At 46.7% G+C, this 72,089-nt stretch overlaps 1 protein-coding gene across 2 annotated transcripts; it reads left to right on the top strand.

The window, feature by feature from the left end:
• Positions 1–23,961: 23,961 nt before the first annotated feature.
• On the top strand, positions 23,962–71,757 carry LOC125740813 (cadherin-20-like). Of its 2 annotated transcripts, XM_049012474.1 has the most exons (13): positions 23,962–24,353; positions 49,315–49,417; positions 54,350–54,673; positions 56,904–57,198; positions 58,313–58,432; positions 59,422–59,589; positions 60,958–61,145; positions 62,448–62,701; positions 65,498–65,634; positions 66,401–66,522; positions 67,134–67,251; positions 68,302–68,553; positions 69,837–71,757. In XM_049012474.1, the coding sequence occupies exons 3-13, from the start codon at positions 54,449–54,451 to the stop codon at positions 70,331–70,333; spliced, it is 2,376 nt and encodes a 791-aa protein (XP_048868431.1). In that variant the 5' UTR covers positions 23,962–24,353; positions 49,315–49,417; positions 54,350–54,448; the 3' UTR covers positions 70,334–71,757. The 2 variants fall into 2 exon arrangements, with proteins under 2 accessions (XP_048868431.1, XP_048868430.1); XM_049012473.1 differs by lacking the exon at positions 49,315–49,417.
• The last annotated feature ends 332 nt before the right edge of the window (positions 71,758–72,089 follow it).

Raw genomic sequence — 72,089 nt, 5'->3', positions numbered from 1 at the left:
TGTGAAATAACAGTTGTGATTATCGTCTCCTCTCTCTTAGCGTAACAGATGAAAGCCCATCCATCTCATAATAGCCTACTTAAGTCTGTCAAGAAGGCGAAAATCTTTATCCGTGCTTCATATTCCTGGCTTCTTCGCCATCATCTTTTTGTAGCTAAATATCCTTTGTTCGAAACAGCGGTGGTGAACACATGGCATGCTCTTTCTTTCAGACCACGTTCGACTGCCGAGCGTAATCTGAGGCATACGACGGTCAACGTGATAAGATGGGGGCTCATTGAGCATCCGTGTCACGTTGCAGTCCCCTCGTGACATCATCTGGAGTCAGAGAGTGTCACGTTGCAGTCCTCTTGTGACATCATCTGGAGTCAGCGAGTGTCACGTTGCAGTCCTCTCGTGACATCATCTGGAGTCAGCGAGTGTCACGTTGCAGTCCTCTTGTGACATCATCTGGAGTCAGCGAGTGTCGCGTTGCAGTCCCCTCGTGACATCATCTGGAGTCAGAGAGTGTCACGTTGCAGTCCTCTCGTGACATCATCTGGAGTCAGCGAGTGTCACGTTGCAGTCCCCTTGTGACATCATCTGGAGTCAGCGAGTGTCACGTTGCAGTCCCCTCGTGACATCATTTGGAGTCAGAGAGTGTCACGTTGCAGTCCCCTCGTGACATCATTTGGAGTCAGCGAGTGTCACGTTGCAGTCCCCTCGTGACATCATTTGGAGTCAGCGAGTGTCACGTTGCAGTCCCCTCGTGACATCATTTGGAGTCAGAGAGTGTCACGTTGCAGTCCCCTCGTGACATCATTTGGAGTCAGTGAGTGTCACGTTGCAGTCCCCTCGTGACATCATTTGGAGTCAGCGAGTGTCACGTTGCAGTCCCCTCGTGACATCATTTGGAGTCAGCGAGTGTCACGTTGTAGTCCCCTCGTGACATCATTTGGAGTCAGCGAGTGTCACGTTGCAGTCCCCTCGTGACATCATTTGGAGTCAGCGAGTGTCACGTTGCAGTCCCCTCGTGACATCATTTGGAGTCAGCGAGTGTCACGTTGCAGTCCCCTTGTGACATCATCTGGAGTCAGCAAGTGTATGCCTGTGTTTGGGCCTGCTCTATAAATGCCTAGCCTCATTGGTATTTAGCCTGCTAAAACAATTATAGAGCTACTGCCTCTTTAATACATCCATATCATTTTCCTGTGCTTATGAAGAGCAGCTAAAGTTGCTGTACCCAGCCGCGGCCACAAGAGGCGCTGTTTTTGGCATCAGGTAGTCGAACATCCCATGAATCAGCAGTGAGCCAGAGGTGCGAGTTCCGTTTATCCATACAGGAGACTATCCACTTTGATAATAACCCCCACCCCATCCTGTGCCCCTGGGACGGGTGATGATGATAATCTGATAATTAGATCCTGGAAACATCCAAAAAAAAATAATAAAAACAAAATGAGAGTATTTATCTTACTGCCAGTCGCTCTCGACGGCTGCTCTCTGTCCTTTTTTTGGATGATCCTTTACCCCACAGATGATGAAAATTAAATTGCCCCTGCAGTTGACTTGCTGAAACTCACATTTACCTTGTAATTACTGATTTATGATTATTCTGATGGCACCAAACAGAAAGTCTTACTGAACTGTTTTCACTTTTTCGACTGCTGAAGTGTGACAGGGAGGATTTGGTGACGTTACTCTGTTATAAGTGTGTGTGACCGACTGCAGCCAGTCGGAACAGCCATGATCCTTATGAACAAGTTCAAGTTTCAAGCTTTATTTGTCGACCAATATACAAAAGAAAAATGAGTAAGATTGAACTAATAATAAAAATAGCAATAGATATAACAAACATATTTCTGTGTTTGACTTGGTGGGGCATCGAGGTCCAGGTGTTGGTGCCTTAATCGTTGTCTAACTGTGACTTTGAGTTGCTCCTGCATCCAGATCCAGTTGTTGTCCTTTCCATGGGCCACCTGTGCAGTCGTTACCACACGCATCACTGCAGCAAGTGATCCTCACCACACGGCAATGGCCGTGCCTTCAGGGGCAAGGCATTCTGGGAGATGGATCGGGCCCTCATTCGCTTTACTGCCGCAGAGCTAGAAAAAAGAACATCTAATTAAATTTCAATTAACTGCAGAAAATGTCACTTTGGAAAAGCACTAATATCTCGTAATTGTTTTGCAATTGTGATGGTGTGGGGGGAGGGGGGGAGTGGCGAATCGAGAAAGCGACTGAGGGCAGCGAATGTCACAGTGCATGATGGGAAAATAGCAGCAAATGGATGGGGTCTAGGGGCAGGGATCAGCATGGCGGGTATTCCCATTATGCCTGGCATGTGAGAGACCAGGAAGACAGGGCTTTTATAGCGGTGGACTTCTTTTGGCTGGTATACCACCGTACACCCCCCACACCCCTCCCCCACTCCCCCGGCTAGGTACTCCTAGCTGGAAAATTACAGGGCTTTCATCTTAAAAAATGATACAAAAAAACAAAAAGGATAATGGAGGGTGGCCCATGTTTTCAGGCTGCTTCCAAAGCTTACCTCCACACTCACAAAATGCTATGAAGTTAAAGATGGCCGCATCTCGAGATTACATAATGCAGGGGGGTGGGGGGCTGGAGGGACATCAAAGTGTCAAGAACAGAAACAGTTTTCCTTTTTTTAAAACCTCGCATTATGTTCTCGAACCTGATGGAATGCCATAATTCCTATGCAGAATGCTACAACCGTACATCTTGCCGTCTTTCGAGGGGAGACATAAAGATCAAGCCAATGTGCGTGGGAAGCCGGTGATGTCCCGGCGGTAGGAAAACGAGGAAAACCGCAGCCGGACACGGTGAGTCTCTCTGTCTGCCTCGAACCTAGATTCCTGGTTTACTTTTTTAAAAACTATTTAAAGCACACATTTCACAATTTACTGAATTAGAAACCGTTTCCTAGTGTGGTTCTTCACTCCAGGGTACAACAGAAAGACCCCTTCTAAGAGCCAAGGCCTTGGACTTGGCCACGAATGCAGCGAATGACCCAGTAACTACGCGCCGTTCCAACCCACAGACCAAAAATATATCTTCTTTCGGCAAAGCTTACCAAGCCACCTCCCGTTCCCTCTTTCCATTCTTTAAAAACAGGCCACCTTTCGAGTGACTTCCCAAGGCTGGGCAAGGAAGACTTGGCTGCCCTCTCCTCCTCCCTCTGTCATAAATCACAGCATGACTCCATTTAGACCTCTTTCAATCCTCCAGATGAATTAAGTGGAAGAGCAGACCTTGCCAGCCGGAGATACACTCGGCAGCCAGCTTATAAAAGCATCTTTGTCTCGTTGTTTTGTGTTTTTTAAATATCAGGTTCGTTCCCAAAGCACGCCATTAACACACGGGGTTCATTTTAGGCCTTTCGTTTGTTTGTGGCAATGATCGGCTCCCGAGATGAGCGCAAGCTTTATTTGTCAACCAATATACATTAGAAAAATGAGTATGATTAAATTATGCTCAGTCCTGTCTTAGGGTTTCCTTTAAAGATCAAGGTAGCAACCAGGATGGCATGTGTTACAAACCCTGTCGGCAACCTGCCACAATGTGAAATAATTGGGAAATCAGCCGGTAACCAGTACAGTACAGCTACCCTCAGTGCTGGTTAACCCACTATATCACATTCAGTTTAGTGCTAAAGTCAAAGAAAAAGCTATTTATTTGGGTAGTAAGTGCACAGTTACTCAGAAAAACAAAGAACTTATGTGAATTATCAGTAACACAATTTTTCTGAATTTCTTCTGCTCTCCAAAAACTTACCGACATCTCACTGGATGTCGAGATGAACATCGTTTCAGTTCCCAAACTTCTCCTCAGGGGCACCTCGGCTATCTCATGTATTGGTTAAATCTGACCATCAGCTCAGCTTCTTAATTAATTAGTTAACTCAATGAGGCATTGATTATCCAAGCGTCGTGTGTTAGTGGTCTGGTCAAAAAAACTTCTTGGATCTGTTGGATGGTTACCGCAAATACTGGGCTGACGTTAAGAAAGCTTTTGAAATGGTTAAGGTGACAACACTTTGACAGCCATAACATAGTAGTTTTATACCAACATAACAATCAGTGAAGCATCAGTTTCTTCTCCTAAGACTTTCACGATACCATAGGTGGCCTACGAGGGCACCATCTGCTATGGGGACACTGACTTAGAAAACTGCTGGCTCCAGTGTGTGAGGGATGGGCGGAGGGGTACCAATGATGTAGCTTGCACCACATGGGCTTCGATCGGTCCTGGCTACCCTTCCAAGCAGAAAAACAAAAATCATCTTAATTTCATTGTTCTGACACCAGGGGGACACGGACGATACAGCTCAGAACGTTTCGGGAAACGTGATGACTCTTTTGAATAACAATCGCACAGGTTAACGAGACTCACACACATTTTGTTCTTCAAGTGAATCCCTAATATCCGTGGGGCGTGCCCGCCGTCTGTAAATTTAATTGTCAAGGGCGGCGTCTGGCAGCTTGCGAATGATGTCGTTTCTGCCCCAGATCACTCGCATAATTACTTAATTGGCTCGCCATTTCCGTACATTTCACGTTTTTTTTGATAAACGCGACGCCTGCCACCTTTCCTACACGCCTCTTGGGTTGCGTGTGCCATATCATAACGCACCTTTGGGTATATTTATGGACGTGCAGGTAAACAAGGAGTTAATTGAGCAATTTAACAGTGAAGACAAAATGACAAAATGAGAAGAAAAAAAAAAGAGTAGCTCAGACCTTAGCGACCAAGAGTTGAAGTCTGACACGATTTTAAGATCCCTGGGCAGTTAGCTAGTCGGGAATGGCAGAGAGAGAGGATGATGGGTGAGATGTGAAGCTTGCTTTGAGATGTGAGCCCTGCAGATTGCATCTTTAATTAACCATCTCGAGACACTGCCAACTTTATGCCAAAAAAAAAGTTAGTTATTCATGTTCTGTGTCAGACGTGCCGTATTTCTTAAACCACTCTCAGGTCTTTAGAAATGTGGGGGGAAATGAAAGAACAAAAAAGAGACAACTTCAAGTAACCCATCATTTTAACCATGAAGACATTAAAAGTCTCATCATTTGCCACCATATGCTGCCAGGGATGTGAAAAAAGGCGGGACACTGGCCATATCTGAAAGCCGATAGGGCGCCAGAGTGCCCCATCCTGGTCACTCACCGATTCACAACATATCATTGGCTAATGATAAAGCTGAGCTAATCATTATGGCCCCTCTTATGCCCCCCACCTTAAAAAAAAAAACCTTGTTTCACCCCTGGCTGCCAGCCACCTTTGGGGATGGTGGGGGCTGTCTTTTGGCTCTGCAGGTAGGGTTTGGCATTAATCCTCACATCGACTGTCATCTTTGTTAATTATCCCCCTGGTGGGTTTGGAAAGGAAAGGGGGGAGGGTCTTCACAGGCAGCCATCTGACACCCCCCAGTGAGGGGCCTCAGGTCACCCCCCCCCCCCTAAATAAAAAGCAAAACAAAACATGGGGATGTTTGGATGGGAGACACGTTTCCCGTCCCCTAGCGAATTAGTCTTGGGAAACCCACCACTGGAATGTGGCTTTCACAAATGCACTTTACAGTGTCCTCCCCCCAGCCCCATCACGTTCCGCATGCTCTGGTTTCTGACTCCCGTGATGTGTTGGGGGGGTGGGGGGGGGGTGTTTAATAGCCATGACGATAGCAAAAGCCAGCTTCATACAGCAGCCGTGTGTTGGTCATAAACAGCACAAACTACAAAAAAAAAAAAGGTCAAAGCAATGCCGAGATAATTGGGGGCTGGTTGCACTCCCCTCTCCCCGTCACTCGGTCACAGAGACGCATCCAAAGCCTCCCCCCTGCAGAGTGAGAAGTAAAGAGACCCACACCAGGCACCAGACCCTGGGATCCAACCATGGAATACCAATGAGAGGGGGGAGTCAGACATTATCCACCCCTAAAGGAATGTGCCCTAACACAACCTGCCAAAACACACATACACACACACACACACGCACACACACACTAACAATCACGCACACTTGCAGCCTTCACATTGACTCTCGCAGTACAGTAATGGACTACTCCTATCCCCGTTCTACAAAGACCTGAAAAACAGGTAGCATCAAATGGATGACCTCAAATTAAGTGCTCTGTCACCTCTCGTTTCTTACAGAGGAAGCTGTGAAAAGTGTTTCAGGACAGAGTGATGAAAGGTGGATCCCTGCAGAGGCAGCTTAAATCCTCACTGCTTTTAACACGCAAAACGTCATCCGAGATCTGAATGAACGAGTTGGAACCTTTCATTCTCTATTGAAGCCTCTTAAAACTGATGGATGTGTGTGTGTGTGTGTGTGTGTATGGTCCTGGTATACCTTACCTTGTGGGGACCAAATGTCCCCACAATGTCAATAATGTCCATTTTTTTGACCTGATAAAAATCTGTGACTGCAATAAAAAAAAATAAGAATGCAAAAATTCTTGTACTTTGTTGGGGTTGCTCATGGTTATGGTTTGGGTGGGGGTAGGGATTAAAGTCATCATTGTTGGGATTAGAGTTTTGCCCATAGAAATGAATGGAAGGTCCCCAAAAGAATATCAGTACAGGTCTGTGTGTGTGTTTGCGTGTGTGTGTGTGCGTGTGTGTGTGTGCGTGTGTGTGAAAAAAAGAGAGCGAGAGTGTTTAAATAATGGCAGAAGGCTTTATGGGTATATGACATTCTTTTTTATAACCTCACCTTCCTGAAATGATTGTGTGATTCTAGTTTTATCTACAGGGGCGGCATGGTGGTGCAGTGGTTAGCACTGTTGCCTCACACCTCTGGGACCCGGGTTCGAGTCTCCGCCTGGGTCACATGTATGTGGAATTTGCATGTTCTCCCCATGTCATTGTGGGGTTTCCTCCGGGTACTCCGGTTTACCTCCACAGTCCAAAAACATACTGAGGCTGATCGGAGTTGCTAAATTGTCTGTAGGTGTGCATGTGTGAGTGACTGGTGTGTGAGTGTGCCCTGTGATGGGCTGGCCCCCCATCCTGGGTTGTTCCCTGCCTCGTGCCCATTGCTTCCAGGATAGGCTCCAGACCCCCCGCGACCCAGTAGTATAAGCGGCTTGAAAAGCGGCTTGTCTTGCCTGTCAGTGTATCTGACTGTCACTCAGCCTGTAGGCCTGTCCACCTGCCCGTTAAGAGACTCCCGTAACTGAAACACTGGTCAACTTGCAAGAAGATCCCTTATATTGTACAGATCAAGCTTAATCACAATGCTTTACTAGATTTCTTTCAAAGGTAAGCAGCCCAACAGCAGTGACGAGATGACACGAGATGACATCTCTGTATCTCTGCCTTACATACTTCAGAATACCAAACTGTCAAATGTCGTCAACAGGACACGCCAGTCAAAAAGCAGATATCAGGCCACCTTCACTCAGGGGTCAAGGTTACTGACCTTGTGGCCTGGAGCCATCGTCAGCTCTTGGAGGGCGATACGGTTGTGTAGATTCAGGAGTGATGGAGGATGAGTTCCAGAAGACCTCCTGCTTATGAAAAGTATCTCATAATAATTTTTATCTCAAATGACACCAGAAATAATCATAAAGCTAATAGCACACATTTGTCTCCTGTTTTAGACAATGAGGTGGGGGACTCATTACAGTAAACTGTGTACCCCCACACCACACCACCAAAGCAAAATCAACTTTACCCTCAATTAATGAGAAGATGCTCCTGTCATCTGTACCCTGCTGCTGCTGTTTGCTGATTACAGTTGACCTAAATGTAATGATGTGGCAGCCTGTCAGAGTGGGGGACTAATTTGGTGTTTGGGAGAAATGATGCAGTGGAAAGACTGTAAAGATGGATAAACAAGCTCGGCAGATAAATGAGCTCAGCATGGGTCAACAAGCTCTAAAGATAGGTCAACAAGCTCCAAATTAGTCAATGGACTCAAAACAGGTAAACAGGCTTGAAAGGTGGGTAAATGAGAGGGAAAACAGGCAAAAACATGTACATCAGTTGGATAGGAGGGTAAACTATCCATAAATGGGTAAACAAGCTTAAAAATAGGTAGCGGGCTTAAAAGATGGGTCAACAAACCAAATATTAGTCAGGATATGGCTAAGTGTGAGCAATGGAAGAGATGTGGTTTCAAAGAGGATCTCGCCTGAGGAACATTACACTGGAAGGCATGCTTGGAGGGTGCAGTTGATTCGTCCTTGTCTGGAGTGATACAGCTGTCTCTAGGCAGTCCTCCTGCTCCTGTTTCCATTGCTGCTGGATAATCTCTCATTTTTCTTGCAGTCAAGGAGAAGTAGGGATAGAAGGGACGCCTCACAATGCTTCCCTAACACTGGAATCACAGACTCCCTCCGCACTGGGTAGCAGTGGCTAGCTTGCCCACGGTTAGCGGCCTCTTCAGCTCTGCACAGAGTGGCCTGGCTTGAAGTGTGCCAACTCGGCCTGAAATCCCCCATAACAACCTGCCAGGAGTGGGCAGGGGTACATCTGCCAGCCTTTCAACCCCATCCAGCCCTCCTCCTCCTCCATGGAGTTAAGCCATGGACCCACTGCCCAGTTTTCTGGGGCTTCGGTCCTTAAACTGGGAGCTCAAGGGGATTTGCTCATGCAAAGGGCGCGTCTGGACCACGTTTGGCAGCGCTTCAAAATCGTCCCGGTGCAAGCCTGCCGAGACCTTCGCCATTGGCATCGGTACCATTGCATACCTCCGTCAGTCCACATGGAGGTCGGAATTAGCTACTCATACTGTTAGAGGTAGCAGAGTAAATTATTCACAGATCCTTAGGCAACATGTGCCGTTTTGTCTTAGCGCATCGTTGTCTCACTTTCCATCGTACGCAGTTTTCAGTGGTTGACAGGTTTCTTGGGGGAAGGAGAGTGATATTCTGAAGGACACTCATGGCGGACGATAGGCGTCCTTAACACTACCTGGCTGGGGTTTTTTCAGCTCAGTTTTCCACACTGAATGACTATCCCCTGCCCTACTACTCTTAATTTTAATTTAACCGGAGTGTCAGTGTGCCATATTTCTCAGCTGAAGACAAGGCACCCCATATGCTGCCAGAGAGGACGATTTCAGTGTGCAGTGCATAAAAAATCCAGCCTCTCCTGGATATCACCCCTGATGGCTTGCTCGAAGTGACTAATTAGACCCATCATTTCTCCAGGATTCGCATGCATCGATCAGGGACCACACTAACTCGTATGGCTGAAGCCATCTTGCCGTCTGTATGTTGGCACTCAATGGGGGTGGCCTGAACCCGTCGCGGGGATTTACAGACCTGATTGGTTCAAATGTTATAGATTTCAATTAATAAACGAAGCACAGGAGCCGTTAGGGGACATGCTAATATCGAGAAAAATCCGGAACGTGGCTTAAAAAGAAGCATGTAATCACACCTCCCGTCTAGGCACCGGTCTCCCCGACCCCCTGCCCGGATCGCACATTTCCCATGTGGATACCGCCACCACAGGCTCCACTGCGCTGCCCCCTCTCCATCAGAAGGAGTGCCGCTTGACGAGGCGTGATAGATGAGCAGAGACACCGGGGGGCAAGGCGGGTCAGTCTGGCAGCACAGAGAAGCCGTGAACAGAGCAGAACGGATCGGCAGTCCGGCGGGACTCGGCCGGGAAGTTGAGTCTGCCTGTGAAATATGAGGCATGATAATAATTTTTTAAAAAGGCAGGAATAAAATGTAATTTGGCCCTCCTTAAGCTCGAGGCTTCCCTCGACAGGAGAGTGTGAGCCTCCGAATAATAAAAACAATAAAAGATCCCTTTCAGTCACCCGGAAAGATGGGCGTGCATACTAATCCGACCCTCCATTCCGAACCAGTCCAGCCAGTCACTGGGTTAAGAACGCAAATCGCTGCTTTGAAATATTTAATTCATCAGACTTGTTTTCCCAGCGCTTGCAGAACCCGGAGGGAATCACCCAGCTACACACGTGTGTGCAGGAAAATGCTCACTTTCCTCAGGTTTATCGCCCCCTGCTGCATATAATGACACACAACAGGTACGTGTCGCTACTAATTTGGACCGAAAAGGAAGCAAGTAAATTCTCAATTATATTTATCCCGGAAAATTAGCACTTTGTTTAACATTGACTTTGTTTCTCCTTTCTCCATTACCTTAATATGTACTTTTTTCATTCCACACTCAGCTGGAGGTTCGAGTCGCACGTGGCAGCCCGAGGTGATAGACACAAATCGCTTCTCCATCCTGACTGATGATCTCAAGCGCCTCTAGCACTCGGCTTTAAGAGGGCACCATTTACATGAATGCATCGCATGAATAACGGCCTAGGGTTCTGGTCCCAAGCCATCGAACCAGAGCAGAGATTGACGAGATGACTCCGCCCACTTTCTAGAGCTCTCATATCCTGCCATCTGGGAGGAGCGGCTGATCAGATCTCCAGTGCCACGCCTGTAGGGTCGGAGAAGTGAATGCCAGTTGTTTCTGTAATTATCTGCCAAACGCAAGAATGCCTATGAGTAAACAGACAGACGGATGCGGGAAGATCTGCTTCTCTTCGGATGATGGTACAATTCCAGCAATATGGGAACGGCAGGGCATGAGAGGGACTGCCTTTACTCTCCTGTTACACACAAAGAACCCAGGATTACGTTTTAATCTAATGAGGACAGGGCTACTATTAATGGGCACAGTTACAGTAGGATTCGAATGCACAACATTGACAGCACACCGGGCTACATGCACCTTCCTCCATATCCATAGCTTAAGCTTACTATCCAGGTGTAAAATGGTGTAAAATAGAGGTGTAAACTCCCCACCCCTGGGAAAACCAAAGGTTTCCTTTCGCTTCCAGCGGCTCTTGAATCCACCAGTCGAACCCCAAATACCGCCCCTTGGGTCTATTCTGGTTTGTCATGGGGGTTTGGGACGCCTTACCATGCCAGAGAGTTTGCATCATTTCCCCCGCCCCAACAAAAATAAGTTCAAGAAAGACCCCCCCCCGAACACGTTTCTCCTGTGAGGCTCTGATCACCTTCATCGCGGCATGAGGTTCATTGAAACCTTAAAAATGAAACAAACAGGAGCCGTACTTCGTTAACCCCCCACCAGGCCCCACCTCGTCCACTTTCCTTTGCTCGTTTAATCTTCTTTTCTTTCTTTTTTTATCGTTGAGAACAGGCGCAAGTCGACTACATATGAGGCCACATATGAGGCTGACCACTGTACGGTTTAAATTACCGGCCGATGACTGTGAGATTGTTGTGAAAGCGTTTGGGTTATTACAGTCCTAACACACCACAAAATCAACTGGTTCTGACAGAGGCGATAGGCTAGACTTGCTGATAGTCCATCAGGGCCTGACAGTGTCAGTTCTTGGGTCTATGTGGCGGGGGGGGGGGGGGAGAGGGGGGCATAAGTGAGACCATAACTCATTCAGAGTGACAAACCTTATCATTAGCCAATGATATGTTCTGAATCGGTGAGTGTCAGGAGTGGGCCGCTGAAGGGCCAATCAATTTTCACTTGGGACCAGTACCTTGGTGGCCCCACCCCTTCTTGACATGGACCCCAACAGCCCTGGGTCTTGCGGTGACCTGTCAGTCCAGAAATCACAGTAGCCCGGACCCCCAGAGGAACATCATCTCGAAAGCAGCCATTTTTCCATCTCCACCTTCCCTGGGGCTCCGGTTTCCCTATCCCCCCCCCCCCCCCCCCCCCCTCTCAGGATGCCAATCATGCTTGAGACTCACATCCTCTCAGCCAATGAATTACAGCCATAACTGTAGAAACTGCAGACTCCAGCTTCCTGTTGGCATTTATTATGCTCCAACTACAGGGCTCAAAACTACAGGACCAAGCATCACAGTAGCACCCAGACCATAAGTACGGGAGCAACCTGCACACCGTTCTTCAGTTTTATTGACTAACTCCATGACAGATGATTCTCGCAAAACCAGCATGTATTTCAGTCATAGCGATTTTTAATTACAGTAATTTCCATGAACGCTGTTCCGTGACAATATTTGATAACATTCTGCAATGAAACTGGCAATAAAATGCAGGAAAGTTCCACGCAGATGTTCACCCTCTTGCATTTTTCTCAAGCATACATCTCTGCATAGACCGGAACACCTTCCCGAATGCCTTTATTCTGACTGGTGACAGAAGTTTAAAATGAAATGTGTCACAAACGGCACCGTGCACATGAAGACGATGCAGCAAGGCAGTATGTACGCTAGCCAGAGGAACATCACATCTGACCCTGGGTGATGCTACATGACTGCATCGCCCAGAGGTGCCGGCAAGCAATTTTCAACTGTGATCAGGGCTAACAGCGGAGCGCCGCTGAGCGGATCAAATCTGCCGTTCCTGGGATGCCTCAGGAACATCCAAACAGCTTTTTAAAATTTTATTTCTGGCTTGCGATGGAATACTATAGAATGTTCGGTTAAGTAATGTTCTGCGATGTTAATGATGGTCATTCGAGGAATGTTTTTTTAATGGAATTTTACAGAATGGTCTGTTAAGGTTCTTTTTATAAAATCTTACTGAATGTTCTTTTTACTCAGTATTAACGAATAGTCTGTAGAGTAATGTTCTTTACATACAGGGTTATACAGAGACCTATTTTTGTATTTCCTAATGAAAAGTACAGAGAAATAATGTTGATTATACTAGACAAAAGCACTTCGGGCCAAACAGGTAGGCACTGCCGCATACACACTGCTGCCCCCGTATATCTATAGTTCTCCACCTCACTATTGACTCCTTCATGACTCCTTGCCGGTGGTTAAATGACAGCACTGAAAAACGAGGCCATTAGCCCGCGTGAGGAGCGATAAGCTTATCGCACAGGCTTAGCTAACACACCGCCCACCTCAGCTAATCGGCGCCGACGTCTTTGTAAGACAAAGTCTAACGCAGCAGAATCCCCCCCCTCCCCGCTGTTCTGCGAGGAGATCTCCCTGCTGGACGCTGTTTTTTCCATGTCCCCTCACCCCCCCACAAATCGGTAAATATACGCTTCCAGATCAGGCATATCCTTTATGCTGCCATTTTGACAGGCATCCATTTAAGGCATTTTACTTTGCCCTTTATACACAGGTAGCGCTTCGTGTCTGCTGGCCTTCCCCGGCTTAGTGAGAATTCTGCCGTTCCGGGCACTGCAGCCTGTCCTCATGCACAAAGCTCGTCCCCCCTTACAGAAGCTTATTTTCAGAGCTGCAGGGTCGCTCCGTGGCTCTGGTCCAAACGTAATCTTCTTAGGCTCATGCCCCCCCCAAAACAAAAGGGGGAGAGAGGCGGGGCCTGAAGCTTCAGATCAGCCGCATGGCTTTCCCCCCCCACCCACCCACCCGTCTGTCTTTGTTAGAGGGACAATAGCACGCATTTCTTTGTGATCGGCCCCTTCAAAGTCTGGTTCTGGAACCGCACTGGGGACATTTTCAAAAAGAACCCCAATTAAATTCAGAGATAATTAATTTCGTATAGGAACGGCGGAGGAACAACGTAAAGAAAAGGAAAGTGAAGTGGGCGGGACTCTAGGGTGCTTAGGCAAACGGTGATTGGCTGGAGATGCAGGGGAGTTGACCTATTGGGGCCACCGGGGCGGATGGAGAATGTGCAGTGTCTTTGCTGGGCGAATGCCAGCATGTTTGGCGTTAAGACATTAGTTTGTGAAAACCACCAAGGGGCAATTGTAGGTGGGGGGCATAAAAGGGGCCATAATTCATACAGAGGGGCTGACCTTATCATTATCCAATGATATGTTTTGAATTGGTGAATAACAAGGGAAGGGGCACTCTGGGGGCCAATCAGCTTTCAGCTGGCGCCTGTGCCCCGTGGCCCCGCCCCTGCAGATTCACCTGAAATCAGCCTATTCCTATCAGACCTACTTACCATGGAGGGAGGCTTTCCCACAGCTGCAAAAGTTGGGGATTTCAGGCTTATTGGAGGGATGTTCAACCCTATCCTGCCAGCAGCTTCTGTTGTTTTTGCAGAACCCCTATCAGCACATCCATTACAACACTGATATTTAATCATCCCAAATCCTGACATCCTCTACTTCACATATTTGTGCTTTTCCCACACTAAAAACGTTCACTAAAAGCACAGCATTATCAGATACAAAAACAGATAAGACTATTCAGCAGAAGCAAAACATGCCTTTCAAACCCGTATGTAGTCCTTAGAATACAGGATACCATCCGCAGTTTATTCTGTACTAAAACATGCAACGATGTGATGATGCTAGCCATTTGTACAACTGTAAGTTTTCACATATCAGATCATTCTCTCCTTTGAGACATACACACACATACGAAGGTGAGAGTGACAAATCCCAACAGACGTGTGACAAGATGAAGACGGGATTTAACCAGGCGACCTGAGCAGAGCATCCTGCCTTCCTGAGGACCAATGCCTGGAGGGACACGTGTGAGTCTCATTGCATTCTGAGATGGATTGTGAGTCACAGGGTTTAATTTATTGGATGATGACTGCAGTCCAGGACTCGTCGATGATTATCAGATGCAAATGCACTCCGTGAAACATCATCATTGGCATTCCCTGCTGCACAGATACACACAGAAAAGACACAGCCGTGCCCCATTGCTTCACCCAAAACAGACCACACATCCATATTGTAATGAGGCAGCTTTCAATATGACGGGCTAGAATTACCCTACACTCTAAGCATGTTTTAGATGGTCCAGTGGCCAAATGGCTCTGGGTAAGGTGAACTCTGAAAAAGCTTTTGGTTGGACAGCCTAATTTGCATCAAATCTCACATTATTGTTACAATTAATCACCTCATCCTTGAAGTAAAGACAGCTGTAAATATGGCCTTAATTGTCAAATTAAGAGTCAAATACTTTGAAATGTATATATTACTGTGGTTTTCTTTAATTCAGGGTCTAGAGGGGGGGTGCTGTTTTCACTATTTCGCATCCTGCCTGCGTATCTCTCTCCCAGGCTACGCGAGTCGGCCATGCTTCACTGTCCCATCTCATCAGCGGAACAATGTTCTCATTGTTTACAGAGATACACCACAGATTGAAAAGGGATGATGGGGGAATTCTCAGAGACACGACAGAAAATGAGATCTGTCTATACAACAAGTTTCCATGGATTCCAAATGTATTGTTTATGGGAAACAGCGAATATCTTTGAGTGGTGTCTTTTCGCCCTGTCTGAGGACAGGAGGTATTTGGAATCGCCACGGATGTGTATTTGCATAATTAATGCGTGCAGACAGTCGACCCCACTGATTAAGTGTTCAGTTCTTCGGACAAAGGAAGCCTGAATCAAGCTGGGCCCTTTCACAGGCAAGACGTCGTTGCTGATTCCTTGAAATGTCAGTCTGGCCCCTGAAGAATGCTTTATTAAGGCAGAAGGTCATCTGTAAATAAACGCAATGTGACTCTCTAACACGGGGCACTGCTAATCGCTTGACACACCAGATCGTCGATGCGTCCAAAGCAGCCCCCACCGCATTTTATCCCACATCCTCCGGGCGCCGCTGCATGCTCCGGGACATGCTCGAGGCCCCGTTCATTTTGATCTGCGTGCATGTTTGTCTGCGGACACAGCGCGCTGTCTTAGCCGCCCCTGGAAGATATCAAAGCCAGAAAAGGAACATACACATGTCAAGTGTTTGATATCCGTTTTTCTCAATTGCTTTGGTGGTTTTCAAATAGCGTTCGGGAATCTACCTTCTCAGGTGATTGGTACCACTGCTTCACCAACACAATCAAAATAGCCATGGGTGGATCTATAGTATTAAAAGAAGTTTTCTGAGTTCTTACCTGATCTGTTATTTTGTTGGGAACGGGAGGTCGACAGGCGGATTGGTGCGGCGTCAGCAGTCATGCGGGCGCTACATCGGTCTGTCATGGTGAAGAGAGAGCTGAGCCAAAAGGCAAAGCTCTCGATTTACCATTCGATCTACGTTCCTACCCTCACCTATGGTCATGAGCTATGGGTAGTGACCGAAAGAACTAGATCGCGGGTGCAAGCGGCCAAAATGAGTTTCCTCCGCAGGGTGCCTGGGCTCTCCCTTAGAGATAGGGTGAGGAGCTCGGTCATTTGGGAGGGACTCAGAGTAGAGCCGCTGCTTCTCCGCATCGAGAGGAGCCAGATGAGGTGGCTCAGGCATCTGATTAGGATGCCTCCCTGGGGAGGTGTTCCGGGCATGTCCCACTGGGAGGAGACCCCAGGGAAGACCCAGGAGACTATGTCTCTCGGCTGGCCTGGGAACGCCTCAGGATCTCCACAGAAGAGCTGGATGAAGTGGCCGGGGAGAGGGAAGTCTGGGCTTCCCTGCTGAGACTGCTGCCCCCGCGACCCGACCCCGGACCAAAATTTAACCAAATTTAAAACCCAAACTCGCTAGTCACTAAGATGCGTCTATCTGACAGATCTGACAAACCCAATGTGTCCGATAACCCAGAGCATGGGGGAGGATGGGGGGGGGGGCTGTACTGTCACATACAGAGGCGGTGTTTACTACTGCCCCCTGTTAGTGGGCATCGGTACTGAAACCCGGTATGAAATGGACCCTGGGGCTAAATTATTAAAGTCCGCAGTATCAATAAGCTCCGACGTTATCAGTTTTGTTTTCGGTACTGAAGATATTAAGAGGATGGATTTCCTATTTATTATTGCTACATAAAAGTCCTCTGATCCTGTGTGGTGGGGGGACACACACACACACGCTTACTCGGTCTCGCTCTCCCTCTCATGCGCAGCAATGTGCAGCACACACACACAGACCCTGCTCTTAGTGACGATGGAGGAGAGAACTGAACGTTCAAAAGTGCGGTAACATTTCATTAGAGCCAATGATTTCAATGCTCATTAACACAAGTGCGACAAGTGTTTCACGTGTGATCGCGGGAACACAAACAATCTGACAGCATCTAGCGAAAGTCCGTCACGTACAAGCGGAGTAATGCCGAGTTTTTGACCGGCGAGCTCATAGTTCGTCTGTCGTTGTCTCAGGTATATCATGTCTGCTAGCGACCTGGAGACCACACACAAAGTTAACTAAATTATATGCATGTGGATTAATGTTTAAAAGTAAGCATTAGGCAGCTGATCTTTATGGGAGGGTTCAAAAATTATAATCACATTATAATCTATAATAGTGACTTGTTCAAAACAATGCTGTTGCAGTTTGCAACTCAAGAATGTTACTTTGTAAAGAGTACATATGTATGATAAAATAAAGTAATGATAATTATTTTGTTAATGACTTTCTTTCACTCTCTTAACTAAAAAGTACCGCTAAGACTATCATTAAAATCTGGGATGGATAAACAGTATCAGTAGTAACTGTTAAAATAACGATACCCATCCCTAGTGGTTAAAATCTTAACGATACCCATCCCTAGCTGTTGGCCATAAACAGTAATTACACTGGGGGGGGGGGAGTTTTGGCTTTTTGAAACAGCCCCAGAAACAACAAAATGACCCCAGATGACGATGTGTACCTAAGGCGTCCATCAGGCGTCCTTTACCAGACCCTCAGGCTCACGGTTCGAGGACGCTGGCTTGAACACAGGCCATGTTATTGGAGCAGATTGGTGACTGACTCATTACCACCACCCCCCCATCCCAAACTCACCTTTTACTGCCTCCCATTTTGTCTCTGTATGCCACCAGACCCTCAAAAGTCTCCCTCATCATGCATTCTGTCTTTCCTGGGGTACTCATCCCCTCTTCACCTGAAAGTAAATCACTGTCCACTCCTTTCATGTGTTCAATTAATTTCTGTCTCGCTGTGTCGAGGCCCAAACCCGGTTGCTGTGGCGTTCATGGTGCCAGTCATTACCCGCTATTTTAAAAAGGCACCAGACTACTAAGCCAAAAACCCCCCGGAATGAAAGTCAAAATCCACTTCTTATGATTCAGAAACAATAATCATTACTTGAGGAGGCAGAAGCTAACATCCGTCACGCACAGAAAAAATTCCCTGAAAAGTTTTCATTGAATGTCAGGTTGTCAAAGTTAATATGTTAACACATTAGGATTAATCTTAAAGTCATAATATTTTATGTCAATTGCGTTAAGTGTAGTCATGCTAATTTTGATACGCCAATGGGAAAATAGCATGAACAAAAACCGTATAGTGGTTTTTTATTGCAATATTGTAAGCTGAATATTCGATATATATATATATATAAATTAAAACTTTGCTTATCTTATTCTTCCATTGGGATATCAGAATGAACAAACGATCAAAGAAGTAACAACACACTATAACTTTAAGAATAATGCTAATGCATTGACTTTTCAGCCCTAGTTATAGTTGTTTAAAAGGTCTTTTCCCTCTCAGAAAATGCCGGTGAAAACAGCAAGCAAGCTTTCACCTGGTATCTCCAGATGTGCCACTTACCCAAAGCCAACACAGGCAGCTCGTGGCCCAGGTTCCATTCCAGGCTGATTGAGCGTGACTCTGCCTTTGGGGTCCAGCCCAGCACCCACAATCTCTAAGCCCAGAACCCCTACAAAAGCGGGGTGAGTTGTCACAGGCACTGAGAATCTAGGTCTCAGACCATTAAGCATGGTTTCTGCTGAGCCAGACTGACCTTGAAGGCCGGGGGGGGAAACCAGGCCCACCCCCCCCCCCCACAGTGCTCCTTCTCCTGGGCCAAGGAAAGATGGGTAATTGGGTCCAGTTCTCTGCATGAGGCTGGCGTTTGGAAATGCGGGGGGTCTGCGATACTTGGCCCCTTAGATCTGGCTCTCGTGCTAAAAGCCATGGAATGTATGGTGCCTCGATGGGCAATGGTAGTGGGGGCCGAGTTCAGACAGAGCTCCTCTGTGGATGGGGCTGCAGCAGGGGATCTCACATGGGGTGGGGGCAAAGGTCCTGTGGAAGCCTTCGTTCTCGCCATCATTAATCACAGCTTGAGGGGGGGGTCCACCGAGAATTTATGATTATGAGTAGGAGATTATGGCCCTGACCCCAAAGAAACAAACACTCACCCATGTCCTCTTAAAGCTTCTGAAAGGTATTATCACCCTGGGTTCAGAAGAACCATCCCTAGAAGAACATCCAGCCGGAGATCAGAGGTGCTCCCATGAAGGTCTTCTAAGGACAGCACAGTTTGTCCCTGTTCCGACACGCTCAAGCCATTGGGCAGGGCTTATTGGGGGGGGGGGGTGCAGGGGGACAGGTCACATAACTAATGTACCAGGAGGTCAAAGGTCACGTTAAGGTGTTATAGAAGTACTAGTGGCTAGCATTCACACTAAGCAATTACAAGAAATCTCCCAGGAGGACAAAAAAAAAATTGCGGCTTCAGGAAAAGCAAGATAATTACTCACCATTCCCCCCCCCCAAAAAAATAAATTCATAAAAAGATACAGTGATTAAGAAAGCTGTAATGATTGCCGGAGGCCAAGTTAAAAAACACAAGAATATAAATATTTTAATAAGAAAGAGATTATAATACCAAACATTCAGCTGGCATATTTGGAATTAATTTTTCATCGTGGCCTAATTGGAAAGCAAAGGCTCGAATCCGCACAGCGTAGGTCATCGTGTTAGAAGCTTTCACAGCTAATTTTCCCGTGCGTCTAAGCAGCGGAAGTATCTTTAAAGTAGGTCCAGGATCTGGAATTTACCAGCAATAAAATATAAAAGAGATTTTAAGTGTCATAGTCAATAGTGTAAGAGAGTTTCATGTTTGGGGGCACGATTTAATAATAAGTGCAAAGGTCTGTTTTTTGGGGGGATGAATGAAGCCAAATTAAACATTGGGTGGCACACATTCCCTTACCCCTCCCCAGCGACACATTGTTGAGGATCATGTGACCTTGGCTTAGTCTGTTTCCTAGAGATGGCTCAAGATCCAAATAAGGTCCAAGCAAGAAGGAAACTGTCACAGTGAAAGTGGGATCAAAAGCATCCATCCTGGGGTCAGATTCTGGTTTGACAGCAAGCGTCTTCCGAGAGCGGACTGGCGCAGATGGGACCGGCTGAGTCCGGCCTCTTGCTGAGCCGCGAGAGCGATTACGGTGGTGCCACGCTCTGCCTTTGATGGAAAGCCACGGTGCGTAATGCATCTAAGCTGCCTCAGGTCCATCGACACTGACTCAGGTATGGTATCAAAGCTCAAGTGCAGATAGCAGGCAGCTGGTAATACGCCCCCTGCCCCCAGTGGAGAAGCAGGCACGAGGGCTTATACACAAACAGGAGTGATGCAACAAAATCACCGTGTTCGTAGGGTCAGGAGCAGTGGTCGACTCTATGGCGAACTCTGACGGAGTGCAATTTTTACTACCGACACGGTATTTAAAACCTACATGGTCTTTTTTTCTTCAATCAAAACATTTCGCCATGGAGACAGAAGAGTCTTGCCAATGACACGTTTGCCCGTGTACAGACAGATTGACTATCCCCGGTCAAGAGCGATAAATCCTGCGTGATGTGAAATGCGAGGTCACGTTTGCTGTTAAATCAACAGTTTTTTGTCTTGCACACCCTCGGCTCCTAGAGGAGAAAACCCGTTACTGCATAGGGTTCGATGATTCAGTGGTCCCCCAAATTATTTAAAACTGGACAGAACGCCGAAAAAATGTGAAGCAGCCTCACTCTCACCCTTCTGAGGTGGAAAAACCCTTAAATCATTTGTATTTGGCTCGCGTTCCCTCCCCTGCAGCGGCAGCCTGTGATTTCGCCGTTTTGCCACTTATTTGTGCATTTCCAGTTATTAATTCGCCATTTAAATAATTCCCGTTGATGCGTTGTGACTGCATAAATAACGTATTAGCTTAGCCGTGCTCCGCTGCCAGGCCTACTTAGCCCTCTCATTTCTCAGGGCTGTATCGGGGATAAATCGCACAGACAGTCTCGTGCCGGTCTAGCGGCTTCGAAAAACCCAAAACCCTCAAAGTTTCTGCTCGTTAGATAATGGTTCATACAGGAGTACTGGCCGGATACTCATATCAGGGTGCAGCCTGCAGCACAAACAAATCATCAGCCACAGACGAATCATCAGCTACAGACGAATCATCAGCTACAGACGAATCATCAGTTACAGACGAATCATCAGCTACAGACGAATCATCAGCTACAGACGAATCATCAGCTACAGACGAATCATCAGCTACAGACGAATCTGTGTATGACCATGTAAACTCAGCCTACTTGTGTCACAAGGAGTCCTTGCAATATGGATACAGGAGGAAGGGATGGGGACAACAGAATGGCTTCTTTCTCCAGACCCCATGTATCATAAGCAATCATTTACTCTAAGGGTTCCATACTCTTACTGACTACATAAGCTTATTTGCTTACACTGAAGTAAGCCAGGATAAATATCAGGAATGCTGAAACGGATTGGTAACCTGACAACAGTTACCAGGCTGCAGAGCCAGCAGATCACAAACCCTTTCTGCTGAGGGTACTGAGGAGTAGCAAGCACTGAGTACCTCAGTGCCAATCACCTTCGTATCCAACACATCTCCCTTTAACGCAGCATCCGTTGCCGGTAGACACACGTCCGCCATCTTGCAGGTGATCATCTGGATAATGTGCCCATCTCCGCCGGAGGAGCAGAATAAAAATGGGAAAGCAATGCCTTGGCTGTGCGGTAATTGAATAATGGGCGGCCTGAGCCAGTACGGCCGCGGGAAGATGAGTGCGAGCGAGCGGGCAAGCGAGTCAGAGCCCAGAAAGTGGAGAGGGTAATAGTCTTTGCTCCAATCATGTCTGATAATGCTCTACTTTCAGGCTCGTGGGCCTTTTTTAAACAAAGGTGGAATTACTCCGCGGCTTATCGAGAGCTGAGTCCATTCAGTCCGCGTCGACGGTCACCCTCGAAGCCAGGAGCACCAGAAAGCACTTCTTAGCACGGCATTAGCCGAAGGCTGCACCCGATCCAGATTTCAGGCTCGGTGCTAAGTACTAAGTACTAAGTAAAGTAGCCACTCTCGCTGGTTATGCAAAAGAGACTCATTATGTGTATCGAATATAGCGCCTCGCAGGTCCGGTAAACACCTGGTGTGTTGTCTTCTCTGCAGAGAGTTCGATAATTCCCGGTACATTCGAACACATTACCTGCCAGCTATTTATGAAAAAAAGGGTCTGCTAACATTGTGCAGCTGTCATATGAAAAGAAAATCAATATTCTATGAAGAAAAACATCTACCTAGCATATCTACCTAATAATACAGTGTAATATATATATATATATATATATATATATATATATATATATATATATATATATATATATATTTTTTTTTTTTTTTTTACCAAGGAAATGACTGCTACATTTGTACATTTGTATTTTTACATGTAAACAGAGTGTGATTTTACTTGAATTAGGAGTCTGTCAATCAGACTGTGGTACCAGTAATAATGCAATTAGGCTTAGAGCACCATCTTGAGTTGGGGGCAGTATTGACTGGGGGATGTGGGTAAAAAGGGGGGAGGGGGGGTTCCTTAATTGTTTTCTCAGGCTTGTTTCAGGGGCAGTTAAAACAGACGTTATCTTTACAGAGTCGGACTCACACTGTTTTACGATCCCGGGAAACAGACAGGCCAAATCTTTCTCACCGGCAGCTGAAATCGAAAGGGGGCGTATGATTGCCTCACATGCCCCCCTGGTCATGCATGCCAGAGGGGAGAGGCCTCCCCCGTTGATTTGATAATTGCATTTGTCAAGGGGCGAGCCAGAAACGGACATCGATCCTTTTTGACCTCCGGCTCGTCTCCTGGATACCATCAAGGTGGTGACAGCCGTAGCATCATAATGCGTGGGACCATGTCGCCACGGTTTCAGTTAATCTGTCCGCAGTTTTTCCTGACTCCTACAACCTCTTTAATAGCACAAAAGACTTTTGATCACTTTAATATTATGCATCCCGAATGACTTTCTAGCTACTTATGAGTTACTTACATTGTATTTTACATTTTGCAGATGCTTTTATCCAAAGCAGCATAGATGTTTGAGAAAAGCAGGGTCAGATAGTCCCTGGAGCAAATGGGGCTTAAGGTCCTTGCTAAGTGGCCCAGCAGTGATGTCACTCTGCCGACCCTGGGATTTGAACCAATGCCCTTCTGGTGACATGCACAGGCCTGACTAGCTGAGTCACATACCACACCCATCTCAGCATTTTCCAAGTCTCATTAAAGCCACAGCTTTACTGACTGATTTAATTTTTTGATTTAATTGAATCCCCAAAAGTTGATTAATTTTTTTTTCTGAATTAAATGTGGGCAGTGGTGGCTTAATGGTTAGGGAAGCACACTTGTACTCAAAAGATTACAGGTTCGAATCCCTAACCAGCAAGGCACCACTGAGATACCCTGAGCATGGTCCTGCTCCCCGGGTGCTGAATTAGCTGTCCCCTATTATGTCACATACGGGTTAAATACAGAGGACACATTTTGTTGTTGTGGTGTGTCAACAATGACAATTTATCTCTAAATGTTCATGATACTTGCTGCTGGGAGGGTCAGCATTGCCTGCATGCCAAAGGTAACTTTGAGGGGTCTTCCCCCCCCCCCCCATTGAGAAATATCAGAATGTTGTGGGACTCTTAATTATGCAACACTCCACCTAAAGTTCTCAGGGAAGATAAACAAGCCACGTCCTTTGTAGGGTTTGTGGAAGCACCTGGAAGAAGCAGACCCCTGTGGGGGAGACTGGATACCTCTGCTCCGTGACACACGGGCTCCCAGCCCTTCCCATCCCTGCCAGAGGGGCAACCCCCCACCCAGCCACCCACACTCTCAAAAAGGCCCCCACCCTCAAGCAACAGTGACATGGTTCTTGGATCCCGTGGGCCAATTCAGCCAACTTCAGCTGCGGGGGGAGTGCGCCAGAATATTCATGAGCATGAGAAGAGCCATGGTGAGCGGGCAAAGGCGTAAGCGAGAGAGCAAGAGAGAGAGAGAGAGAGAGAGGGAGGGAGGGAGAGAGAGAGGGAAGACGGGGAGAGAGAAGAGCAGAGGCACACACGAGACTAACTCCTGAAGAACACAGGACATGAGAGGAGGAGAGAGGTAAAAGGAGGGGGGTGAGAGAGAGAGAGAGAGAGAGAGAGGGAGGGAAAGAGAGGACGTTTAAAGCTGCTTCATCCACCTGAAGATCAGTTTGTTTCTCTGAGGGGCATCGAGGGGGGGAGAAGCCAGCGGATGCAGTGAGGAGGTCCGAGCTCCGCCTCATCCAGATCCGCCCAGTCCTCCAGCGCAAAGTGCCCAAGAAGATCTGCCCACCGACACAAACCAGGGGGCGACCCCCAGGGCAGGGAGCCAGAGCAGGGGGGACAAAGGAGGAGGTGCGTGGAGAGACAGAGACAGAGGAGAGGAACTCGCCAACCATCCTGAACTCCAATTGCAGAGCAGGCAGGAGATCTTCCGGAAAGGTAATAACAGCTCTTTAAAAATTATTTTAATGTGTCACTTTACAGGGACATATAGAAGAAGGTCATTTATCCCTCATAGTTTTGAGGGTTCTTTTTAAGCCGTAAGACCTTTTTTTCCAGACATCAATGCGGTGACAAGCAACAGTGTCTGTAAAAGGCGTAAGTGCAGAAGTGCGTGTGTGGGAGTGCATCTGAGGAATATGTTCAGCTGGGGAAAGTGGTGAATTAGCCATAGTCCGGAAAGAAGAAAAACACATCATTCTTCAACCCTGTCATTTTTTTCATTATTGGCACCATTTAGCACCTATTTCGGTAAACTCAGAAAACAGGCGAGAATTGAGGAAAAGTTTGTTTGCTTAGTTGGCCCGTTCGTTCTTTATTTGGGTGTTAATTCCATCTCGCTTGTTTGTTGCAGTCTCTTTCTTTTTGTTGGTTTTTGGCTCGGGTCTGCGAGCGATTGCGGAGCGTTAAATGGAGGTGAGGGGAAGCGGGGAGCCCGTGTGCGTGTGTGTGTCTGCATGTGTGTGCGTGCATATGTGTGCAGCCGTGTGTGTTAATGAGATGCCATTTACTTGGAGGAGCTGTAGATTCTCAAGCCAGCAGTGCTGGCAAACTGAACTGTAACCAAGGCAGCTGACATAAAGGAGGGCCAGTCAGGGATACTGGGATTGCTATTTTTCACCCACTGAAACACACACACGCACACACACACACACACACACGCTCCGCTGAGCCTCCTTCCCTAGTAGCATATAAAGATTTCATTGTGGCACCACGGGGCCCTGACTGCTTAACTATCCATAGGAGCTTGGAGCACCCTCTACTATGGGATGGAGCGAGCACGGGGGGGGGGCAGCATCAACACTGACGTGTCGGGTCGATGACGCCTCACTGATGAGTTTACAACGGGCAAAAGGCAAAGCCGTAACAGCGGGAAAGTGTCAGGCTGCAAGAGCCAGCAGAGAATAACTGCTTGTAAATGGACGCCCGGAACGGCAAGGGTGCGACTGTGATGGAGCTGTACGGTTAAGGAAAGTACCGTGGGATTATCGATCTGGAGAGGTGCCTTCGTAGCCTTGAGCGAGGCGCTTAGGCCTGAATTGCTTTATTTAGAGAGAAATTTTCATCGGAAGTGATATTAGGTTTGTAATTTTTTTTAATTGCACACTTAAAGGTGGAGAATGAACTGCCGTGTCACTCTCTGACATCATACGGGGATACGCCTCTTTGTCAGCGTGCTCCTTTATCTTGCAATCTGTGGGTCACACGTTCCTGACCTCAGGACGGACACCCACACAGAGCATCGCAGATAATCAGCTGGCATTGCATGCGTTCTGCTTTTTAAAAGTGTTCCTATACTATGATATTTACAGTAAAAGTGTGGGTGACCCTGCACCCTTTTCAGATTCTCATCAGTAATTTCCCATAACCCCCCAGGGCTATGAATAAGTAAATTGTTCCAGGCCACAGAAACATTTTTCTGAGAATTTCATAAAGCAGCCACTATTGGCCATGATCCATAACCCTGGAATATAAACATAAAATGCTCATTTTATCATATAGGGGTATAGAGAATTAACTATAAGAGTAAATGTGTAAGAAAATAACAACGTGGGTTTTATAGCTGAAAATGTATGTCATATGCATGAAAGTCACAGTTCACAAAGTGTATTTAAAAAAAAAAAAAAAACACTTTGGGGGGGGGGGGGGGGGGGGGGACAGTGGAACTTATAAAAATTTGTTTTGAAGCTTTTTTTAAAGGACACTAAAAAGATTTCATGGCACCAGTTGTTTAGCAAATAACAGCCCTTGATAATCTTGGGACATTTTCATATTCCATTAGGCAGTTATTAGACATCATTTCCAGGAAAAGGCATTTTTTTAAGTCTGTATAAAGTAATGCGTTTTATTTGTCCTGAATTATTACTGCAGTGGGACAAATTGCCATTTTCTTCCCTGGCTGTCAACGTAGCTGAATGATTTTCCGTTTCCTTCTGTGTGTCGTGTAAATACGTTACTTATTCCAGCAGTCTTCTTGCCGGTGCATAAAGGATTTACCTTAAAATGGGCCTGGTGTCATTGAGGACATGCTTGAATGAGCGCAGTTATGTAAATGATAATGATATAAATGAAAGTGCTGGGTATGACAGACTTCCAAAGTACCCATGTAGATAAACCGGTACTTTGGAAAGCTTTTGAAAGGCTCTCTGTGCCAAGAGCACATTTTAAACTGTGCTCCTGTCTCTACACCACAATTCAAAAGTTTCACATTAATATTTCCGTTAAAGATTGAGAGTTTGACTTCAGTTCGAGGCTTGATTTATGCTGAAAGTTATAAATGGGCAGGGGAGAATCTGAATGGGGGAACATATTGTAAATGAGAGGCTAGATGTTCTCAGTGCAAGTTGAATGTTCTAAACGGGAGGTGAAGGTTTTAAATGAGACGCTAATGGTTCTACATAAGGGGCTAAAGATATTAAATGAGAGACTGAAGGTCCTAAATGGGTGATATATTTTACACAAGAGGCTGGATGTTCTAAGTCGAGGGTGGAGGTTCTAAATGGGGGTGAAGGTTCTAAATGAGAAATTGAAGGTTCTAGCGTTAGGCTGAAAATTCTGAACTAGAGGTGAAAATTCTAAACGAGAAGCTGATGGTTCTAAATGGTGGGTGTAGATTCTGAAAGAGGGGCGCTAAGTGGAAGCTAAAGTTATAAATGGGAGGGGGGTAAACATGAATAGCTTTAATTCCCATTTTCTTACTGGCAGAAGCGAAGGTTTTTCTAAAGCCTTAGGTTGTTAAGGGCTGAAAGTCCCAGCTGTAATTCCATTGAACAATGTTCCACGACTTTGTTATGTAAAAAATTAAACGGTAAAAATGGCACAGTCATATTCCTGCTGCTTCTAGTATCAAAAGTCAGTCTCTCCACTCGATCCGTGAAAGCCATCAGTTATTTTCCTTCATCACAGACACACAGAACAGACTGTCCAGGTGATGAATCTATTAGAAACGACAGCTGCTTAAAGAAGCAGATCGAACACCTCGCTATGAAAGTAATTTACGGTGATTAGCTCGGACGTGCCTTTGCAGTTGGATACTCTGGGATGCCAGACAGCATGCAGAAATCAATGCTCAAAACGAGTCTGATTAAAAAGACCTGCTGCATCCTGAAACTCAGTTTTACGTAACCCTTCAGAATGGATATAAGTAGGGGGATGATTGTGAGAGGGGGGTGGCATGCTTGAGCACCCCCGAAATGTTGTTTGCCTCTCCCTACACTTCATTAGCCATCTCTGGGATCTCGGGAGTTGTCATGTAGCAACAACGCTAATGATGTCTAAGTGGGCAGGAGTTGTGAGCCGAATCCACAGCCAAATCACTTCGCCTCCTCTCAGATCCGTGCTCGGATTCCTCCAGCTGCCGACAGACTGTCTCTCAGTGCGGAGACAGCCGTCTTTATTCAGTCAAATCAAAGGCGCGGCAACTCAGGTAGCAAAGATTCAACAGATCACCCCAGTACCTTCGGATGGTGGTGCCGTCTTGGTCTATTGACTTTCTTGACTCAAAATCAATAGACCCAACCTGATGCATTGACTTTGAAAGCAGGAAACAAAAGACTGGAAAGCAGTCGGAGTTCTTGTCGTCCACCAACAGCATCCACAGCACCTGTTGTGAATGTTTCGCACGCAAATATAAAGTAAACCCCTAGCCCATCTAAGCCCTTGTGACCTTGGAAGGCATGACCGAGTCCTCAGAATCAGTGGTGCTGACAATGCTTCATGCCTCCTTGGAAAGCATGAAATTCTATTGCCAATTGAAATCCCACAATGCAACAGTGTAGACACAACAAATGAAAGCCTGACTTTTGGGAATGGATCTTATTTCTGGTGGGGTTTGTTGGGGGGGGGGGCACAGTCCCTCAGGCAGGTGTCTATTAAAGGAACTGAAGGAGAGATGATAGATATTTGTGCTTTGAATCTGGAAAGTTTCAGCGTCTCCCTAGATCAGTGTCTCCTGTCTCTGAAGGGGAGGAGCATAATATACTCAATGTTAATGAAGACACGGCTTCCCATGGCTTCTGAAAATCAGCAGCACATAAAGGAAGGATGATCCGTGGGCTTCGTTCTCTGCTCTGACCCATGACAGGTGCACTCCGCGAAGCGGTACCGCGCGATGGCAGCATGCCATGCCGTCCAGGCCACTGCCAAGATGCTCTCTGGATCAGAAAGGCACGCAGATCGATGCCCAGCACGTCGGGGTTCCCTCAAGCGTGCGGGTATTTGAATCGGGCTTCGGAATTTACCTTTCTGGAATGTTCCGGTGGAGGGGTTGAGTGGAGCGGGCACATTCATCCTGGGACGGTGGGTCAGGTGAGCCCAGTTCAGCTTTATCTTGCCTGCCACTACTTCACCAGTTTATATGCCAGTGCTTCTGTTCCTCTTTTGCGGACGCCCTCATCACTCCTGCTGTGGGCTGCTTTTGTTTTGGGGAAATTCACCCCCTCCTTTGCACACTTTCTACCTTGAAAAGATAAAGATAAAATCCCCCCCCCCCACCGCACCCCACCCCCGCTCCCGCTGGTTTCTCTCTAACTCCCCGTGCAGCTGGTACCATCAGTGAAGTCAGATCTCCTGTTATCATCTACCGGCAAACCAAAGCCGCTCTAGCATGTCAGCTGGGAGGTGAAAAATAACGATTAAGTGTATTTTTGGCAGGGGTGTAGCTAAGGCTGCTTAGAGGGGCTTTAACCCCCACCCCCCCCCCCAAAAAAAAAAAAAAACCATGTACTCTAAATAGCTGAAATTCATTCATTCATTGTCATTAAAATCAGAGCCCCTTAGTAAAGGCTGGTGTCCCCCTTTGTCATAAATCTCTAGTGATGCTCCTGTTTTTTGGCAAAAACAAACAATAAATGGGTTTCACTTCATGCTTCTGCTTTGCTTGAAAACCTTTTTTTTTTGGTCAAATTATGTTTTGGGGATCGATATAAGGTTAAACCACAGGCTTTGCTGGAGATTGTGGATTCGCTAGCGACTGACGCGGAGATGCAGACTAAAACAAGCAAAGGAGCCTTAAAGGCTGATCCTTGCCGCGTCAACTCCGGGCGAAACCTGCCCTCGGATGCATGAGAGGGGGGTCTTTCTCCACTTGGGGGTTTCCCCTCCTTAATACTCCCCCCCCCCATTGCAGTAAAATGAAACAGGGGATCACATGGTATCAGAGCAGGGTAGGGGGAAGATGCCAGAATTTTAACCCTTGTTTTGGGGGCTCAAAAGCGGTGGGAGGTGAGAGGGGAACTGCTTGAATAGCAGGGGGGGGGTCTGGTCTCACTCCCCCATATGCTACCAAATCTGCCCGGGTGTGTGAAATTTGCCAGAAGCGAGTGTAGATTTGAGACCAGTCCAGCGGGTGTCCGGTTGGGGCTGGGGGGTTATTGGACAGGGAAAATGATCCTTGGCTCCATGCACATGGAAAAAGACACACCCACATCTACCAAAGTCGAGTATTAAAACACAAGTACCTCTTTTTCAGTATTTGAAGAACTATCCATTATTCATGTAATCGTGGGGACACATCAAATATTTAAACGTCAAAACAGAGCCGTTTCTGTGTTACGAGAGCAGAGAGTGTGAACAAGAGCAGGTGTTTTTTTTCTTTTCGCCTCTCCCGTGAGCTCAGTGTTTGCAGCCACGCCCTCAACGCCGACCCGCTGTTACTGGGGTGCTGTCGTCCGTTTGCCATGCAGCAAAGTGCTGTTTATCTATGGGGGCCGCGGCAAGTCGCATCAATCTGACATCACCCACCGCACATCTAAACGTCGCTCAGCTGAGTGTCTGTGAACCTGTCATCTTGGTGATTCAGTTTGGGTGTGTGGCATGGGAGTGGTCACATGACACCGATTTGAAGACAGGAGCCAATGACGTGTCTCCGTTTGTCCAGCCTATCAAATAAATACACCTGTCCTCCAGCTTCCCAGCATGCTGCTCAGCTGACCCCCTTTAAACAGTCCTCAGTAAAGATGACCATCGTTTCCCCTGCTGTGATCTGTTGACACGATTCTCTTCATAAATTTATCTCACACCCACAATCATTGTACACCGCACCCACCCCCCCCCCCCCCCCCCCCCCATTGCCTTCACTCTCCGAGTGATCGATGCTCACTCAGCAGTTAAATCTGCCAAGTTCAAAGCGTCGTGCTACACCGTTACCCTCTCCTGGCCGGCCACGACTCCGCATTAATTGACGTCTCATCACCCATTAACGACTTGCACAAGTCACCTTGACAAGCTACGTCATGCCAGAATGGGCTGTTGGTCTGGAATCAGCAAATGGCACATGGGCGATTCTAGGATTTTTTAAGGTGAGGGGAAACATAAGAGTTCATTCAGAGGGGTCAACCTTATCACTAGCTATATGTTTTTGAATTGGTGAGTGACAGGAACAGGGTACTCCGGGGGCCAATCAGCTTTCAGTTGGGACGGATGCACCTATGGCCCCACCTCTGAACTGGGCACCTGGTATTTAAGTCACTTTCACTGTTGGAGGAGTGCAGATGGGCAATACAATAAAAGTTAGCGCTTTGCTTGTGCCTGATATCCCCAGGGAAAGGAGCCAGAATATATTTCCTTTAATTGAATGCAGCGCATGTCTTACACACAATGAGACTAGTAATGATCCTATATCTTGAATACTCCAATCTTCTGCAATCTCTCCGAAAGTCTGGATCAGTGGTCCATTTTTGTGTGTGTGTGTGTGTGTGTGTGCGCAGAGTGGGAAAGCATATTACCAAAAGCAATTATGATCATCTAAAAGGAAAACAGATTTAACAAACTTCGGAAGGGTGTCCGTGCAATTAAGGAGGAGAGCTACTCTGCGAGGTTTTACTATTCAGGGCCGTAATTGACTCCAGCTCCAGGTCTGTGTGCTTCCCAGGGAGCGCAGTACTCCAGCAGAGGCAGGCAGCGGGAGGGAACTGTCACAGTGACACTGTTGACAGCTGTAGTCACGTCCAATTTGCCTAGGCGTTACATACCGCTTTAGCTGCGCGGAAACTTCCAGAGTGAAGGATCGCAGCGAAGCCGGTTCCTTGCTCGCGAATCCCAGTCGTAAGGAGGCAATGAGCCAGCTGGGGGGGGGGGCCTGGGGTGGGCCTGGGGTGGGGGGTGGAGCGGCTGCAGGGTCGGTATGTCCCGCCATCGCATTTGTTTTTTGCGAGCCGCCTTCATGACTGGACATTCCAGGAGCCGGTCCTCCACGTTCCTTTCGATCCCCATGACCAGCACGTATGAACTCCAGCCTGATTTTAATCAAATAAATCGTGACCACACAAAACAGACCGTAGAGTAGCCTGCAGAAACATCACAAGACTGAAACTGAACTCACCTTCATAGAAGACCATAAACCCAAAAGGAATGAACTTTTTCTAAACCCTGCTCTACTCTTCCTGTCTGCAGTGAGAAACCACGAGAAGACACCCTTAAACAAGTTAAATTTTTCGCCCCTAACAAGCATGACAAATAACAACAAGGATATTTTCCCCACAGCATCCAGGTTACGCGTTTAAACAACACGGTATTTTGTGGTATTTATTTTTTTCGCAATTTTCCTGAGGCTACCTGATCACCCCTGCCCCCCCATCAAAGAAGTTCCAATATTATTTACAATAATTATCCTTACCTCATGTTCCATTATGACTGTTATTAAAAGCAAATTTATCGGGGTCTCATAGGACTGTAAAGTCAGTCTTCCTGACATATTAGCTTCACGAAAGCAGGCTGTACAAGAAAAAAACTCCGCTTCAGCGAGAGAGGAAGAGCACTTCATCCGATGGGGATTTCGTTAGGGTTCGTTTGTTTGTCATAATTTTCGGTCAAAATTTTTAAAATGAAAAAGAAAACCGATATATTAAAATAAATTCCTCCTTCTCTTAATTATCTTTTGTGTTGCATTTTCCTAAAGATGAATAAATTTGTGCTCAAAGGGTAAATTTTGGGTCGGAAAAGCTTACTTTTCCGTGTAGGTGAATGTGTGAACATTTTGATTTGATCAGAAAATGGGGGCTTTATATGTTCTTTGAAGAAGTAAATAAATATCACAAGTTGCGTTTTAGACCCTGAGGAAGGAAGGTGTGGTGAAATAACATGAAAATTATTGAGCCGTGTAGTAATTATGTTCTTCAAATAATTACTCGATAGGCTGGGCTCTTCAGATAACGCGATGTCTAAAAAAATTAAAAGATTTCTTCCAATCTTCTCCCCTCGAGTTTAACAGGTTGTAAAAGACTAAAAACGATGAAACACAATGTTCCAGCTTAAAAATTAAGCAGCCCTGAACAAATAGGATGGACTGCACCTTCATTCTAGAGGTTAGCAGAATCCATAAGTGAGCCGGAATATTATGATAAAATCCACATCGATCCCTCGAACTCCCACATATTTGTGCAGTCAGATCTAGGCAACGGTTATCGGGATATATGCTATAATCAGGGGCAGAGAGCATTGTACATGAATACCTACAGTCCATAGGATCTGTGTTTTGATCATAACTCCATTCCGTTTGAAACCTCACGCCCCCACATCTTCGCTCTCGCCCCCCCAATGAATACCATAAGTATGACACGGGCAACCAGAGTCTGCTCCCCCCATACATAACGCACACTTGGATCCCCACCGCCCTGCAATAAACAACAGATGTAGCGTAAACCGCATATTAACATCAGCATCAACCTATAATCTCTGTCTAATCTGCCAGCCAATCAAAGCAGAAGATCGTCCACTTGTGAATCCTGATCTTGAATCCCAGTCGCGAATCCCAGTGTTGACCACCTGAGCACATGGGGTAAGAGCCAATTCTGAAAAAAGGGGCATCACGATGGCATGAGGAACTGGATTATCCATTTCTAAAGAGTGGCCCATGCCACAGATTTCGGGGACGGCAGCCTGGGGGAACAGGTAGCGTAAAAGAGACTCTGCCTGCTGATCCCTCAGCCAGAAAAGACCCAGGGAACCACGGCGGTTATCGGGGTTGAGTGCCACCTGGGTGAAGTCCGGCCCAGACAAACCCGAGACACGCCCACAGGACACATGATATGATTGCTTGTCTTTCCGCCCCATTCCTTGCATCCCATCACCCCCCACAGTCTTCTGGCATTCCAGCCGGCCACACATGTCATCTCGCCGAAAAGGGGGGCCCGTCATCATCTTCCATAGTGGGGATATTCAGCTCTGCCGTTCGGTGACAGTTTAAAGGAGAACCACGGCTTTGTTTCAGAATGATCAAAACCTTTAAGGAGGAAAAAACTATGTCTTTCATCACATGATTAGACGACACACATGAAGAAGGACCAGCTGAAACTTCAGAGGAAAACCACACACAATTATGTTACTTATGAAATACCCTCCCCCCCCCATGTAAGATGACATCCCCTTAACCCATCTCAGAACCAGGCTCACTGGCACTGAACTCACACTTGCTTAGCGAGCAGAGATTACGGTGAAAAAAAAATGGTCCGTTATCCCTAATGTCCACAGACTCCGAGCAATAACCAGGAGGGGGGCAAAATGTTTTCACACAGGGATGTGAAGAGGAGCTCTGGAATATTCTATTTGCCACCTTAACTGGTAGGATTGGACTTAGATGTGAACGCAGTGTCCATGAATGCCTCTTGCATATGAATAAATAATATTAGCATAAAAAGGACCAGGAATATGATAACAACATGCCCTTTAAGAGAAAGGGAGACATGCGATGCGGGAACACAACGCTTGTGGTCGAGTGGATATGCACATTCGGGGCAAATTTGCATTAAAGGCCTCGTGAAATGAGTTAATGAATATTATAATGTACAAAAATAAATGACCATAATGGTCAATAACTATCATAATTATAGCAGATTTTCCCTGGTGATGGTTTCAGGTCATATTTGGTCTTTTGATTATTTTTTTTGTTTGTTAATGTTAAGAATGGAGTGTTAATGAATTCTGACAGCCCCCCCCCCCAAAAAAAATAAAATAAAAAAACTGTACCACAAATGAACGTTAGCTAAAGAACATAATTTTATATGCTGCCTATTTGTTTTTAAGCATTTTGGTCAGGGTGCTAAGATTATGGGGGGGGGGGGGGGGGGATTTGGGCAGAATGGGGCACAGCTACTGAAAGATAATTATTGACTGGCGTAAATATTTCTCTGTCCTGCTCATCGGGATTCGGGTGAAATCCATGGCAGACGCGGAAAGCAGGCCTTTCATGTGCAGGTCTCATATGGTTCCTTGCGCTGTAAATCACGGAGATTTAAATATAACCTTGCCATGAAACGACATTTTGGACCTTGAGCATCACAATATCCTGACTTTGACCAATCTCTCACCCCCTCACACACACACACAGGGTTACAGACACCAGATAGAGCTTTTATGGAAAAGGTCATGGGGGTGAATATACATATTGCATCATTTATTGAGCAGGGATGGAGGGGCGGATTCAAAGTCAAGTCAAAGTATCTTTAGTGTTATCTTCAGCTATACGATAAGGTGAAGGGTCATTCACTTGATTAAATTTCCAATTTGATGGCCATAGCAAAAAAATTTAGTAAACATAACTGAATGGAAATATGTAAGACATATTGAGATATAGGGGGAGAGCATGGTGGTGCAGTGGTTAGCACTGTTGCCTCACACCTCTGGGACCCGGGTTCGAGTCTCCTCCTGGGTCACGTGTGTGCGGAGTTTGCATGTTCTCCCCATGTCGTCGTGGGGTTTCCTCCGGGTACTCCGGTTTCCCCCCACAGTCCAAAAACATGCTGAGGCTAATTGGAGTTGCTAAATTGCCCGTAGGTGTGCATGTGTGAGTGACTGGTGTGTGAATGTGCCCTGCGATGGGCTGGGCCCCCATCCTGGGTTGTTCCCTGCCTCGTGCCCATTGCTTCCGCAATAGGCTCCGGACCCCCCGCGACCGAGTAGGATAAGTGGTTTGGAAAATGGATGGATGGATGGATATTGAGATATAGATATATGGATGGGGCACAGCCACCAATTGAAAGCTGATTGGCCCCTTTCTCTGTCAATAACCAATTTAAAACATATCACTTGCTAATGATAAGGTCAGCCCCTCTGTTAAATTATTATAAATTATGGCACCTCTTATATCCTGAACCTTAAAAAAAAATCCTAGAGCCACACCTGTATGGACAAAAGATAATAAATAAAAAATATACTTAAAAAAAAGTTGCAAATTGGCAATGGAGCTGAATGAAGAGGAATGTGCAGTAAGCGAGATCCTCTCCAGTGTCAGTGCAGTACTGTGCCAGGACTGTCATCTGATCTTGGCTCCCATGCCGGAGATAAGAAGAACTGGAAAGTAGAACTTGTGCTGCGTTCGAGTATGAAAAGCAGCCCCCTTATGGGCAGGGAGGTTGCGTCGTGGTGGGCGGGTAAGAGAGGGTGTCCCGGCCCTTCGTGAGACAATAACTCACGGGCCCCGAGGAGCCACTCAGAAAGGGGCTGTTGTCAAAAATTGCAACAGAACAGGAGTGCCAGCGATTGCCCTGCTCAAGTGTTCAAGACCAGAGCAAATAACAAGCACTCCTTCGCCTGCTCTGGGTGCAAACAAAAGGAACGCGGCAACAACAACAGTGACAAAACAAAAATGCAGTGATGCTCAACAAGCACTACACTGAGTCACCTCCAGAAAGGTCACCATATAAATGGGCTCCTTCGTTCCAGGCAAACATTTTGTGTGATGGGGGAAGTGGGGGCGGGGGGGGGGGGAGCGCAAATACATTTCAAAAAGTGTGAAAGTGGAGGCCGGCGCAGAGAGCAAGAAGCTTTCTGGAGGCGGGGGGTCAGCAGCTTGACCACACACTCTGAATGAAAGGAAGGAATGACATGTTGGGGGGGGGGTGGGCGGAGGGGGAGGGTTAAAGCCTAAATCTTTCGAAAGCTTCACTCTCTGACAATCACGGGGGGAATCGATATTTCACGGGAAGGCTTTCCTATTGACAAAAGCTCTTTGTCTTTGTACAGGACACTTGCTTCCTTTTCATGTCACTCCTTTCTTTCTTATCCTATCCTCCCGTTGACATTTTAGGCAGAATCAGGGATTTTTTTTCTCTCCCCAATTCCCGTTTCCAGTTTGTTTGAGACGCGGTGCACCACGCATACTAATAACGACCTTTTTAATTGTGTACGAATGAGGGGACGGGCAGATAAACATTCCCCACGGGAAGCGGAGTTCATAACCACTGTAGCATCTTGTTGGCGCGTCAAACGAGGCACGTTCAACTCAAGCCTCGGGGGCGGTTCCGCCACAATATCAACGTCTTCAAAAATCCAGGCCGAAGAAATGCGGGCGAATGCTGTGCCACAAAGCAGCCAGTGAGCACCGTGTTAATCTCTTCGCCATGGTTTAATCCGGCCAGAGTTCACTAGAGTCGTGCAGTTTATTCATAAAAGTTCCACGGCCTCAGCTTGCGGTGAAGTGTTGAGCAAGATGCAGCTAGTTCAGCAGAGGAGCCGGATCTGCGGGCTTCGTACTTGTGGGAGAAACATCTTGACATTAAACTGGGAAGGTGAGCAGGCAGGGTTGCATGAAGGTAATAATTACCATATGAAACTGAAAGTGAAAGTAATGACCGGTTCAATTGGCATGCTGACTTAGCTGTACCACCCTGGTTTTTACCAAGGAACAAATTCTTCGGATTGTTGCACACAGGAGAGGAACAGACCTGCCTTAGTCTCCCGGATCAGATTCGACAGAATTGCTCAAACAAACCTGATAGGAGACTAATCCCTGCCATTTGTGGAATGTGGGAAGAGCTTCTCGGTTTTTGTCCATTATGCGCAAGAACAAATTCTCTTTATAAAAACGTCCTGATCAAGTGGCAAGGCAGATGGGTTCCTGCTGCAAAGCTACAGGAACCGCCTGTCTCCTGCAGCGCCCAATGTGCTCCTGACACCACCAGCACCTCCCCCCTCTGTGAGATGGGCTTGATGTTGACCACAAACACATACACACATATACACATGCACACACACACACATACACACAATACAGTGTCCTATTTAAAATATGCAACTTTTCTAAATAGGTCTTCCACATACAGTAGAACCTTGGAACTCAAACACTTCTTAACCTAACCTACCTGGACATTGAACGGGTCTGCTGAATTTTTTTTTACTCGTACCTTAACTGAAATCTTGGAACTCAAGCATTCCCGCTAAAACTTGTATGGGTTGAGGTCTGTCCAGCTCTGCCAATGCGGACCTCAAACGGGTCAGTTGAGAAAAACCAACCAAAACCCCGACAAAATGATAAATGGACTGAATTTATATAGCGCTTTTCTACTCCTACGAGTACTCAAAGCGTTTTACATTTCATGCCTCACATTCACCCATCCACATACTCATTCATACACCGGCGGCAGAGGCTACCATGCAAGGTGCCAACCTGCTCACCGGGAGCAATTTGGGGTTCAGTGTCTTGCTCAAGGACACTTTGATGGGGTCAGGAGGAACCAGGGCTCGAACCTGCAACCCTCCAGTTGCCGAACGAAAGCACTACCTCCTGTGCCAGCATCTTCCCCAAACAGACCTGCTAAAACTTGTACATATCGAGACTGTAACAAAGGTAAACGGATCCACTGGAATGCATATGCCTATGAATCGCACTCACTCTCACGGTACCTCTCAACGGAGTTTGACAAGGAAAAACAGTGTTCCTGTGTTGTTTGGGCTTCATGTATATTCCCTTTAGTGATACAGTAATCAGGGCCCCTACGAAAGTGAGCAGTGATAGCAGAAAACCAAAGAGGACAGTAGTGGGAGTAGCTGTAGAACTTCTAAAGGAAATTATATGATTTGAAGGTGGTGCACATGTGTCTGCTCTCGCCTGGTATGTCATTTATTTTATGTTTATTGCTTTTGTATGCGTCCTTTTCATGCGTATATTAGTTTAATATTGAGTGTTGATACTTTTTATTATTAGTTAAGTAGGTAGATAAGTTTAAATAGGCAATCATTGGGGGTTTGGAACGGATGAAATTCATTTATTTGTTAAGAGAAAATTTGACTTGGACCTCGACCAAGGCGCAACCAGACCAGCCTCCTGGAACGAATTAAGTTCATATTCCAAGGTACCACCGTGTTTCGATTGAGCTACTGCACTGATTGTACTCGGACATGCAATTGTTACACTTGGGTGATACGAGGCGCCCTAAGTTTGTTGCAGACAACGAGGAGGACAAGGTTCTGGGCAACGACCAGGACCTCATTACAGAGATAAAAGGCAAGGTTGGACCAGGTTTTGGGGTTCACCAGCCATGATACTGCAGGTTGGGGGATGGGGAAGAATTACCTAGGCTGAAGTCATGGTCAAGAAGCTAGAGATCAAGAACCAAGACATTCACCCAGAGCAAAACGAGCAATAATGGAAAACAAGACATAGGAATAAGCCACATGAGAAAAGCAGGAAAAGGAGAGGATATAATTCTACCATCAAACTAAGCAAATGAGTAAATAAGCAAGTAAGCAAGTAAGCAAATAAAAGAAGGGAGCATTTGAGACTGGACACAAAGATTGAACAAGATTGAATAGAAAACTGACCAGCCAGGCCGTTTGTAGAGACAGCCAGGGTCACTGGCTGCCAGCACTTACAGTTCAGGTTATAGATCCCAGAGGGTATCAATTGTGATCATGTAAATGCAGCACCCCCTGCAGGACTGGAGAAGATAAAACACCATTAACCTTTCTAAATTCAAATAATGTGATAAAAATGCGTTAGTATAGGATAAATTTGTTATGTTTGTTTATTTGTGCACCTAATACCAATAAAATGTTAGACTTTGCAGGGGCAAAATTATCGTAACTCTTCCTAGACCTGCACAAATTAAGTAGCTGAATGATTAGTATACATCTTAATTAAGACGAGCTAATTAAAATTATCTTGTTTGAAGGCACAAATTAATCAAGGGAGATGACTTTTTTATTAGCTACACCACACGTGTAAAATGTCTTTAAAAGCCCCTAGCTTGTAACGTGCGAAGAGAAATGACATTTAGCTCAGTATTTTGCATCGAGCGATCAAGTAATTCAGTTTTAGCTGGAACAAAAATCAAGGCAATCCCTAGAACCTGGGCTGGGTAGCAGTGTGTCTGTATGTGCCAGTGCAAATTAGTAGCTTAATCATACACATCTTAGCCCATTTGTCATTCATTGGCCTTAAAGTGCCATGTGACATTGACCAATCAGGTGGAGAGAATCTTCAGGACTGATATTTCTCATCCCAACAATTAACCACATTGACAACCTTTGATTTTTTTTCTCTGTTGTTTCTTCGCAATATATGGATGACACACTGATGCATCTTCAACTGACATGTGACATCACAGAGAGTTCAGCTGGATCTAAGGAATGGATCTCGTCACGGTTCTAGGGCAAGATTTTCTCCACCCCAGGCTCCGTGGGACATCTGAAAATGAGTCAGCTCAAAGCCCTTTGCGGCTTCTTATCCAGACCTCAGAAACCGCAGAGTGACTGTCTATTATTTCAGTTTTTAATTGTTTTTTTTGTGTACAGTTTGTTTGTCCAATATCAGTTTTAGCAGATTAATTTGGGCAAACATAATTAACTGAGTAAGACTGAGACATCTAACGCATTTATTAATGAGGAAAGCGCAGTCCGCAGGGGGCGCTGTCGGGGTATCAGCTGTTCGTCCATCAGGCATCTCACAGGAGAGGATGCAGGAGCGTCAGCCTACAAATTGGCTGGATCATTGAGTGCTCCCCCCCCCTCACCCCCTACCCTGCCGTCTGTTCACGAAGTCTTGTGTCCTTCCTGTTACCCCCCCATACACACCAACCACCCCCCCTCCCCCCGCAGCATCCGTATCCTGCCCGTTTAGCTAATTGACATGAATCGTGAGCCACACACAATCCATCAACGCGCCGTAATCGCTGCTCTATGGACCCAGATTGATGGCCGAAACGATTTTGTGTCCCGAGATGGTGTTTATCAAGCTCCCGCAGAGAAGAGATACAAGCACTGGCTGTGGAAACAGAAAGATGAGGGGGGGATGGGGGGCTGACATCGGGCAGTGGGGGGTGGGGCTTCACTTTTTCAGAGCACTCTTCCACAGTGCTCCAGAATGCCGATTCCAACAGCCGAAAAAGACAGAAGTAAACGATACTGACAAAGACGACAGCATCGATTCAGTGCTCAGTCCATGTGTCCAAAACTGGTGGAGCCCTACATCTCGCTAACGTTCACTCAAATAAGCCTCAGAGGCAGGCCTCAGCCCCCTGTAGCCCAGGTGGGCCCCAATCAGCTAAAAGGTGATAAAAGATAATTAATGAAATCACCCCACTCACCCCAGTGGGGCAATAGAACTGTCTATCAAACGGGATGTTTCTAAATCAATCAACATTTTCGCCACTGCTGGCTGCCTGAGGAACAGTCAGTAAGCTGTACCCAAGCACAGAGCAATGGGGAGCATCGTAGAGCTCCTTTACTGCTGCACACTTTAAAAATGCTAACGCATGGCAAAATATTTAGGCGACTTGAAAAATACAAATACCTTCAGAAATGACTGCAAGAAGTGCTGTAGCTCCGACGTATGCCATACAAATGAATTACATTAAATCATTTTGTTGAGGCTGTCAGAAAGCTGTGAACCAGTCAGAGACCTTGGAGACCGTCCTCACATTTCACCCGACGCCGGAGATGCCTCCCCTCAGAATCCAGGACTTTTCCGGTCACGCGGCTATAGTGCAGAAGGTAGGCGCCACACTCCATTGGCCATTTCCATCAGTCCTGGAGACAGAGCAGCCCCCTACTGGGCCATATGGTGCATTGCAAACCAGTGTGGGTTGCGTACATTTCAGAATCAGCCGGGGTGGCAATTAGCAGGAAAATGACTGTAACCTCAGCATGTCATTAGCATGGTGATACTAAGCTATCCGTTTGCCCATCGAGGTCAAGTGGCTGGCGATTATTACAATGAGGTGATTTATGATCAAACGGGGGTAGGGGGCGGGTGTTTGTGGGTGAGCAGGTGGGGAGAATTGGGGGGGGGGGGGGGTTATGTTAGCCTCAGACTCCCATTAAAACAACCTGATTTACGAGTCGGTTAAATGAATCGTTGACTCCAAAAGAAGTAAATGAGATTTGGCCGGAGTTCTGAAGACTGGAGGGAGGAGGTTTGGGGGGTGGGGGGGTGATAGTGAGGGTAGAGACAGACGGTGATTAGAAGAACCCCAAACAAGCTGTGGTCCTCAGGAAAAAGCCGTGAAAATGAGCCGCAAACAAGTGCCCTTTATGATCATCGATATAATTGCTCAGCTGATGGTTTTATGTACTGTGACTTATCTATACAAAGCCGCTTCATTTTACACTTAACCGATTTACAGAGTGGGAAATTATACTGAGAAAGTTGCTCTTTGTTCACTGTTTTCCCAGAGAGAGACACGGAGCTCTAGCATAAAGGTTAGCAACCCCCAGAACAGTCCGGCAAACTAACTATCTTTAAAAATTAGTCAGAGAAGACAGTAGCAGCCAAGCAGCCAACAATGCAAATGGAGCCCAGCGTAAGGCTGTCAGCCTTTAAGGAACTGGCAAGGAAACCTGGGGCTGCTATTGTGTTTTTGACGTCCCATGTTTCTAATCCATTGCCCACCTGAGGAAACTAGCAATAAGGCAATACGGTAAGTGACAACAGCCGTCATGGCATGAAAATGGCAAATGTTACCACGGGAGAAGGCGGGAGATTAGCTGTTACGGGAAAATAAAAACAATCGCATCTGGGTTAGGCCCCAACGCGCCCGCTGTCAGCGTCCACACGGGTAATTAAATCCCTACCTTCGTTTACAGTCCTCTGCCGTTAATACGCATAATTAATTTAGCTATTTTTCACTTGGAGCGTTCGGGGGCAAATGACTTCCTCCAGAGTAGAGGGGATAAACGGCATGTAATCGCTCGTGCCTCTTTGTTGCTCACTTCCAATTATAATCGGGGATAATAATTTAGAGAACAACAAAAACACGTTTTGAGTTAGTATCGAAATTGCCAGCCGACTGCTCACTGAACCTGTGCGTGTTGAGAAAACCGTATCATAATTGGAAAAATATGAGTAAATATACCCCATCGACTCCTCTAGTTGGTCTATTTTTTTGATCAAACTGGATTCCAGTAAGATGATGGAAGTTGTATTGATATACTGCTGATTTGGATACACAATCCATTAAACTGCAATACTCATACACCAATCACAGGGCAGTGGTATGTAAATGAGGATAGTATATTAAAATAAAGAAAACAAAGTCCAATTTGTTTGATAAAAAGCTGGTGTGAAATGTGTCTATACCGGCCTATTGTTTACATGAAGATGTATGCACGTACATGTATTTATGTAGCAGATGCTTGGATCTAAAATTATGTATGTTTTTGAGAGAGCTGGGTCAGACAGTCCCTGGACCGACTGGGTGTTAAGCGTTTTGCTCAGGGACCCAGCAGTGATGTCACTCTGGGATCCGAAGCAATGCCTGAAGCATACAAACACAGCCACACATCACCCTGAAAAAAAAGCGAACTTTAACGTTTGAATGGGTTCCATGATCATTCTGTGTAGATCTGGGCGCGTTTTATCAGTCACACTGGCCTTCGTGCTGCTGCATCAGACACACGTTCTCCCTTCATCAGGGATGTCGGTAGAGATTTTTGAGATTCTGTTGGACCCAGAATAAATCATGTTCAAAACTTTTTAGGGGGCCTTGAAATCCCCCCCCCCCTTTATGGTGCGCATGCCTATCAACATAGGTGCGAAAATGTGAACTAATGGCATGTGAAAGTCTGTCGGCTTGCACACCAGCCTTGCTAGTGCAAGCACACACCCCCACCCCATCCCTGGCCCCCCCGCCAACCAGGCTGTAATGCAGCTGGAGAGCAGAATATTTGCTCTGGATCATTTCCCCCGACATGCCCGTGGATCTCGCCCAAGGCAGGATGGAAATGTGCTGCACCTACGGGGCACGGCCACCGTGTGGCGAGCTGTCTGCCTCATGTCAGATTCTGTGGCTTCTTTTGTCTTCGTGCTTGCACAATGAGGCAGGGAGGAACTCAGGTCAAGTACCTCCTCTAGAAAAGAGACCAGGATAAAAGATATAATGTCACAAAGACTTGCCCCAGAGGGACTCACAGTGCCTCAAGATGACAGAGGCCACAAATTTAAGATGCAACAGTAGCCCCTGTTGATTGTTTTCGGCTCTGACTGCTGTTCGGATCTAATTATCCTGCCAAGATCAGCCTTGTGCACCTTCAGTAGCCAAACGATGCAAGAGAACATAAGCTGAACGGAGCAACGTGCCACAGTGCCTCTGCTGGCAAACTCCCAGGAAATTTCCCTGGAACTTCTGCAAGAATTCTCTGATCAAAGGGGACAGCCGGACGTACTCAATTAGCTCTATCAGCACTGTGAACATTGTTACATGATATGTGTCATGTAGAGGCTTCAAGGAAATACGAGACAAGACCTTAGGCAGCGGGAGTTTAGGCTACAGAAGCCGACAGGAAGAGCATTACCCTATAACTCCCAGAATCTCTTGTCCAGTCTGTCTGCGCACACTTTGAATTAGCTTTGGGAAGCTAACGCTTAACTGACAACACCGTAAAAGCCAGTGTCGAATCAAGAGCCCAGTGCGAACAAAACGGCCAAAAATCACTTCAGAGAAGGATTTCAGGAATAATTATGTGTCTTGCATTTGACACAAATCCTCTAGGCCATTCTGATCGGTCATGAAAGGATTTCATATCCTTTTGTTGTCTTGCTTGACTTCCACACCGAGCCGCAAACGCTATGTTCTATTTCCGGAGGGGTACGGTCCATCTAAGCTGTGTTAAATTACTCATTAGCAGACTTGCAAATGTTTCTAACGGGCACCTAGGAATGTTCGGTATTACCGATGCACGTAAGCTGGTCCGTGGTACATTTCTTTGGTGATGTGAGCAAGGGAACAACCAAACACCACTTTAAGCTACTGAGAAATGATGAAGCCAGGGCAGCAGGTGTGATAATCTTTGCCTTGCATTGATCTCGCTTTCTCCTCCCCACTACTTGAGCCCTCTGAAAGCTTGGTATCTCCACCTCTGTGAAAATGACCTCAGGTACTTCAGAGGAGAGGAGAGAGGGGTGCAAATTCCACTCGAGCGCATTTTTCAGACATCCTGTTCCATTCTTCCTTAGAAAGCTTCTTATCCATAGTGTTGAACATCAGGGGGTGAGGATAGTAAGGACCAATGTGCAGCATTAAGAGCCAACACACCCCCCCACTCTTCACTCCCGACATGCTTCAACTCCCAGCCTCTACACTTGTTGCTGAGAGCAAAGTCGTCAAACATGCTAGAAAAAACCCCTAACCCTCCGGCTTGCCAGCTCTCAAGCTACCACTGCTGGACTGCACCCTGTACCACTCCGAGACACATGTGCTTAACGACAAAAAATAGGCCTCAGCACTCACAACGCTGATGAAATCCCAAAAGTGACGACCGTGTCCATCTCGCCTCATTTCCATATGGACTGAAAGGTGGCCCGAGACGCACCAGTGGTTCCTAAGGATGAGCGCTCGCTCATCTGTTGGCGAGATCTTTCAGCTGAGTAGTACCGGGGTTTGAGAAATAATGAATCAAAGAGCATTGCCGATGTTCCCAGACTTCCAAATGGGAGCTCGAATAAGCTCGGCGGCCGAAGAGGGGTGTGGGGATGCAGGTTACGCAAGGCAATGAAATGACTCCGGGTCTTTCTGTTACCAAATCCTCGGCAGTCTCTAGGCTTTTCATTTCTAAGTGTTTCTTCTGATTTGTTTAGAAAAAATTAATAAATTTAAACGGCAGAAACGTTCGCCTTTTTGAAGTCAGACTAGACCTTCTCTGGCCCCAGTCTACCTGAAGCATAGCTTCCCCACCTTGTTCTCTGGACTCCTGTCATTTCATGATAAATCTCTCCTTTAGCCTCAGGAGCTTACTGACCTGATGATACTCTACGCAAACAATCAGCCCAGGTTGAAAGCGGGTCATTCCTGCGATTCAGGAGCAGCCAGCGTGTGTACAGTCATCACGAGTGGTACAATTAAGGCCACCCTCAGTGGACCTCCTGAAAGCTCAAGCTTTCATTTCCCTGAAACTCAGGGATTATTTATCACACCTTCTCTCAAAGTAAAACCCTTCTCATGGTTCACGGGAAGCAATGATCTAGTGGTAGCATAAACAGGAATACTCTTCCCCATTGAAATACACCGTACGGCTTCATTAGCGGATTTCACTAGCGGCTTTTCGTGACTAAATCCTGACCTTCCTCTGGGGACTCCGGCGACGCTCCGGAGCATATTGATTTTAAATTGTTATTCCATTGACTGCGGGGACTTGAATGAGGACTGACCCCCGAACGAGGCCCATCAATCTTCCAGCACAACACCCATCCCAAGCCAGAAATGGGGAGGTGTTAGCCATAACATCCACATCGGGGGATTAGTCTACCGGGATTTATTGTGTGCACAGTAACTATCTCTTTTTTTCAATAATTTTTCTACAGACTTTTTCCATTCTTGGAGACCTAAAAATTGGTAGTAAACAAATCTATTATATTTATAATCACAAGCATAAATCAGGATACTGGTAAATCAGTCTTGCTTTAGCGACTTTTGTACGCAAAAGCAATTTATTGAGCACCTATCTTTGAGGAGCAGTAACCTATTAGATCCTGGCATTGGGGTCGGGGGGTTGCTATTTGAGAAGGGTTCTGGGGTACTGAGGGAATTGGGAAGCTGCCTTCCATCCCATGAGCAGGAACCTAATCAGTTACAAAACTTCATCAAGTTTTGCTCAGAACCATTACTTATTCTGGCAAGAAAAAGCAACCCTACAATTCCCTACCCGAACACATACATAAGCTAGTGCACGCAGTACATATTGTCGCACGCTTCCACGTACATGGGTGAAGTGGCTAACACACAATAGCACGCTCACAAACATGCTTGATGTAAACAAACCCTTCCTCACTTAATTCCCCTTTGTCTCCCCCTGGTAGTATGGGACAGATGAAAAGGTTTTCCTTCACGCCCCACAGAGATACGGGATCACTTTGTTGTGAGATTTCGGTCGTGCCACGTTAAATCTCCGGCAAACAGGGAGCGGCCCCTTCTCATCTCGAGCGACTCTGAGATTTACCCGCCCTCTCCTGAAATCTCTCCTCCTTTCATGTTTGTTCCCTAGCGGCGGTGGTGGCGGCACAGCCAAATTCGCCAGGAGTGTCAAGCCCAGTTCCATCGAGCATTACCATGCCGGTCACCTGGGAGACCAGAATGTTTCCGGGTGTTATGAGTACACACTCCGCATCCCGATGCCTCAGAATCCACGGTCAGCCCAAACTAAACTTCCACGACTCTCTCAAACTGTAGGTCTTAGCATCAAATTTCAGCTACGAGAAGGTTTTGATTCACTTGTGTGTGCTGGAAATCCACCATAGACTAATTATCACCTGTGTAGACTCATCTGATGTATGCTGTAGTGGTTGTGCAGTTTGATTTATAATTCAAACCCAAATATGTACAAGAAAAACTAATTGATTTTTTTTTATTTATAGAAAACAGTGTGTAGTTTCCACTTCACATCCTTGAGAATCACTGTTATACATCATTCTCCAACCACCCTGGGTGATGAATTAATTATTATGGAGATTTTCCCTTGAAATCCTTATGCTCTTTATATCTTCTGAAGGCATGCCATTGCCAATATATATGAAAGCTAAGATGCAATTTTTTTTTGTGCATTTATGTCTCTTGTGATTAATATGACATTCAGGCAGGAGTCTTTGATTTAATAGCTAGCTGTTTTAAGTACTGCCATTAATGTAAAATCCCACTCTCCATTCGTAAAAACAAATAATACCTTTTTCTCAAAAACTGTTTGCAATGAAATCTCTTCCCATAAAAAATGGAAAATACTTAACCAAAGTGGAATAAAACTCCAGTATTATATGAACGATGAGGGTGATTTTTTTTTTTGCTACTGTGTTGTCGGCATTGGACAATCACCTTAAATGACACAGTGATAAATCATAGTTCCTCCTAAAACGGTCCTTATTTACACGCGTTTGTTCCTAAATACGCATAGCCCCTTTCAGGGGTGGTATGACTAGGACTGCATCTGAGTGCAAGCAGCTGTTTCGCGGCCTGACTGTTTGTTAATATTAATCAAAGTTGAAAAGCGCGAGGCTTGGATGAGATCGGACGCCCAGTACTTAGTCACACATCTGAACAGCCGTGACTGGATGCCTATTATGGTGGGCGGGACTTATTGGCGGAATTACATGTGCTTATTACACGCAACATATTTCACTAGCTGTGTCCAAAATCAACTGTATCCAATCTATTTCTACGCTGTGACTGTGGGCCGCTTCTACTGCTGTTGTTTTTGAACCTTCCTTCCCCTCGATAAAAGGGATGCCCCCATTTTGCGATAAGACCCCCCCCAGTTCAATTTGTTCTGGCAATTATGGCCTGGACTTGCTGACCAGGAGAGGCGTCCACGTTTGTGCACCGATGTGGAAAGCCACGCAGCCAGGACAAAAGGGGGGGGGGGTCTTAGCCATTCTGGGGTGCTACCCAAGCGTGTGCTGACAGATCGGCCAGGGCTGTAACCAGGCAGGCCCCCTGCCGGAACAAAGAGGTCAGGAGGGAGAAGAAGAGGAAGAGAATGGACTGGCAAATGGGAAAGGGAGACAGTGAAAAGAACAGGGGAAAATATACGGAATTGATCGGTGCTGGTACCTTTTGACCATCTGGTCGCCCAGCTCCGGTTTGCATTTTCTGTGCCGTGCAACAGACTAAATTACTCTGTCAGGAAGATTAAGTAGCTTCAAAGGAGGTAGCGGAGAGAGAGCAAAACGTTTGCAAAAGGGAAAGATTTAGTCGGAGGGAAAACTCAAGGTGTATGACGTGACAGGGCACAAAAGCGGGCTGGAATGAAGTTTCTCCCGCGTGTGATACACTGCAAGGAAGAAAAAGAGGGAGAGAAAAAAAAACTCATTTATTTTCAGATCAGACGAACTCTGAGATAGTGCAACGCTCCCGGTCTTTTATTTTGTGAGCTTTTTGTCTTGTTTGCTTACTCTCCACATCTGTTACCTTCACATGGGAGGCTGATTCTGTGGCCCAAGACACGGGTGCCAAGTACGATAAAGAGCCAATTTAAGAGTGGATTTGAATTTTAGACCAGAAGTATTTTAATGAGGCATGGGCATGGACGCCTCTGCACAGAGGGTCCTTTTGGGCACTGAGTAGCGGCAAATCTGTTTCCCAGACACGCTCTCTTTATGTATTATTTTAGCCCAGATTCCTTTCCCAACCTGATTTTCAAGGTTTTATTTCTTTGATCTACACTCGCATGGGAGACTGACGGGTGACACCCCGCTAACGTACCACTTTATCACTCGTTTTTTTTTTTGGGCACCAACAAAGAAGAAACCACTTGGGCAGCAGAGCATCCAATATTTTCATTACTGCTGGTGGTGATGTCACACACTCTTGGGTTACGATATGCAGAAACTGGTGGGGGGGCGGGGGGGGGGGGGGGTTGGGAAAGGTTTGTGCCCCGTATGGCTTTAACTGTTAAAGAAGTACACCCCCCACCTCTCCTAACAGCCCACCATGCTGCACTTGTAGACACACAAAGACCCTCACATCACTCTCAAAGACCCTCGAGAAGAGTTTGGTGGCCTCTATAGTGAGACCCGCCCCCCCAAGGTCCCCAAAACCCTCTACCAGTTCCCTGGATTGATGCCATTGATTCCCTCGACCAGACTGAGGATTATGACAGTGCTGAGGGGTTACTGAGGTCCGCCTCTCTCTCTCTCTCCCCCTCTCTCTCTCTCTCTCTCTCCCCCTCACCTCCCACAATCCTTGAATCTCTCCCTCCGCCCATGAAGTATTTCTCCCTGACGGAGAGAGAGCCAAGATGAAACTTTGAGCGGACGGGGGAGCTCAACACGTGTAAGAGGCGCTCAAGGTGACTTTGCAGGGACGAGTTCGGTGAGTCGGCAATGGGTGCTGGGGGAGGTGGGGGGTGGGGGGATTCGTAAGCCATCCTCGGAAGTTTTTACGGGCTCGGTGGTGGGATTTAGCGAGCGCGGAGAAAGAGTAGAAAGGAAAGCTGTCAGGAGGAGACAATGAGGGCGGAAGAGAGGAGGCAGGTAAGCAGTAGAATTTTAAAGAGCTTTTGCTCAGGGGATCCTAGGAAGGTTTTTGATATGTATGCATGATGTAACAGGGCAACTTCTACTTCAGCTGGAGGTTCTCTGACTAAACGGGGGCCTGTCAACGGCTTCTTTGGTCCTACCTTCCCGCCCAAAGCCCAACAGGTGTGACGTCTTTGTTTACACTCAGTCGTTTCATCTGAGGTCTCGCCTTTTTGCTTTTTTGCTCATAAAATCTGGCCATGGCTTTTAACGCTGGGGAAACGGCAGAAGGGGGAAAGCCTCGTAATGGTGATTGGATGCTCCGTGGAAAGCGTAATTAATGCCGCACACATCCGGTCTGTCTGCTGCTAAACCGCGCCGCGCTAAAAGTATTACTCTGCTATTAGGGATTTGGTTTAACATTCAGGCCTCATTCTGCAGTCACAGTCAAGGGTTTAATTTTTCAACCAGACGACATCCCCCCCCCCCCTGCCCCCACACCACCACCCCATCCACTCCAAACCATTAAGCTGTCTCCTATCTTTTAAATTGGAGTGGAAAATAGGGCGAGAGATTGACAAGAATTCCGGAAAAAGGGGCAGGGAGACATCCGAGCCATTATCCGTGTCACGGCCGGTGATTAGCGATGCCGAAAGTGAGGCGGAGCCATGCACCGTGCTATGAGAAATGAGAGCAGGCGTCCCCGGGGCCGTTCTAGAAGATTCTGGTACTTCTGGCCATAGAGGAACGCCTAGGGCATGTGTCGAGCGAGGCCCTTAACCCCAGTTGCTCCAGGTACTGACTGACCCGGCTATCTCCTCCATACCAGTTTCACGAGGTGGCCTCCTGTGATGCTTTTCCAGCTGTCCTGAAGGAGGTCCCACATGTCTGCTGAGCTCTCAATGGCCGCTTTTCCTTCACTCTCTCGTCAACCTCCTCCAAAACCATCTCTACTGGATTTAGGTCAGGTGCCCAGGTCAAGTGATGCGACACTATTTCACTCTCCTTTGTAAGTGGATTGGTGTGTCCAAACTTTTGCCGGGTATTATAGTTCCTCTCCTCTTTATAGAGTGTGGTAGATGAGTGAGGTTTCTAGAAGGAAATTGGTATTCAGATCAGAGAAAATCGGTATTCAGACCTCTGAAGCCGCCACCTGCTGTTTGTACGGCAAATCCCTGCTTCAGATGAACTTGGTTGACGCAGCCTTAGGTCTCTATGCTAATGTACTGTCTATAACTCACCCCACCTCTGCCCAGTAGGTTCACACATGCTTCACGTTTGGGGGTGTGACCCCTTCTACCTCAACCTCTCCGTTTGAAGGGGGTGTTTGAAATGCGGGCATCTTTCGAGGGATGGACAAAGTCAAGGACAAACATCCCTACATACCTGTATTATAAATGAAGCCTGCTGTTTGTTTTGTGAGGGGGGGGGGGGGTGGAGCTGGGGGCGGTGGCCCAGCTTTCACAAGCATGCAGCGTAGCTTGTGGTTTGAGAAGAAAGGTTCAGTTTTGGTTACTTATTTAAAAGATGATTTTGCCCAAAGTGACATCCATGCAGAGGTAGCTAAGAAGCCATGGGATTTGAACCCATGGCCTTCAGAACATGAGCCCTCATCCAAGAATACTGAGCCAATGACCAGCCATTTTCAGTGCCTTGTTAATTGTATCAGTCAGCTGGCTATTAAAAATCATGCTACCATCCCAGGGGTCTGTCCCCCTACACCTCAGTGGGGGATTTCCTCTGACCGGTTTTCAGCTTCTCAGAGGCAGATAAAGAAGCAGATGCTGCAGCCACAAGAAGTGAATTTGGCTGCAAAGACTTGGGCGTAGGTGGACACGACCACTCAGCGCCATTACTCCTGGGGTGGGAGGAATCTCACATGCAACTCCGAGAGGCCAAAAGAGTGCTTTGGTGCCCACTGACTGGAAAATCTCCAGGACATGAGAACATGGCGGGGGCTCTCCATGTGGGGGGTCAAAAGGAAGCCCATCATCGCAGTGCCACCCTCATCCACCGTGCCGAATCGATTGTGTTTTACAAATTGGCCGTGGCGTAAGCTCTATGGCGTGCCCAACTTGGGAGTCAGAATTCTGAAAGCCTCCCAGATTCCCGTCTACTTTAGCGTCTTGTTAAGAAGATAGTTAAGAAGATTGTAGGATTCTTTTTGCGCCCATATTCCGCATAGATTTTGGAAGAGAGAGGGGAAAACATTTATATCTTCCAAAACTTTGGATGTGGATGAGAGAGATGGAAGCATGAACATTTACATGTTCCGGAACTTTGGAAGAGAAAGAGGGAAGCATAAATATTTGTATCTGCTCTTCTGAAACTTTGAAAGAAGAGGGGAGCATAAACATGAACGTCTTCCGGAAGAGAAAGCAGGAAGAGTAAACATTTATATCTCCTGAAACTTTCCCCACCATTAGAGGAGACACTTTCTCTGAATTTAAAACCACCCTGTTACAAAAAAAAACGTCCATCTTTTAAAAAATCTGCTTTTAAAAACTACTGCCTGCTTTTCCAGACTCTTTCCAACAACACAATTATGTGGGGTGTCACCTCATTATACAGGACAAGATGGAAGCATAGGGGAGTGGGTGTAAGGGGGGAGAGCCGTGACCCTTTTCAGAAGGCTGTGCCTGGTGGGGTGGAAGATTTGGAGATGGGGAGGGGGGCTCTTTAAAGAGGTAGGCAAGATGGCTGGGAGCTAATTTGACTTCATAATGACAAAGGTCCACTTGAATGATCTGAAAGGGAGGGGGCGGCATGGGTCGGCGCTCCTCCACTTTGTTGGGGTGCGCCTTCCAGACCTCCCTCACCTCCGGCTCTGCCCCCGGCTTTGTCTCTGCCCGCTGACGATAGACTGAGGCTCAGCACCCCCACAATGCCCCACAAAACAGAACTTCTGGCTTCTTGGGAACAAAAAAGTATATAATGGCATGCCCCCAGCCCCCCTGCCCAACCGCAACCACGCCTATTCTTTTACCTCCTCCTGCCGGCAATAAATGTGGCCATTTTTACGGGCTGTTAAGGACAGAGGACAAAGATGACATCATGCAGGCCTCCAGTGGTGGTCGGTGCGAGCCCAGTAAAGAGCAGTTTGCCGTCATTATGGCGGCACCACACCTGTAGGCAGGAAATCAAGCGAAAAGTGAGCAAAAGTCAGGGGTTGTGGCCAGAGCCCTGGGCCCCTTAGGGCTGGTCTGGAATCCCAGGTGCGTTCATGTTGATGGCCAGCATGTATAATCACAGTTGTCCAAAGTGGGTGCAATTCTCTTCTAGTTCCTTTCTCTATTTCTATCATTATGTATTATTTTCTGGTTTTATTTATATGTCTGAAGGATTTTGTGACATATTTTTCATTCCTGACATTGCTTGTCTTTCAAAGTAATTATTATTATTATTATTATTATTATTGTTATTATTAATAATAATAATAATAATAATAATATCATTCAGCTGCAACTAACTGAACTGTGAAGTGGCACTGAACAGCTAGTACTCTAATATTCATAAATACACAGTGTAAAATTCCAGTGCATTTCAATACATGAAGCTAACGATTAGTTTTTTTCTGGTGTGGATTTTTCTGATTACTGCACTTTTTCTGATTACTGGCACTGAGCTGTAAGTTGTTTTTCAGAAAGTCATCTGCCAGATAGATATATTTATACTTTATAAAGAGAAGCACAAAGGTAGCCTTTTAATGAGCGGTTGATTACGGGGGTTTGGGGGGGGCAGCCAGTAAAGGAGTCTGTGAAACATGCAGACAGATGGATTACTGTTATGCCTCACACAGGGCCCCCCCAAGGCTATGCAGGGCTGAGTATGGGGTATGGGGGGGGGGGGGGGGGACGGTGCTTCCAGAACATCACACCTCCTCCAACGGTAAGAGTCTGAGGATGCCCAGATATCGGTGGGCGGTGCAGGTGTGAGGACAGGGGTCCAAATCCGCCCACCAGGGATCCTCAGTGCCCCGCGTCACCATCCGCGGGGATCTGAAAGACATTGATGCTGGGATGTTACTAAAAGGCGGCAGATTTCAGTTTTGACTGATAATTCTGGAGGCACCGCCCTTAACTGAAAGGTATCGCTGTAAAACTAGCAGAGATGTCCATACCCAACTTTAGCTGTGCGTTTATATGCAATAATTTACGTCTGCCGGTTTATGATGCAAAAAATGCAGGAGGCCATGCGGCACGTTTTTACGAAGCTTCAGTCTGGCTGCAGGTCCCAGATTTAACACCTGTCATATATACTCTCCAGTTTCCAGAGCAGGAGGTGACTGGATGGTCAAAGACATGGAAGCAAGCTGGTTAACTGATTGCCTGGGTTGAATCCCGCCACGGCCGTCTGGCTGTGGAGTTTGCATGTTCTCCATGTTCCATGTGCATTTTCAGCAGGTACTCTGTCTTCCTCCCACAGCCCACAGCTGAGTTAACGTACCTGTCCGTAGCATGTGAACAGTGCCTGGCAACCCATTGGGCGACAAAGGCAGTCACCTAGGGTGCTATCTTCTGAGGGGGCACAGACTTAGCAAGCTGATTTCACTTTGTCTGGAACGGGGGGAGGGGAGGCACTAGCAGTGAAAAAAAAGCACCACGTGGGCTTTGACTGACACTGTGTGTGAGCGGGTCTGTCCTCTTGTCCAACCCATCCATCCTGTGTCAGATAAGTGCTTGGAGAATGGATGGATGGATGGATGGATGGATGGATGGATTTTTATTAATTGCTTGTTTGCTTTGAAACAGACATCTGAGTAAGACTCCACTGTTCTCTCCTACAGGACGACAGCAGATCAAGAAGGACCAGGAGTGGACTGCCTTCTGTGGATTTCACGGCCAGCCAAACGCGTGACCTTTGGATAAACGGGTGCCGACTCTCTATGCGGCCACTTGCTCGGCTCAGCGTCAGCACCATGTTCTCCGTCAGCCTGGGCGTCCTCAGCACGCTCGTCCTGGCGATGACCGTCCCGCCATCATGGTCCGAAGAGCAGGACCCCGGCGATGGAGTAGAGGAGACACTCCGACGCGTGAAGAGGGGCTGGGTGTGGAATCAGTTCTTCGTCCTGGAGGAGTACACTGGCCTGGAGCCTCTATACATCGGAAAGGTACGCTGTGACCGAGGGCTGGGGAATATGGGGCCAGCAGTGGCTCTGCTGGTCGTCCAATCAGAAAGGCGCTCCTCTGAAGTGCGTCCAGCTGTAAGATCTATAGCGTCCTATATATTTAGAAGATTAAGGTCTTTGAAGAATGTATTTATCCATAGCAAAATGCCTTTTTGAGAAAACACGGTCAGCCAGTGCCTGAGGCAATTGGGGGATAAGGACCTTGCTCAGGACCCAGTTGTGAAATCACTCTATCGACCCTGGGATTCAAACAGACAACCTTCCAGTCATAAGCATAGAGGCCTAACATTCTGAGCCTCACATCACACTTATTTAACTGGCCCTTTTGTCCAAAGAGACGTAATAGTGAGGATCAGAGTGTAGCAGCGGCTCAGCCAGTCCCTAGAGCGACTGAGGCTTAAGAGCCTCACTCAAGGGCCGTACGGTGACATCACTACACCAGGCGAATGGTGACCCTCTGATCACGGGCACAGAGTCCAGACCCTTGCTGTCCATCAAAAAACCTATAAGGCGGTAAATAATCAAGAGACCTTTGGTGGACTGGGAGGCTGTTCTGCTGGTGGTTTCACTCCATGACCAGTATCTCCACCACGCACCAAACTGTCCCTCAGACGACTCTCCATCTGCCGGAGCTCAGCCTCCACCTTCTGCAGGACAGCACCTATCTACAGGCTCTCTGAGAAGTTCACAGAACAGAGGTGTCTCCTGACAGCCCAGCAGAAAATTAATAATCCTGTAATATTAACCATAATATTGACCATGGGGCTTCTAAACAGGTATGACACATAAACGGTGATTATGAGACCATAAACATTTCACCAAGGTGCTGTATTTATCAGACTGTGAAAGGTGACAGTTGACTCCCGAGCATATTAATAAACTAGAAAATTCCCTGCAGTCTTCGCACGGTGTCCTGAGAGACTCCAACCATCAAGACGAGTTTCTTGAACCCGTCACCCATGACAAATCCACCCCATGGTCAAGTGTCCACAGTTCCTGTTCCTTTTTACTGGGAAAGCTTCAACCATTCAAATCTGTTAGACAAGCACCAAGGTATCCCTGAAGTTCCCCGTTCCACTTACCAGACATTCTTATTCTTCTCAACTATAGAGTTAAATGCTCTTCCATCTTAAAGGCAATCAATATTTATGTAATTGACAATAATCTCCAGTAGAAGGCATCCTCGCTCCCAGCCTCAGCAGGCTGCAGGTCGCTCAGTTTGCACCGGTCCCATGAAGGGGTCATTTCTGTTGTACCTTTGAGCTAACTATTTAATCTGAATGGGAACTGGTGTGCAGCCAGGCTTGTGTGATGCTGCGTCGATCCCAAACCCAGCTCCCCGGAGCATCCCCTGAACGAGACAAAAGATGAGTGTCACGTGCGTATCACCGTAAGCGTTGCGAGGAAAAGGCAGTAGCTTCTGCTGTTTGTGCAGTGCTCCTGTCTGTGCAGAAAAATGATATAACTGTGCTGTACCCGGGGCATTTTACGAAAAGGAGCCGCGGGAGTTTAGTATTCTAGGCATTTGAATCCCTTGGTGCAAGCTGAAAGGAGATGGGGGGGGGGGCAGCTCCAGTTTACGCAGCGCCTGAGAGAAGCGGAGCAGAATGCCAGATCGGGCCCCCAGATGCATCAGAGGGTGGGGGGGACGTGAGTGTGGCTGAAAAAATAATCACCCGAGCGATGCGCCGTAAAAATACAGTGTCTCAGCTTTCTGCGGTGCCCCCTTTCATGCATCACCACGGGAACCGTCACCAGGGGCGACTGGGGCGCATGCCACCGGAGCGTGACGCTCGCCGTTACCCGCCGCCAGTTGCCCATGACAGCCTGGTGTTTAATTGATGCCTTCGCCTGACCTCGTTTCACTGGGGGCAGAGGAGCCCTCGTTAACGGGAAATCCCCTCCAGGCGAAAGGGAAAGCAATTGCGGTACGTGCACCTGGGGCTTCGAGCCCACAAGCTGGGAGATTTCAAGCGGAATTGCAAGTTGACCTGACGGAGGAGTAGATTGTCACAGCCTTAGAAGATCCCTGAAAAGTCTTAATTTTCCCTCTGGGATTAAAGTATTTGGTCTGTCTGTCAGACAGTCAGAGTAGATATGTTTCTAGGTTTTGGTCCATTTATGGAGATTTTGGCCTTGATCACAGTCCTGAAGGATCACCTTTAACCTTTAAGTTCAGGACAGTCCAAAATTCATTCTTTACCCTCCCCAGCTCCACTCGGACATGGACAGGGGCGACGGCTCTATCAAGTACATCCTGTCAGGCGAGGGGGCAGGTACCGTGTTCACCATCGACGACGTCACTGGTGATATCCACGCCGTGCAGCGGCTGGACCGGGAAGTCAAGGCCCAGTATGTGCTGCGGGCCCAGGCCCTGCAGAGGCAAACGGGCCGCCCCCTGGAACCCGAGTCTGAGTTCATCGTCAAGATCCAGGACATCAACGACAATGAGCCCAAATTCCAGGATGGGCCTTACCAGGCCACCGTGCCGGAGATGTCCGAAATTGGTGAGATCTTGGGCTACGGCTCAGTGTGTGTCTGAGTGTGTGTTATCGGAAGATATTTAGGCGCTTTCACACTGAAATTCGAGAGCCAGGTCCCGGTTTACAACTTTCTGGGCTGTCTGGACCAGGAACTTTTAGTACTGCTGGTCTAATTACACTGCACAGCAAAACTGGAACTTTTATGCTAAATAAGCATGGGAGAGGCAAGAAGCTCAGAGGTTAAACTTCACACATAATTCAAAACTACATGGAGAATGAAGAAGTCATTTTGTTAGTTATTTGTGACCCGTCACTACGAAATGAGTCTTAAAGTCGCACTGGTAGAACTGCGACCATAAGACTCATTTTGTGGTGATGGGTCACATTTATTAGTTATGGGGGGAGGGCAATTACAATCAAAAAGGGACACACCCTTTAATTTATATTTTATTCATACGACACGCGACATATATATATTTCTTTATTAAATCTGACCAGCAGATCGATCTTTCAGTTTCACAGAATAAAAAACGGTGTAACGTTATTCCGCGCTGGTAAGTTTTACCGCTGACAAAAGTATATTGGTTAGCAATCAAATTTCCCAATGCAGAAATTTTGAGATGTAAGCAAAAAAAAATGAACTCATTTAATGTACTTGAGGTACGAAAATTATTCCATCTGCTTCATTTTTGCTCCGCTCATTATATCTCTTTTCCCTGCACTTCCACATTACTTCCAAGTTAGCGCCGGTGCTTGTGGTCGACCAATCAGCAAGCTATCACTGTAAGCACCTCCCTGGTAGTTCATGTTCAAACGAAAAGTACCTTGTCTGGAGTAGATACTGGAACTACCTCTGAGGAACTACAATCAGGCCTGCAATGTGAACATGACCAAAGTTCTGTTCTGGAAAAAGGTTCTGGTTCCAGAAAAAAGTTCCTGTGGTATGAAAGCACTCTTTATCTGATGGCTACAGATGGTAGGACAGGGGACTTTTTCTGGATCATTCTCTCTGCCTCTGTCCGTCCATTGCTTTCTTATGCCAGTCAGTCTCAGCTCAGAAGAATGATCTGATCTCCTCTGATCGTCCACCTGTGTCCTGCTTCATTCTAAGCTTTAATCCTGCCCCCGTTCCCCCCAGGTACCTCTGTGATCCAGCTGACGGCGACTGACGCAGACGACCCCACCTACGGGAACAGTGCTAGGGTGGTGTACAGCATCCTGCAGGGACAGCCCTACTTCTCTGTGGAACCACAAACAGGTGGGGGGCAGGTACCCAAAATGAGCGATAACACCTCCCCCCCCAAGACTGCAACTGCAACCCCACAAAAGTATTACATCATATCCTTATACACAATGACAAATGACATCATCATACCCTAATACATGCCCACAAATGACATCATCATACCCTAATACATGCCCACAAATGACATCATCCTGCAACAGAACCACCCCTGCTAACCATATTCATCATAACTTCCCTACAGTACATCTTATTTAAATAAAAAACCCTAGATGTTTACGTAGTATTATGAAAAAGCTGCACAATGATTGATGTTTATAACATCAAATAGGGAGCGATATGAACTTTCTTCACCTGTCAGGAAACAATAAATTAATTTACTCAGGCAGGCATTTTTTTTTTTTTGGTTTAGCAAAGACCAATGACGAGTGAGTGAGGAGGTCCGGACTATTTCAGGATCTTACGGAGATGGGGGCAAACCCGTCAGTCCCATTTCTTTCGGTGGAAGTGAACTGCACTAGTGAAGCAAATGAGGTTTTGTTGCTCTGAAGGAACCCCCCTCCCCCCCCCCCCAGCATACCATGAGATTCTCCTGTTTATTTCATTCCATTGAGCCGAGGCCCATTTGGATCAGCTATAGCCAGTTTATGCAGCCAAGAGTACCAGACCGAGCTGGCGTGTGGGCAGGCAGACACACGGCATCCCACTCTCACCAAAGACAAATGACAGGCAGCTGTGACCACAATATGATCACATGGTGTCACGTCCTTGTTGATCGGTGGCAGGGGACCATCTTTGTTCCCTCTGTTTCTGTTACCGGGTCAAAGTGAACGAACATTTTTCTTTTCAGCTGACGTCTTTCTGATGCCAGAAAGTGCTGATTTGTTTCATCTGAAACCCACAAGTTAAACATCTGCTCTTAAGTTAAAAACTGACAAGACTGACTGGCAAAAAAAAACAAACCAATGACAGACGGAGCTGACCAATCTGATCCTCTTCCCCAGGCATTGTGCGTGTCTCTCTGCCAGACATGGACCGGGAGGTCCGTGAGGACTACCAGATCGTCATCCAGGCCAAGGACATGGGGGGCCAGCTGGGGGGGCTGGCAGGCACCACCACCGTCAACATAACCCTGAGCGACGTCAACGACAACCCGCCAAGGTTCACTCAGAGTCAGTACTACCCCTAACCCTACCACTGTAACACACTGTAATGCAGTTATCACTGTATTATATAAACATTGCAAGGTTTCTGTATACATAAAACTCAGAAACAATACACACTTCTCATGCTCTGACATTTCTTTTATAATTATTATTATATGTAGTATTTCTCATCTTCGTATTTCAGCTACAGTATTATAAGTCAATGAAGAAAGGTGCTAAACGTAAACTAAATGTACTGATCTGTTTTTTTGTGTTAGTGTTTAGCAGCAGGATATGTAAAACAGGATTTTCATTACATAGTGGAACCCACTGTTTATTGCGCACGTCAAGCTCAATTCTTGAACGAAAAGCTGATGATCTTTATGCGATTCGCTGGCCAACGGCGCCACCATGTGGTAAAGAAGTGACCTATAAACAATGTCACGACAATACAGTTTTTCCTGATTGCTTTGGTACATTTTGTGAAACGTGCTTAACATTGTCAGGAGCAAAAAGGCATTTCTCTAAACAGTTCATGCATATAGCAAAACCCTGTAACTTACCCAAAACAATTAACTCACGTCTCAAAAGCAAATAATTGCACCAATGAATTAGTGAGTGCCACCAAAATCCAATCAGTAGTGTTTTAACCATGAGAGTCAAAATGCTTAGATATATTCTCAGTATGCTCCAGAGCTGGTTCCCAATTTCTCATTGTCAATGTCTGATTATTTTTCTTTAGCAAACTAATACTTATTCATGTCAAAGGCACCAGTTTCCATATTGCAAGGCTCTACATGACAGTATGTAAAGTTCACTGGCAAGATAAAGCACTCGCATGCACATGTAACTTCTTCAGGTCTCAAGACATTAGTAAGCAAAAGTCACACAGAAAAATGGCCATACAGGAACTGTACTGTGGGAACCAAAAACGCAACAATGGCGATCACTGCAATACATGAAATATCTGTATTTTAAAATCATTTTGAAAGCCTAGTTAATTGTATTTTATGTGGTATAACATGATGATCGGATACCTACATAAATACTTTTGGGCATATAATTATTACAGTGGGAAATTACATAATCTAGTTTGACCAACAGGAGTAAAGCAACTGAAAACTGCGCCAAATGATGAAAATGATATAAAACCAGCTGCATATTCAACATGTACTAAAACATTTAGAAATGTATGTAAAGCAATGAGAACGATGTCCTGCTGTATGAAGTGACATGATGAGGGTGGAGATTACACTTGCTGTTTTGCGAATGTTAATTCTTGGTTAAGAAATGTGTCGAAGCAATGGAGAAAATCTGTAAGTGTACAGTCTAGCAGTTTAGTTGATGTTGCGTCATTCCACCTAAGCAGTTTACATCCGTGTCTTTGTGGTCCAGGACTGTATCAGATGAGTGTCCCAGAGTCGGCACCAGTCGGGTCGGTGGTGGGCCGGATCAGAGCCAAGGACCGCGATGAGGGCATCAACGCGGCCGTGAAATACGCCATCATCGACGGGGACGGCCGGGACTGCTTTCACATTAGCACTGACCCTACCAACCAGTTTGGCATCATTACCGTCAAAAAGGTGGGTGGGGGGCAGCAGGGGGTCAGCTGAGGGTCAATACACGGGGTTGCCAGAGCTCAAGAAGGCGTCAAGGGGGTAACTGGGGGATGACAGACCAGATCACCGGAACCCAAGCTGTCGATCACACGCTTCCTGGGCGACAGACAGCTGTGAAATAGCAGCGCAGAGCTTATTTAAAGTTATTCAATCCTTCAGGAAGTTTGTTTGTATGTTGGTTTGTTAATACGGCTTTTCTCAATTGCTTTGGCACATTTCATGAAAATTACTTTCAATTCTCAAGAGTATAAGAGCATTTCTCAAAACAGTTCATGCATACAACACACTATGGTTTAGCTGCAAAAGCCTGTAACCCAAACAATTAACTCAAGCATCAAAAATAAATAATTCCTCAATGAATTATTCAGTGCCACCAAAATGCAATCTGCATCAGTTTAACCATGAGCATCAAAATTCTTAGATATACTGTCAAAATGTCGGTGTAAGTATGCTCCATAATTCGGAATGATAGTCGGTTCTCACTTTTTCATTGTCACTGGCTGATCATTTTTCATTAGCAAATTGTTACTTTTTCCTTCAGAGACACCTGTTATAACATTGCAAAACTCTACAGTAAAGTATATAAAGTTCACTGGCAAGAGAACGCACTCGCATGCACTACATGTGAGATCTCAAGACACGGTACAATAGCAAACAAAAAGCCACCCAGCTTTTTACAACACAAAAATAGCAAAATGGCAACACAAGAACAAGAAAATAACAACAAAATCATGCACCATGGGAACCAAAAACATAATAATGACATATCACTGCAAAATATGGAATATATCTTAAAATAATTTTGAAGGCTCAACTGTTTTACTTGTGGTGGCTAATACAGTGATCACATAATATATATTTCGGGTGTAAAATTATTACAGTGGGAAACTACATAATCTATTATGACCAACAAGACCAAAACAACTGAAAATCATGCCAGAGGATGACATTTGTACAAAACTATTTACATATATGCACTAAAACATTTGAAAATTTGTGTGAAGCAGTGAGAAATGATGTTCTGCTGTGCAGAAGTGACATTACGGTGTGGGGATTACGCTGACTGTTTTGCAAATGTTAATTGTCATTTGAGTAATATGCCAAAGCAATCGAGAAAATCTGTAAAGCGACAGACAGGACAGATTTGCATTGTAATTTCATAATTACTGATTGCAAATTCTGACGAATCTGAGGTGATATTTCATGAATAGAGTTTGGGGTCCATGAAACTGAGGTGATATTTCATTCCCCCCACCCCCCCAACAGCGGCTGGACTTTGAGACCAAGCGCAGCCACACTCTGAAGGTAGAGGGCGCCAACACACAGCTGGACCCGCGCTTCCTGAGTCTGGGGCCCTTTAGCGACGTCACCATCGTGCACGTCAGTGTGGAGGATGTGGACGAGCCCCCGCTCTTCGATGCCCCCACCTACTTCGTGGAGGTGCCCGAGGACGCCGAGGTGGGCACCGTGCTCAAGATGGCCTATGCCCGGGACCCCGATGCAGCCAATAACTCCATAAGGTGAGGTGTAGTAGCACTCAGAGGGATGCTGCAGACAAATATAGGGTAAAATGGAATTTAATATCGGATCCAATTTAATAGCCCCCTTGTGGGGATAGAAGGGATTGCATGGAGGATGCAGGCCAGGGGAACAAAGAGAACAATATTTGAGGATTTGAGACCTATTTCGAAAATATTTTTTTAAATATACCTTTATACATTATATGATGCGAACAAATTAAACCAAAAGTTTTTTTAATTACACTGGGGAGCGGATCAGGACAAATATATCAGCCCTATGGAGGAGCCCTGTGAAAAAAAACGTTTGAATAGCAATTTAATCAGTAAATAAAAACACTCAGCAGGTGGCGCTGTTGCCTAACACCTCTGGGGTCATGGGTTTGATTCTGACCGCATGCTTGTGTGTGCAGTTTACATACTTTGCCCTTTAATTTCTTCCCATGGCCCAAAGACACGTATTTCCTTTTTCATAACCAAAATCAAAACAATGTCAATGTTTTTTTGTGCCTCTGACCATTTCTCTGCTATATTCTTCATTTTTAGATCACTAGTTATACAAATTCTCTGTCAGTAGGTGGCAGAATTGTCACATATGTTTGTGCAGGCCTATCATCTATCCGTTCTGAGGTCAGCAAATGTGCGACAGTTGTGGCGAGCATAAGCTTCCCGGGCCGTGAAGCCAAACACAACCCGCTCCCCTCTGCGGGAATTCACTGCATTTTTAATTAAGGGCCCGTTCGGCTCCGTTAAATCCGCGTGCTGTTTCCACGCATGAATCCCTACCTCCCGCCAATCTCTCCTCACCCTGATAGCAGCCAAGAGCCCGTCGGTGTCAGTTGTTCATATTCCCCGCATTTGTCTCATAAACATGTTTATTCGTTGATTCCTTCTGTAAATTTAGGCAGCTTATTCCCTTCACCCGGGGCGGGGTCTTGGGCTAAAAGCAGCAGCTTGTGTACAAGCCCAGACAAAGAGGAGTCAGTTTTGCCCCGTTCCCCGTGATCTGTAGGGTCCCTTTCAAGGACGATGTCCCTTATCCAGTGTACCAGAAGCCTGGGGCCAGAATCCATCAGCCGAGCTTGATAAGGATTAGCTAGGAAGACCCAAAAGCTGGAATCAAGACCCGCAAATAGGGTGATGGGCATTGGCCAGTGCTGTGGCTGCTGTGGAGGATTAAGAGGCAGCATTCCTGATAGAGTCAAGCGCCGCAGAAATCTGTGGAGAAAATTATCAGAGCAGAGTCTGCTGAGGATTTGAGTCTATAGTGAAAGAAATGCCATTGTAGGCTTCTGAATGAGACAGTCTGCGCATCAGAGGACGCGTTTGGAGCCTGAAAATGTAAAACGGGACAACTGACCTAGCGTGTGCCATAGGGCAGAGTCCATTGCTGCTGCCTGACAATCAAGGGTCTCCTTGGAGAGGAGAAGCAGGGCACCGGGCAGCGGAGGGGGCCTCTGGGGGAACGGCTGATCTGCCAGACAGCTGTCTCCCTCCCACCCTCCCCGGCTGCAGGGCTCCTCACATTCAGAATCACCCTGGAGGAAGGGTCAGGCACGAGCAGACGATCGGGGATAGGATAATCCTCGGATGTCTGCTGCTACACCGCCCACTGCTGCCTTCGGGACACCTACTGGTGCTGCTGTGGAAACCACACTGGTGCCATTAGGGCACTGGGGGTTGCTGTGGCATCCGGCATGTTTCTCTCTTCATGATTATCACCATCCCAGAGAATTTCCTCCGTTAGCTTGTCCATGTGATCTTCAAAAGATCGCCCATCTCAGGTTGGTAATTACAGGACAGCTCAGGGACTGCGCACTTGGGGGATTAGCTGAAGCTGCAGTTGCGGAATGGCCATTTTAAACGATCATCCAATATCATGTAATAGCGAGGTGCTTGCAGACAACCCCCACCGCTTCTGTAACGAGAGACAAAGCTTTCGCAGTCGGTATGCCGGGTCTTTATCACAGCCAGTCATGAGTATGCTGATCGGGGAGGAAATGCAGCCTTCGTTTGCCTGGGACGAAAAGGCACGTTGGATGTAATTACATGATGGACAAGAAACAGCAGCATCAAGTCTCGCAAGACCTACCATTAATAGCCACCCTCAGCCCCCTACCTCTCTTCTCCACAAGTCCCATTGATTTGATAAATTACACATATTGTCATACACACACACACAAATTTGACTATTCATTCGTGGAAGAACAGTGCAGATGTACTTTGGGGGAATTTCTTTTGGTTTACAACACCAACAGTTCCTGCCCCCCCCCCCCCCCCCCCTTGGCAAACACAGAAGCTGTAAGCACAGGGGCTTTTTCTGACAGAAAACCAGCCTGATATCAGCCCCGACAGGGAGGTGGTGAGCAATGAGCCAGTCATTCTTGATGCGTACAAAGAAAAGGGAAATGAAACCTCAATAGACTGCCGGGGATCTGTCTTGCCTTACAATCAACTTTCCATGGGTGTAGTGCAATTTATGTTAGATCTATAAGGCTGGAAAACTGAATCATTTTTCAGGCTAATAGCCCGACTCTAGTGGGTCTGTGCAAGAAACATCCCTCCTCTGGCAGATAAGTCTCCTGAGCCCAACGTGAACGGCTCATATCCTATCATGTCAAACTGAATCTTGGAAAACCTTGCAGTTCCACATCTGCTCACTGGCAGGGCCCTTCGCTCAACGCAAAACCTGTGCATCAACGGCAGAACGTAAAGAAACCCTCCTGCTACTCGTCTGATAGATCGGCACTAACGTACCAACATCCGTCTTCCTCTTCTTCACCCACGTTGGCTGGTCAGGTACTCCATCGAGAAGACCAGTGACCCTGGGAAGTACTTCTACATTGACATCACATCCGGAGCACTGATGACCGTGAGGCCACTGGATCGAGAGGAAGTCGCCTGGCACAACGTCACCGTGCTGGCAATGGAGATGAGTGAGTCATGCGCTACAGATTCCTCAACATGTAGCCAACTAGAAAGGCACTCAAACCTAGGCTAGAATGGTAATTAACACCTGCTGGGAATCTACACTCCGGTTTCCTGATTCTGCTGATAAACCCAACACCTTAGCTAAGACACAGTGTCTCATAATTTTGCTGAAGCTTCTACATCTAATGTTATCCATATTGTACATGAGTTAATTAGTGCTATAGTATGATACTTGCCCATCTAATATTCTTGTAGCGGCGCTGTGCTTTGAACATTCTGTTCTATATCACAGCAAGAAAACAAACACATGCCAGGTACACTTGTAGAGCCCCTAGATTGCCTTTTAAATCAATACACAATCTTAATACCGCATGTCAGCATTTTAAAATGAAAAAAAGACAACAGCAGCTATTCAAGCTGAGAAGGGTCTTTTCTAGCTTTCAGCGTTACCTGGAGTCAGTGGGAGAATTGATTGCATCTTCCTCTAATTAATTGATTGATGGAAGGACCCTGCATCAGTTAATACCACCACTTATGTGCGACTTATTTCACAATTACGCAGTTGATTAAGGCATGAAAATTGTTGTTGATTATGATGAGTAATGGGGCTGCCGAAGGGGCACCTGACTGCACCGCAGGGGCGCAGCAAATGCCAAAATGTGACACACACGGCCCACAAATCCCACAAGCCTCATGGGAGTCCAATGAGCGATTCACCCCAGACTTCATTTACACAGATTTGTACTGAGCTCATATCCTCTCCCCTTGCAGATAATCCCTCTCAAATCGGCAGCGTGTCAGTCACGGTGAAGGTGCTGGACGTCAATGACAACCCCCCCCAGCTAGCGCAATACTACGAAGCTTTCGTCTGCGAGAACGCAAAAGCTGGGCAGGTACTGTAATCTCCGTTGGGATCATTTTGGCTAGCAGCCGGTAGTATAGTAGCTAAAATACTCATCTCTGCTGGGGGCTCGACTGTTTTGCTATTGAATGAGGTACTTAAGCTGATTGCTCCAGTAAAACATCCAGGTATACTGATTGTAAGTTGACGTGACCTGATCTTAGGTACAAGTGCTAGCTAAATACAAGCTGCGGACTGTGTCCGAGACATAGCCTTAACGTGGGTTTAGCGATCAATGAACTGCGAGTGTAATCCGAGGGCTCGAAGCTGTTCAGCACTTGCTCTGAAAGACACTCTGGAGAAGGCTGTGAGTTACAAACGTCATTGCGGATAAGAGCGTCTGCTGTAAAAATAATCGAATTTCACGGATGGACTCCACATCGCTCCAGCAATATGACCAAAGTACTTCATATTTCGAAGCTAGATTAAACTACATCACCCTGAGTTGTCCAGCCATGGAATCACATGATACAGAAGGAGCAGACAGCTGATGCGGTGACCAATATTGACTAAATTACATACACTTGGCAATTATCTATCAAGACGGTATTTGTAGATCTCTCACTACTCATATTTTTCTTGTGTTTCTTTGCTGGTTCACAGCTGGTTCAGACAGTGACAGCCGTGGATCTTGATGACCCACTTGGAGGGCAGCATTTCTACTACAGCCTGGCACCTGAGGCAGCCAACAACCCCAACTTCACACTCCGGGACAACCAAGGTAAGGAAGCTGCTTGGAGCAGGAGCAGCATCTCCAGCCCAGACTGGCTATTGATCAAGTATGATCAAATATAGCTGTTACTTGAGACCTCGGTTAAACCATCTCAAGCTCACCTCCACTGAAATATGTATTAAATTAGACTCTATTGATGTTTTTTCAGTATGTGAAGTTACTGAGGCTTTCAATTTGTCTGATCCTCCTGACATTACTGCAGAATAAATATGAAGCAATTGTTGATCTGCAAGCTATGTGTGTTTTCAGTATGACGTTTTAGTCACTGACGGTTTGCAAATGAAGCCCGGTTACAGTGCATGGGGTAACGTGAACATTTCTTGCACACAGTCTCAGGCAGCCTGGCCAGGAAAGGCTGTGCCTTGTGTTTCAGACAAGTGGCTCGGATTTAAGAACAGGCCTTCAATAAATTGACAGAGCCGAGTTAGCATGCTGGCTGCTGGTGGATTTAAGCCCACCGCATTATCTCGGTTGACTGCAGGAGCGGGTTTTAGGGACCTGTAAGATAGCGATTGCAATGAAGTGTGTCAAAGAGGTACACAGGCTGCCTTCAACGCAAATGACTTAGCCTGATACGGAATTGGAAATGACTAAAGTGGGATGCAAATTTTGGAAAGTGTGATCCTCGACAATGCAAGTCTTCCCTTTGAGCTATAGCTTTGGCTCTCATCTCAGTGCCAATGTGCGTCTTTCAATGATAAAATCAACCGGCAAAATCAGAAGATCACAACCTTGATTACGGGCCAGCCAGGAACGTAGGGGATATGCATGTTTCCAGCTGCCTCCGGCATTCTCATGACAGAGTCGCACATCTGTTGAACTGCGGGTCGGCCTGTACCTGGGCATCCAACCCAGATGTGTGCTGTCAGTTTTTGGAACTAGCAACTGTGTCATCTAATCCGAGACAGATCCCAAACGGGATGGTGCTCTCGTACTACAAAGGAAAACTCCCCCAGCTGGCCAGCTGGCCTAGCTGGCTGCTCACTAACAGACTGGCTCCCTCTATTCTCCCACCCCCCCCCCCCCCCCCAACCTAAGATAACTCAGCCTGGATCCTGACGCGGCGCGGCGGCTTCTCCCAACGTGACCAGAGCATCTACCGGCTGCCCATCTTCATCTCTGATGGCCAGAAGCCGGTACAGACCAGCACCGGTACTCTGACAGTGCGTGTGTGCAGCTGCGATGGTGGTGGCACCGTGATCTCCTGCAACGCCGAGGCCTACGCATTACCTGCCAGCTTGAGCCGCGGAGCACTCATCGCCATCCTGGCCTGCGTCTTCGTTCTCCTCGGTACCTGCCGCACTAAACTGCCATTATACATAAAACCATACTCAGAGACACCAATTGGCATCAATTCCTGTAGTATTAGTGGCAGCACAATACTCAGTGTTCCAGTACTACTGCAACACCCCCAGTTTTAGTACTAATAATACAAAACCCAACATAGCAGTGCTACTGTAACACCCATAGTGTTAAGTAATACTTATGCTACAATACCAATGGAAGTAGTTCTACTGTAATACCGTTGTATTAGTACTATGACTACAATATCCAGAGTTATAGTACCACTACAAAACCTATGAGCGTAATATTATTACGTCATGTGTTTCCTGTCTATACCAGGGACACTTTAAACTTTTATATTTAACATTTCATTAATTTAAATAGTTTATTGAATTTTTTGATTATATACAAGCCTCTTTCCTAACACACTAAAACTGAGTGATAATAGCTGCTTAATTAATAGCTCTGCCGTACATCCTGCGGGGCTGTCAACCTTGGAAGAGTATCATGCATGTGGTTTATGTGACTGTGATGGGGGTAGTCATGACAACACCGGTGATACAGTAGTGGGGGGCTTCTATGATTACTTATAAAGTGATATTATTTTGGTAGCACATGGGTAACCGTCAACAACAGCTATTTCCGTGTTAAAAGCAGCAGGACCAATTGCTATGTGTTCCTTGCAACGGGTTTGCTACACAGCGGGGCCCGGGGCACAGTCCGCGTGATGTAACGTGTATCGAGGCTCCTCCGAGCACGAGAGCTGGTAGATTGGCGCTGACAGATCTTGTCAGCATGTCACACACAAAACCATGAGATGAGCTGCAGGGGGAAGGAAGCTACGTGACGTGGGGATGGCGGAAGTGTAGTGGGAACAATGGGCTCGACAAATTGAGGGGAACAGAAAAACGAAAAGAAAAGGGATCTGCGCAGGGTGTCAAGACTGCAGCGTTCTGGGCCTGGGTGGAACAGCGGCAGCCAAGACTTATAGGATTGGTAATAAGGCACAAGTGAAGTGGATGATGTCACGGTCACATGTCTTAGCTCCTACCCCATCTTAAAGTGACACACGCCTCTTAATTACAACGGACTATAATACATTTTAATAAGTATGTGTTTTTTGAATAATGATTATTATAGCATGGTGATAGGTTAGATAATAATAAATTCTGTCATATGAATACACATATATTTGGGTGTGAACAGGAGGGGGCAACACAAAGCTGTATATCAAGGTTTACCAGTACAATCCTGACCCATATATCCCTCCCCCCACAATGTCTCCCCAGTGATGACTCTGCTGGTCCTGTCTCTCCGGAGCCACCGCAAGAAGCCATACCTGTGCGACGAGGAGGAGAACGTGCACGAGAACATCGTGCGCTACGACGACGAGGGCGGCGGCGAGGAGGACACAGAGGCCTTCGACATCGCCGCCATGTGGAACCCGCGGGAGGCGCACCTGGGCCGGATCCGGCAGGACATGGTGCCCGAGATCGAGAGCCTGTCGCGGCACGTGCCGCAAGTACCAGTGTCCGGCGGCGGCGTGCATGGATATGTGCTGGCCAAGCTGTTTGAGGCCGACCTGGACCCCTGTGCGCCCCCCTATGACTCGCTCCAGACATACGCCTACGAGGGGGAGGGCTCAGTAGCCGATTCGCTCAGCTCGCTGCAGTCTGCCACCTCCAATGGCGACCACGATTATGACTATCTCAGTGACTGGGGGCCCCGGTTCCGGAAACTGGCCGAGATGTATGGAGCGTTGGAGGCCAGCGGCCCACTCTGGTAGCTCCCCCCCCCTTAACCCCTGGCAAGATGTGCCCTCTTCTTATCTTTGACCTCTGACGTCCGACCTCTTGAGCTCTCAAATTCACATTGCTGCAGACATACCATTGTGCTCCAGTACAAAGGAGGCCGACTATTCAGGATGGGCCTTAGAGGGCCGTCAGGGAGGTCAGAAACAACCTGCTCCTCTTGACTTTTTAGTCCCGCAAACCTCTTGCGAACGGGGGAAGCGGGAAATCAGGCGAGCGGTTCATTCGGTAGGGGGCAGTCTCTAGTTCTGATGGCGAATACCATGGAGAAGAGCATGGATGCTGTGGAATTCTCTCTCATCCCTTTGTGTTTTTAGTACTTCTAGCTAGACTGGCTTATCCCGTGCTCGTGAAATGAGCATGGGATTTTGGGAGAATCCTGTTTTATGTTAGACAACCTGCAGGCCCATCATCCAGTATTTGTCTCTGTTAGAAAAATGTCAGTCACCCAGGCTCCAGTAAACACCTGTTCTGGACAGGTATATCTATTTATTCATGCGTGGTATATATAGTTTATATAAATTATTGGCTGAGAACTCACACGCAAAACTTTGGGTGGGAAAACAAACATGACGTTTAAAACCTAATGATGTAACGTGGTTATCGTACTGGTGTTTTAATAGTAACTCCATTTTTATGTGTATTTGAACAAATTCCCCAGAAATTCTGAATGTTTCCAGACATTCGGGAAGTTCCCAGATCATAATCCCACGTGGATTTTATGGTTGATATGTTTAATGTATTCCATAAACCTTTTTCAGTCTTTTTTTTTTTTGGTTGGTCTGGATGATGCACAGGTAGGGAAAAATGTAAGAACAAAAAACAGCACATTTCATTGGGTGACCTGTATCCAATCGGCCGCTGTGTGCAGATGTTGGCATGTTGTGACTGAGAAACACTCCCAGTGACTTCCATGGCTGACACTGTAATTCTGGAACAACATCATTATGGGAAAAAAGTCCCGTTTCTCAAAACTGCTGACTCACCGTGCCAAGGTGTCTGAAGGTCATGCTCCATAGAAGCTGTAACAGCTTCCTGTGAAAAAATGGGCTTTTATTTTGGTAATCGTGCGTCTCTGAGAATCCTCCATTTTTAAAATGGCTGCCTGCTACTTAGACTATAGCCATGCTGTCATTGCTCAGCCCTACATTGGCAACTGTCCCGTTCCACCGGAACCACGGGGTACCGCTCGGACCGGACTCCGAGCCTGGCCATCTGCAGAAGTGCCAAACGTTCTGTGGACCTTCCAAACGGGGAGGAAAGCAGAGCTGTCCTGCAGGGAGGATGGCCAAAAGTGTGAGGACTTCAACGTGTGAGACCTATCAGAAGCCAGTCTGCCTTGAGGCTATCAAGGTGTATCTGAATGTATATAGTTTTTGTATATTTGGTAATAAAAACATCCGACAAATTTGTCTTCTTGTTAATTATTATATAAAACATATATTCCTTCCTCCAGTCCTGTACATTGTACATTTGTATCAGTATATAATTACTATCACTCTCATAACATGAGAACAGGTGACCTACCTCCAACCCTGGCTTAATGCTACAGCTGTTTCTGTAGATATCTTCAGTGCGACTTCTGCTATTAGGAACAGGATAGATGCCACGCCCCCAACAGAATGGTTACAGTGCCTAGTTGGCTCCCTGTTCCATCAATAATTCCCTCAGCCAATCAGAGAGTCAGTGGCAGGATACGCCCTGGATGGTTCACTACTTTTTGTGTGCATT

Source organism: Brienomyrus brachyistius, chromosome 4 (genome assembly GCF_023856365.1).
Source record: "Brienomyrus brachyistius isolate T26 chromosome 4, BBRACH_0.4, whole genome shotgun sequence".
In the NCBI taxonomy this organism is placed as follows: Eukaryota; Metazoa; Chordata; class Actinopteri; order Osteoglossiformes; family Mormyridae; genus Brienomyrus; species Brienomyrus brachyistius.
The sequence above is the reverse complement of the archived record's forward strand: the minus strand, read 5'-3'. Positions and strand labels throughout refer to the sequence as shown.

Excerpts from the sequence above, each read along its gene's own strand:
- LOC125740813 (XM_049012473.1), top strand. The coding sequence starts at position 54,449 with ATGCGGCCACTTGCTCGGCTCAGCGTCAGCACCATGTTCTCCGTCAGC. Across the intron at positions 62,702-65,497 it reads GCAGCCAATAACTCCATAAG|GTACTCCATCGAGAAGACCA; the intron begins GTGAGGTGTAGT and ends TTGGCTGGTCAG. Across the intron at positions 66,523-67,133 it reads AGAACGCAAAAGCTGGGCAG|CTGGTTCAGACAGTGACAGC; the intron begins GTACTGTAATCT and ends GCTGGTTCACAG.